Below are 67,385 nucleotides of genomic sequence, written 5' to 3'. Positions count from 1 at the left end.
AACTAACTTATGGTTACCAAGGGGGAGTGGGGGAGGGATAAATTAGGAGTTTGAGATTAAAATATACACACTACTATATATAAAATAGATAAACAACAAGGACCTACTGTATAGCACAGGGAACTCTACTCAATATCTTGTAATAACCTATAACATTAGAGAATGTAAAAAAAAAAGAATATATATATATAAAACTGAATCGCTTTGCTATACCCCTGAAACTAACACAAAACTGTAAATCAACTATATTTCAATAAAAATTTTTAAAAAGTAGGTCTCCTAGAAGATGGGGCACCTAGAGTAGGAGGGGCACCCCGGGGGTCTAGAGGTGATCAGAATTCTGGGTGAAATAAAAGGGTGTCAAAGGAGGTCAGCAGCAGCATAGAGACAATGTGAGGAATAGTTCAGAGTAAATCAGCCCCGTAGGGAACAGCAACCATCCTTGCTCCCTCCACCTCCTGCTCTCGGCTAGGGAAGGACGCAGGGCAGAGCGAACATTCTCAAGACTTACCTCCTGGCAGGTCACAGACTGCAGTATCCGCACCCACATTACGTGTCCGAGATACGTGCCACTAGGGACTTGAAAGTATAGCGAGACCAGGGACAGGCCCTGGAGTCGCAAAGAAGGCACCAGAGATGTCCAGCTCTGACACACAGGTATTTATTGGTCTCTGGTATTTCTCAAGAAGGATGCTGTGTAGGAAGAAGTCCCAGAGGAGACCGGGGCTTATAGATCAGTGTGGGGATCACCTTGTCACCATACTTCAAATTTCAACATGTATTAAGTGCTTTCTATATGTCAGGCCCTTTGCAAGGGGCTAAGTGTGAGTGGAATCACAGATGGCCAGGATTTGGAGGAGTCTTTGGAGACTCCCATCATTGGTACTGAGGAGATTCAAAGGGACTGGAGGTTTAAAGGAGATCTGACCAAAAAAAAAAAATTAGAATTCCCTGGCGATTCAGAAGTTAGGACTCTGCGCTTTCACTGCTGTGGCCCTGGGTTCAATCCCTGGTCGGGGAACTAAGATCCCGCAAGCCGTGCATGCAGACAATAAATAAATAAATACATAAAGTAGATCTGATGCTGGGGACTCCCCTCTGTCCTCTTCTGTCACAGAAAGGTTGTCACCTGCAGTAGGACAAACAGTGTGGTTAGGACTCCCCGGTTAGCAGTGCATCCTTCATTCCTTTACACCTGCTCCCTTCTATTTCTCCCCTCACAGGCCCCTAAGGAGAAGATGATCTTTCCAGCAGATGAGGACCAGTGAGAAGTCAAGAGATACCCTAAGGAGATGTCATATCACTCTCTCCATCTCTCTCCACCTGTCCACCTGCTTGTTTTCCTCTTAGACCTGAAGGTTCTCTAGGGTAGGGCTCTTTATGATTAATGCTGGAAAGGACCTCAGAGATGATTTAGTTAAATCCTCCATTTATGGGGTAGGAAAACTTTGGACCAGGGGGGTTCTGTGATTTCTCCAAGGTCACACAACTGAGTCCAAGAACATTGTACATTCTATCATTTCACACTGGGAGGCGATGGGTTTAGGGATAGTCATCAAAATACCTTTACGTCAACAGGAATAACACTGAATTGATGTGTCAATGCCTTGAGAGAGAACTGCACAGAGGCTGGAGGTGAGGTGAGGGGATAGAGAGAAAACACTGAACACAAAGTAGTAATTGTGACTCTGCTCTGGACAGAAGGCAGAGGGAGGTCTCTGAGTTCTCCAATCAGACACTCTGCTGAAGGAGGATGGAGACTCAGGAGAAAAGAGGCAAAAGACCACTATGTGGTCCTGGATGCAGCCACTCGACGTCACAGGGAAAGTGGGCAGAGTCTCTTGGGGGCATGGTAGCCTCTCCCAGCCCAGCTCTGCCCTGTTCTCTACCTTCCGCAGAGCTGTACGTGTACAGAGGAGGAGTGACCGCTACTGGAAGTGATACCTTTATAACAGAGTGGTGTACATCCAGTTTGACAGTGCCGTGGGGGCATTTGTGGCTGTGACCAAGATGGAGCACATCACTGCATGTTCACAGCAGAGCTTTTTACAATAGCCAAGACTTGGAAGCAACCTAAATGTCCATCGACAGATGAATAGATAAAGAAGATGTGGTATATATAAAATGGAATATTACTCAGCCATTAAAAAGAATGAAATAATGCCATTTACAGCAACATGGATGGACCTAGAGATTATCATACTAAGTGAAGGAAGTCAGACAGAGAAAGACAAATACCATTTGATATTGCTTGTATGTGGAATCTAAAAATAATGATACAAATGAACCTATTTATAAAATAGAAACAGACTTAAAGAACTAACTTATGGTTACTGGGGGGGAAGGGGGCGGGGAGGGTTAGATCGGGAGTTTGGGATTGACATGTACACACTGGTATATTTAAAATAGATAACCAACAAGGACCTACTATATAGAACAAAGAACTCTGCTCAGTACTCTGTAACAACCTAAATGGGAAAAGAATGTGAAAAAGAATAGATACATGTATATGTATAACTGAAAAAAAATAATGGAAAAGAATATGCAAAAGGGTATATATGTATAACTAAGTCACTTTGCTGTACAGCAGAAATTAACACAACATTGTAAATCAACTGTACTTCAATAAAATGTTTTTAAATGTAAAAAAAGAAAACCCTGCCAAGATTTGGAACATCCAGAGGGAGTTGCTGGGACTGAGACAGAGCACGGTGGACTTGCTGTGCAGACAGACTACACATGGACAATGGTTTCACCCTGAAGCACAGAGGTGAAAGGGTGGGTGGGAGAGAGAAGACCCTGGAAGGGGTGGGCTCGGGCAGCAGAGGAGGGAAGCACTCTCCATCCCATCTCCGAGCCTCAGTGGGTCCCAGGCTGGGTGGCCTGAGTCCAGAAGGCTTCACAGTGCATGGGGGCCAGACCAGCATGGGAAAAGGCCAGACCCCCTGCTAATTAAACACACAAAAAATATTGGGTTTGTGGCTCTTGCTACAATTTTCTTTTTTTTTTTGGAGTTGGGGGGAGGTGGGTAGAGGAGACCAGGAAACATACATTAAATGAAGAATGAATCAAGCTACTTCTTTTCTTCTCTTTTTCTAATGAGGATATCAGACCAAGAGATCAAAAGAATGCTATTGGCTGCATATATTCTGATTCTAAGATCATGTTTGGCAGGATGGTACATCCCTTTGAGCAAGACAGGAAAACGTCAATTTAGGTAGCTTCACCACTGGTTCAACATTTCTGTTCAAAGAATATTAGTTACCAGCCTATATGTTTCTGGTGAAGGTGTTATAGAAAGTATTATAGTGCTGACTTTGACCCTCTCCTGTTCCTCTCTGCTCTCTCTTTACTGTGTCTGACAAGGCCCTTCTTGGAAAACTTGAATGTTTTACTCTGTTTTTCCTACTCTGTCCCCCATCTTCTGCCTCCAAATAGCTTAATGGATGATATATTCATCTTTAAAATCTAAAAGTCAATTTGGCTTATAAATGGTGAATCACTTTATGGTACAACTGTAACTTATATAACCCTGTACGTTAACCGTACTTCAATTTAGATTTTTTTAAAATGTCGATTTGGCAAGAAAATCACTCAACACCCTGCATTAGCTATCTCCATTGTCATAACAAGATTCTTCCCCACACTCCTTCTCCTAAAGTGAATGTCTCCCCCTCCAAGAAAGAGCCCTTGCAAGCACACAACCTGCTCATCTGCCATGTGACTGATTTCTATCCAGGCCATGTGCAAGTCCACTGGTTCCTGAATGGACAGAAGAAAACAGCTGGGGTTGTGTCTATCCACCTGATCTATGGCAGAGACTGGACCTCCCAGCTCCTGGTGATGCTGGAAATGACCCATCAGCAGGGAGACGTCTACCCCTGCCACGTGGAGCACCCCAGTCTGGACAGACCTGTCACCGTGAAGTGAGTTATTCCCTTATGACCCTCTGGACTCCAAGCTCTGGGGTCCACTCACTACGCCTCGGGGCCACACCACCCCCTGTTTTTCCTCCTCAACCCCCTGTGGTCTGGGCTGGGAGCAAAGGAGAGCTGGTGACTCTAGTGTGCGTTTATCCCTGCCCTGGGAAATCCTAAAGACTCTCTCCTTGTTAGAAAACCTCAGAAAGTAACCACCTTCGTGACTGGCCCTCAGACATGGGAACCAGCCTCTTCCCCCGGTCTCCCTTCAGCCCCTGAAGCTGGGACCTGACGGGCTGACATTGGCTCCTGTGGAAGTCTCCACTCCAAGATCCAGCACTTTGGGGGTGATTGCCACATTTTTTAAATTAATTTTTATTAGAGTATAGTTGATTTACAATGTTGTGTTCATTTCTGCTGACAACAAACTGAATCGATTATGCATATACATATATCCACTCTTATTTAGGTTCTTTTCCCATAGAGATCATTACAGGGTATTGAGTAGAGTTCCCTGTGCTGTACAGTAGTCCCTTATTAGTTATCTATTTTATATATAGTAGCGTGTATATGTCAATCCCAATCTCCCAATTTATCCCTCCCTCCCTTTCCCCCTTGGTAACCATAAGTTTGTTTTCTACACCTGTGACTCTATTTCTGTTTTGTAGCCACATTTTTAAACTTAGTTTAAAAATCATTTTGACTATGCTAACACATATATATGGAATTTAAGAAAAAAAATGTCATGAAGAACCTAGGGGTAAGACAGGAATAAAGACACAGACCTACTAGAGAATGGACTTGAGGATATGGGGAAGGGGAAGGGTAAGCTGTGACAAAGTGAGAGAGAGGCATTGACATATATACACTACCAAACGTAAGGTAGATAGCTAGTAGGAAGCAGCCACATAGCACAGGGAGATCAGCTCGGTGGTTTGTGACCGCTTGGAGGGGTGGGATAGGGAGGGTGGGAGGGAGGGAGACGCAAGAGGGAAGAGATATGGGAACATATGTATATGTATAACTGATTCACTTTGTTATAAAGCAGAAACTAACACACCATTGTAAAGCAATTATACCCCAATAAAGATGTTAAAAAAAATCATTTTGACTGTTAGAATACTGAACATTCCATCCTCTGCTTATAAGCAGAACCAATAGATTAATATAGGGTTTGACAAAAAGAAGATGGTCTCCCTGACTTTCTGTTTGGCCAAGAATTCCTTCTAATGTGATGTTATCAGACTGCAGTCATAAAGCTGTAAGTTAACTCAGGATTCTAACCATCAAATCAGGTTTTGAAGCTTGTCCTAGTGGGGGTAGAGGGTTGTCACAAGGAAACATGGAAGTTAAATGATTTAGTACTTCTTTCCTTTCCCTGTTTTATTGGACAACTATGGGAAACTAAAACTGTGGATGGGAGAGGGAAGGACTGGGAGTCTGGGATGAGCAGATGTAAACTATTATATACAGGATGGATAAACAACAAGGTCCTACTGTATAGCACAGGAAACTATATTCAATATCTTGGATAAACCATAATGGAAAAGAATATGAAAAAGAATATATATATATGTATAGCTGAATCACTTTGCTGTACAGCAGAGATTAACACAACATTGTAAATCAACTATACTTCAATAAAAAATAATAAAATTAGGGTCTTCCCTGGCTGTCCAGTGGTTAAGACTCTGTGCTCCCAATGCAGGGGGCACAGGTTTGATCCCTGGTCAGAGAACTAAGATCCCACATGCCGCGCGATGTGGCCAAAATAATAATAATAGTAAATACATAAATAAATAAAAAGTAAAAAAAATTTTAATAAATAAATAAATACAAAACTTTAAGAAAAATAAATAAAACTGTGGGGGTAATTTTTATGAGAAATAGCCTAAGATTTGAGGGAAAAGTCAGATTATCCACTGCCAGGAATCTGAATTTTACATGTTCTGTAAAGCTAGAGAATGTTCAATAGGCTCCCATCTCCACCTAGTGGCCAACAGTGGGATTTAGCCTTGGAACAAGAAATCAAGGTATTTGTGAACAATTTGTTGGAATACGCCAACGTTTTTTTTTAATATATATACATTTTTAAATTTTTTATTTATTTGACTGCGTTTGGTCTTCATTGCTGCACGCAGGATTTCTCTAGTTGCGGTGAGCAGGGGCTACTCTTCTTTGTGGTGGCTTCTCTTGTTGCAGAGCACCGGCTCTAGGCGCGCGGCTTCAGTAGTGGCTTGCAGGCTCTAGAGCGCAGGTTCCGTAGTTGTGGCGCACGGGCTTAGTTGCTCCGCAGCATGTGAGGTCTTCCCAGACCAGGGCTCGAACCGCGTCCGCTGCATTGGCAGGCGGATTCTTAACCACTGCACCACCAGGGAAGTCCCTACCCTGACTTTTATATATGTAACCTTTTCTCTAACTTTTTTGTAAAGAATGTTGGAGTGGGACTTCCCTGGTGGTGCAGTGGTTAAGAATCCGCCTGCCAATGCAGCGGACGCGGTTCGAGCCCTGGTCTGGGAAGACCTCACATGCTGCGGAGCAACTAAGCCCGTGCGCCACAACTACTGAAGCCCACCTGCCCTAGAGCCCGTGCTCTGCAACAAGAGAAGCCACCGCAATGAGAAGCCCGTGCACCGCAACAAAGAGTAGACCCTGCTCGCCGCAACGAAGACCCAACGCAGCCAAAAGTTTAAAAAAAAAAAAGTCGGGATAAATATGGCCAAACGTAGAGGCTTTGGCAGCACCAGCGTTTCTGCAGTTTGCCTGTGCCTCGGACAGCAGCCATGAAAATATACTAATCATTGCTCTGTTGCAATATTTATATTTTTGTTAAATAATTGAACATAAAGAAATATACCAACAGAAGGCAACCCTTAAAAATTAACTTTAGAAAGAAGAAGGTCTACAGAAGTAGAGAGTCATAGTGTCTATAAAGTGAGTGTGCTCATCAGAGAACATCTAGAGCAGCCCTGCCCAATAGACCTTTCTGCTTTGATGGAAAGGTTTATATCTGAGCTGCCCAATAGAGCAGCCACTAGCCACATGTACTCTTGAGCACTGAAAATGCCCTTGGCTGGTGCAACCAATGGGCTGAAATGTCCATTTAATTCTAAACTAGTTAACTTTAAATTATAGCCATATGTGACTAGTGGCTACCATATTGGACAGGCACAGTTTACAATCTTTCTCTTAAAAAAATGTAGGCCCTCTCTTAGTAGCCTTTACTGGAGGCTGTAGGATAAGCTGCTAGAAAAATGAAAAAGGATTTGAGGGACTTCCCTGGTGGTTCAGTGGCTAAGACTCCGCACTCCCAATGCAGCGGGCCCTGGTTCGATCCCTGGTCAGGGAACTAGACCCCACATGCATGACACAACTAAGAGTTTGCATGCTGCAACTAAAGATTCTGCATGCCGCAGCTAAAGATCCCGCATGTGTCAACAAAGATCCCGCGTGCCGCAACTAAGACCTGGCGCAGCCAAGATAAATAATAAATAAATAAATATTTTTTTAAAAATAGAATTTTAGAAGCCAGGGAAGGTAGAGATAAAGAGTCTTCTCTGGTCATGGATCATTAGATTTGGGGATAGCAAAATCTCAAAAACATAAGAGGCCCACTAGCAACTTAATACATTTACAAAAGAGATTAAAGAAGCACAAAAAATGTCCAATTCTAGCAGATACAGAAGCTACAGCCATAGAAGGAATCTTGGCAAACCCTCAGCTCATGCAGTTGAAAAGCGCTGGGAATGAAGCCAAAGGGAATCTCCAAGACAAAGAGCTTACAAATTTTAAGAACATGTTTTCTCAGTACATACAGGAAAGGAAGCACTTCAACACACCTCCTCTGATTCACCCTCTGAGTTTAAAGAGCTTTGCCCTGAAGATCAAGCCAGATCCTCTCCTAGGACAGCACAAATAACTTTAATTTCCTTCCCTCCAGATCTGTTACAATAGTAGATCTATCTGGAAACACTACACTCTATTAAAACTTTGGACAAAGGACAACATTGCAGAATTCTAGGAACTTTGGGATACAGGATCAACAGGAACTTTTAATTAGGAAACCTAATCTAATAAGAGGGCTATTTTGACTGTTGGGGCATGTGGAGGAGAAAGTATCTAAAGGAATAAGTTGTGATAACATTAAAAGAGGTTACAGAGAAACAAAAAAGTTCCTATGGTGATTTCACCTGCCCTTGGGTATGTTGAATTTACTACTGCAATTCCGGGAAATAGAAAAGCTCCCACTTTGAACCTCTGGAATTTCACATCCCCACCAAAAACTGTAAATGTGAAACAGTGCCAAGTCTCTAACAGAGTATGTAAAAAAACAATGATGATAAAATAGCTGGAGAAACTTGAGATAATCCATCCCACCAACAGAGCTCTTTAACATCTCATTTTGGCCAGTCCAAAGGTAGGTGAATCTCAGAAGTTAATTGTGAATTATAGCAATATTAAGAATAATAGGTAGGGACTTCCCTGGTGGCACAGTGGTTAAGAATCCACCTGCCAATGCAGGGGACATGGGTTCGAGCCCTGGTCCGGGAAGATCCCACATGCCGCGGAGCAACTAAGCTGGTGCTCCACAACTACTGAGCCTGCGCTCTAGAGCCCGCAAACTGCAACCACTGAAGCCACGTGCCTAGAGCCCGTGACCCGCAACAAGAGAAGCCACCGCAATGAAAAGCCTGCACACCGCAACGAAGAGTAGCCCCCCCTCGCCACAACTAGAGAAAGCCTGCGCGCAGCAACAAAGACAATGCAGCCAAATAAATAAATAAATAAAAATTAAAAATACCATATAAAATATAATAGCTAATTCTTTTTTTAATTTTTATTGAAGTATAGCTGATTTACAATGTTGTGTTAGTTTCAGGTGTACAGCAAAGTGAATCAGTTATGCATATACATATATCCACTCTTTTTTTTTGGATTCTTTTCCCATATAGGCCATTACAGAGTACTGAGTAGAGTTCCCTGTGCTGTTCAGCAGGTTCTTATTAGTTATCTATTTTAGTTAGAGTAGTGTGTATATGTCAGTCCCAATCTCCCAATTTATCCCTCCCCCCAAATAGCTAATTGTAAATATTACTCAGTGATTAAAAAAAAGAATGAAATATTGGACAATAAGGTCCTACTTTATAGCACAGGGAAATATATTCAATGTCCTGGGACAAACGATAATGGAAAATAATATTAAGAAAATAATGTGTAGGGCTTCCTTGGTGGCACAGTTGTTAAGAATCCGTTTGCCAGTTCAGGGGAAATGGGTTCAAGCCCTGGTCCGGGAAGATCCCACATGCCGCAGAGCAACTAAGCCCGTGCGTCACAACTACTGAGCCCACGTGCCACAACTACTGGAGCCTGCACGCCTAGAGCCCGTGCTCTGAAACAAGAGAAGCCACCGCAATGAGAAGCCTGCGCGACGCAACGAAGAGTAGCCCCCGCTCGCCACAACTAGAGAAAGCCTGTGCACAGCAACAAGGACCCACAGAGCCAAAAATAAAAAATAAAATAAAAAGTAAAATGACTGTTAAAAATAATAATAATAATGTGTATATATATATATGTATAACTGAGTCACTTTGCTGTACATCAGAAATTAACACAACACTAAATCAACTATACTCCAATTTTTAAAAAGTTTAAAAAGTAAAACAAAAAAATTTTTAATTAAAAAATAAAAAAGAATGCCATTTGCAGCAACATGGATGGACCTAGAGAATATTATACCTAGTGAAGTCAGAGAAAGACAAATATATGATATCACTTATATACGGAATCTAAAACCTAATAAAAATGAATCTATATGCAAAACACACTCAGAGACATAGAAAACAAATTTATGGTTACCAAAGGGAAGAGGGAGGGAGAGAAAAATTAGGAGTAGGGAGTTAACAGATACAAGCTACTATACCTAAAATAGATAAGCAACAAGGATTTACTGTATAGCACATGGAATTATACTCGATATCTTATAATAACCTAGAGTGGAATTTAATCTGAAAAAAATACATAACTGGGCTTCCCTGGTGGCGCAGTGGTTGAGAGTCCACCTGCCGATGCAGGGGACACGGGTTCGTGCCCCGGTCCGGGAAGATCCCACGTGCCTCAGAGAGTCGGGGCCCGTGAGCCATGGCCGCTGAGCCTGCACGTCCGGAGCCTGTTCTCTGCAACGGGAGAGGCCCCAACAGTGAGAGGCCCTAGCGCAAAAAAAAAAAAAAAAAAAAAAAAAAAAAAAAAAAAAAAAAATACATAACTGAATCACTTTACTGTACACCTGAAACAAACACAATGTTGTAAATCAACTATCAATAAAGTTTTTTAAAAGAATAATAGCTAATTCTTTGTTTTTTAATAACTAATTCTTAAATCGTGCTTACTAGATGCCAGGGATTGTTCTAAGTACTTTTTATATATTTCACTCATCTAATTTTTTAAAAATAGGGCTTCCCTGGTGGTGCAGTGGTTAAGAATCCACCTGCCAATGCAGGCGACACGGGTTCGAGCACTGGTCCGGGAAGATCCCACATGCAGCAGAGCAACTAAGCCCGTGCGCCACAACTACTGAAGCCCACCTGCCCTAGAGCCCGTGCTCTGCAACAAGAGAAGCCCCCGCAGTAAGAAGCCCACGCACTGCAACGAAGAGTAGCCCCGGCTCACCACAACTAGAGAAAGCCCACGCACAGCAACGAAGACCCAATGCAGCCAAAACTAAAATAAAATAATTTTTTAAAAAAAGTTAAAAAGAGTAAATAAATAAAAATAAACAAAATGTGGTTAGCACTGTACCTGATATTATTTCCTTAGTAAAAGATCTTTCTAAGTCAATCCTTGATTAGCGTGTATGCATTCATCTGGCTGATATATTCTCCTCAATATCAATAAACTATGTCCATCACCAGTTTGCTTTCCCTTGGCTGCCCCAACAAGTCTCATTTATTATATGACCTCAGTAGATTTTTTCACCCTGAGGCGCAATCCAATAAAGCAGAAGTTAAAGAGATGACCTAAACCCAATGCGAGTATTAAAATTGTTCGTTACACTTATGACGCATTAACCAGGAGTGAACTGAAAACAATTATGCCTGTGAGGAACGTTATGGGGGTGGTAGAAATAGCCTTTATCTTGATAGTGATGGTGATTACACAATGAATATGCTTGTTAAATCTCATAGGACAGTACAGCTAAGGAGGATGAATTTCACTGTAAGTAAAATATATCTCAGTAAACCTGATTTTTTTTTTTTTTTTTTTTTTTTTTTTTTAGTAAACCTGATTTTTTAAAAAGCAACTGCACCCCAAAACTATGTCTTCCCTTATTGATTTTATGATTAAAAGGAATGAACCATAAAGCCATAAAATTTTCAGTAAATTGGGGGAGAAAAATTCTGCCTAGGATCAGGGAAAAGCCCTTGCCTTTGAAACACCCTACCCCAGAAAAGAAGACCAGAAATTAATTGGCATGTGTGAATTCTGAAATCTGCATCTCCCACATCCGTATTAAACTTGGGTCTCTTCATCATATTACTAAAAATGGATCCAAATCATATGGATCTTTAAACTGTGCTGTCTGATATGGTAGCCACTAGCTACATGTGGCTATTTAGATTAATTAAAATTTAATAAAATTAAAACTACAATTCTTGTGGGACTTCCCTGGAGGTCCAGTGGTTAAGACTCTGCTCTTCCAATGCAGGGGACACGGGTTCGGTCCCTGGTTGGGGAACTAAGATCCCGCATGCCGTGTGGCCAAAAAACAAACAAAAAAATAAAATTCTTTAGGTGCACTAACCACTTTTCAAGTGCTTGATAGCCACATGCGGCTAGTGGCTGCCATATTGGATTGCACAGATGCAGAATATTTCCTTCGTCACAGAATGTTCTAGTGGACAGCACTGCTCTAGAGGGCAAATAGATATATAGACCACTGGAGTTTAAGGACTGGAATACTGAATACATATCTGTATGGCATGGGTCTCTGAAAATTCAACTGGCTGACATTTCTAATTAAAATCATCTTGAGATGATACACATTCTGACTATTCTACTTATACTCCAACAAGGCCAATTACCTTCTCACTCAGAGGCAAGCACACCAATAGAGATAACTCATGGTGAAGTCAGGGAGGAAAGTGTGACAACAAGAACAAGCTCTAGGGACTTCCCTGGTGGCACAGTGGTTGAGAGTCTGCCCGCCGATGCAGGGGACACGGGTTCGTGCCCCGGTCCGGGAAGATCCCCCATGCCGCGGAGCGGCTGGGCCCGTGAGCCATGGCCGTTGAGCCTGCACGTCCGGAGCCTGTGCTCCGCAACGGGAGAGGCCACAACAGTGAGGGGCCCACATACCGCAAAAAAAAAAAAAAAAAAACAAGCTCTAGGTGCCTGTAACAGCCTGCAGAAACTTCAAGAACTCCCTAGAGGGAAGTTTGCAAAACAGAATACATAGTCTATTTGTTTTTAAATTTCTGCTTAGTACTTTGCCTAGTGCTCGGGGGTAGATAATATCGGAAACCCCTCCCCTCAGGGCAAATATGTTCTTAAACAACGGATTTTTATGAAAATTGTGGGACTGCTTTATTGGTAAAAGCAGCCGCTGGAGAATCCCCCCTTTCTGGATCTAAAGAAATGATTTAGAGACATGGCAGGCAGAGAATTGTTCCCTAATATCCATAATTCCACAGTTCCTAATAGAACCTTCTGTTTTATTTGGGTACATGGACTTCCAGAATAAGTCCTAGTTTCCCATCCTTCTTTCCAGTTATGTGTGGCCACACGTAAGTTTTGTCCAATGCTCTGTAAGGAGAACTGCTGTGTGCAACTTCCAGAAGGTGGCCTTATAAAGAGGGTGATGGGTCCTTCTTTCCCTTTCCTCTTTCCTGCTGATTTGAATGCAAACCTGAAAGCTGGAACTCAAGCAGTCATATTGGACCTGAGAAGGAAGAGCCATGTTGAGGCTGGTGGAACAAGAAGATGGAAAAAAAGTCTGAATCTCTGACACTGTTAAACACCCTACCAGCCCTGGAGCTCAACGTGAGAGAGAAATAAAAGTCTATCTTGGTTAAACCACGATTGTTCTCAGGGTATCTGTGTCTCACAGCTCAACCTAATCTGAACCAATATATATAGCATCTCTTGTTCGCAGCCAAGCTATAATAAGAGTAGATTCATGGAAATGTAAAACGGAGCTCTCAATGTACATATCACCCTCAAGCATCAGATACAGTAAAATGATGGAATGGTTTCCTTCAGTCCCAGTGCAGGACTGTCACGAACAGCTCTCTCACAGCTGCTTATCTTCTTGGTAATCACACCTTACATTGTGCCTTGTCCAACATGGCACCCTCCACGGTGCTTGTCAGTAAAGAGCCCCGAAACTGTGACTGACAGGATGGAGAAGGAATCCCAGACGCTGTTGCGTGGGCCCGTGGGCATCTGTTGAGTTTAGTGCCATATCAAATGATATCAGAAAGGAGCTGGTATAGATTTACTTGTGGTAATAAATCAATAAGACAATACAGTGGCTGATATACTTTCCAATATCCATGTTGCATCCCGAGCTGCCAGGTAGGAGACTTAGTATCTTCAAAGCTTTTGCAATAGCCATAAAACCACTCTTTAAAGACACAGCAAAGTAGAACTGGGTTTTTCTACCGCTAAGTGGTGTCAGGTATGTCTAATGAATGAATGTCGGTGAATGTCATGTGTGATAGTGACATAAACAGAACCACAACAGCTATAACCAAAACATGTGCATGTACTTTAGGCAAAGAAAATGTGTAAGAATTCACACAGTGGTGCCATATTTCACTGACTTGATGACCAAGGGAAGACAGAGATATGTAGGCCATGGCCCTCTGGGATATGTAGTGCTCCCAAGTACAGTTACCTAAGTTGTCCACATTTTACAAGTTTTTTGTTTTTTGTTTTTTTTGCAGTACGCGGGCCTCTCACTGCTGTGGCCTCTCCCGCTACGGAGCACAGGCTCCGGACACACAGGCTCAGCGGCCATGGCTCACAGGCCCAGCCGCTCCGCGGCATGTGGGATCTTCCCGGACCGGGGCATGAACCCCCGTCCCCTGCATCAGCAGGCGGACTCTCAACCACTGAGCCACCAGGGAAGCCCTACAAGTTGTTTTTTGACCATAAGTCACAGACGCCACAAATACAGCTGAAGGCTAAGAAGCAGCTCCAAGATGTGACAGGCTAGAGGACCCAACCCCCCAGCCTTCACGCTATAATCTCATTGTCCTCCCTACTCCTAGTTCACTCCTCCTAAGTCTCCCAACCTGTTGTTGGCTGTGTATGTGTCTAGGACCTTCACACCCTCCTCCAACCTGGGGGGCCCAAAGTCACTCCCCCAAGTCTCTATTTCTCTCTCCTTTATCTCCTCCCCATCCCATCTAGAAGTCTCCACTGTCCACAAGCCACTGGAGCCCCTGCCAGCCCCCACATGTCCAGATTCCAGGACGCTTGCACTACCTACGCCCAGTCACACACCAAAACTTCCACCTCTGGGTGCTTCCCCTCATCTTTCCTTAGAGCTTGCTGGATGAGGGGGCAGGAGATGCCCCACTGCAAGGAGAGGGCTGTGGTCCTGGCGTCCTCAGCTGCAGCTTGGCACAGAATTGCTCATAAAACCGTTTGACGGGATTGCTTGGCATACTAGTTAAATAGGCTTTTGTGGATGGGCCTGGGGACCTAACCGCCGTGTATAAATGTTAGTTGAGTAAATGCATGGCTTTGTTTCCACGGAGAAAAATCTCTCTGAGCTCAGAGCATCTGACCAAAAGTGACCTTTGGGAACACTCCCCTCTGTGCTCCAAGGGCGACCTCTGTGGGTTTGGCTCCAACTGCAAAGAGAGCTCCGGAGAAACCCCAGCTCTGGCCCGGCTTGTCTGGGAGTGGGTGCGGGCGAGCGGTGTGAGGATTTAGGTCTGATCTTCTGTTCAGCTGAGGCCTGGGACTGGGGGGAGAAGGGTGCCTGAAGCCATTGAGATGGAGGGGAGGGCGTGGCTGATCCCAGAAACCACGTCCATCGCCTGATTCCATATAGACGAGGGCCAGGGGCTTCTGCTCCATTCAGCCTCCTCCTGGGTTGGGGGAGTGGGAATGAGGGTTCAGTTGGTGACGCAGGAGGGGCGGCGGTTTAGGGATGTCTTAGGGCGCGGAATCACTGCGCTTGCGCTTTAGCCGGGCGAGGTCTCCGCGCCACCACCAGGGGGCCGCAGAGGCAGAGAGATGCGCGGAGCCCGAAGAGCAGGCGCGCGGAAGCGGGTTTTCACCTGCGCTCGGTTTTCCTGCCCACCCGCCGCCGATGCGAGGCCGGACTTCTAGATGCCCATAGGAGAGCTCCCTGGGATCGATACTGAGTTAGCTCCAACACTTCAGGGTTTCAAGATCGGGGCTTTGTCCTTGCCGTCGGGGATCCGCCGGGAGGAAGAAGTACGGAGACGAGGGTCGGGGGCGCTGCCTACTGGGACTCCGGGTCTGGGGTGCAAAGCAGCCCCTCCCCGACCCGCACCGGGGGTTTGCGGAGGAGAAGCAGGGACACACATACGTGCACACGCTCGTACACCGTCCCCCTCCCGCACCAGCAGCCCGAGGAAAGGGGCGTCGTAATCAGGAGGCCCTGAAAGAAGTCTTCATCTCCTGCCAGGACGGGCGGGAGGCAGGATGTGCTGTGTGAGGATGGGAAGCCCAGGAGCTGCCAAGAATGCCCGGCTGTGCAGCCAGCCCTGAACAGAGGAGACACCTGACCCAGAGGGCTCGGAGCTGCTGAATAAACCCCGAGAGGGGCCGCCAGCGGGCGGCACGGAGTCGGAGGAGACACTGGGCGAGGATTATGCATCTTGACACGGCACAAAGCCTGGAGTAATGTAGACGCTAATACACACAAGCATGAGGGGCCCCAGCCGCAGCCCTGGCTTTTTATGGCAGGACATTCGAGCCTGTACCAAAGGGACTGGGGCGGTAAACGCTGTCGTGAAAGTGAGCCTCGGTCTCATTTGCAAACAGTTCAGACTAGACATCTGAGGCTCCTTCCAGCCCTGAGGTCCCTAAAGCTGGGAGGCAATGGGGTGTTTGAGGTGAAACCAGGGAGGGCAGGCACACCGAACCAATCCAGCGCCAGCGTCAGGCAGAACCCTGGACCCCCACCTGCTGTCACTGGGGGATCTGTTTGAGATTCTGAACTCTTATGCCAGGCTTTATGAACTCTCTCTGCACCCTAACACCCCAGCTGGACAGGCCCTCCAGGAAATAGGGATTAAGCCGTTCATTTCTGGGAACAGCTCAGCCAGAAGGGGCGCCTTTGGATGAGAGTGGGGGTGGGGATTGAAATAACAACACAAGCACCACACACATGCACCCCAGCAGGAGACAATCACATTTTTTAACCATCAGTCAGAATGGGCGCAGGTCATAGTGCTAGACAAGGCCCTGGGAGTCCCATCCAGATGCCACACATTAACCCTTTAATTGCAGGATCAGAGAAGGTGAGGGGGCACCCAGGGGAGGGATGGGGGTGGCCAGGATGGCAATGGTGTACCGGGGGGGCTCAGGGCCACGGCGATTTCCCAGCTAACGTGGAAGAATTTCAATAGTTCAACAGTCTGCTGACCGCAGGGCCTGCACACACCCCTCACTATTCCATTTCTCCCCTGAGGGACTGGCCTGGTCCCCAAGTAGCAGGCATTCCTGCGAGCCCCAGACCAAGTGAAAGACAGCAGGCATGCGGGCCACAGAGCCAAACACCCGGTAGGTAGAGATGAGCAAGCCCCACACTGGGCAGAGAGAGGCAGAGCCCTGAGACAAAGGAGACCATGTATTACAACGTTCACAGTGGGTGCTGCAGGTGGGGTGTGAGGGAGGCGGGGTTCGGCCCCCAACCCCCCACAGTCTCTGAGGAGAGCCCTGAGGCAAAGATGAGGGTGCCAGGCTCACCCCTGGAGAGCCCTGTCTCCAAAGTCCGCTGATTTTTGTTGGCATTTCTCTCTTTATCTTTTTTGTCATTTTGTTTTCCACTCTTTAAATAATTAATATAATTACTTTTAAATACAAAATACACAGTGTCCTTTCTCTTCCACGTGTTTGGGGTGATTGGGAGGTAAATTTTAAATAAGGGTCTCATCTGTCGAACAGGGCACAGGCTCCAAGTGGGAGGGCCGTGAGCCCCAGGTGCACCCCTCCCCTGCACTGCCCCTGACTGGGGGCTCTCGGTGCCCTGGCCCAAGGCCCCCTAGATGGCGAGGAGCCCTTCTGCGAGGTGGCACAGAGCCGATGCTGTGGGATTCCAGGTGGGCCTGGTGTCGACGGACAGGGCCAGACAGAGGAGAAGGTCTTAGCCCATGAAGCAGACAGGCCCCAGCAGCACCCCTCCCCGCCTCGGGGGGGCCCCCAGGTCTGAGAAGGAGGCGTCCAGCACTGGCAGCTGCTCCAGGACAGGTGTTCGAACCTCCAGCACCGTCCGGCCTTGCTGGGTCTTGAGGGGGAGACACCAGAGTGAGAGGACTGAGCATAGGGGAGGCACACAGGGCCCGCAGACACCCCAACCTCAGGCCCAGGCTCTCCGCGCCTTCAAGTGCCCTGAGATGCTGTTCCTCTCATCCGTGTCCCATGTTCAGACTTTGCTAAAGTTTCTTCCTAAAGTTTCTTCCAGAGAGTCAGGATTGGGAAAGCTGGGAGGGTTGTGCGTGTGTGTGTGCATGCACACGCATGCAGTCTTGAGCCAGTCTGAACACCTTTGGGTTTGCCTTTGAGATTATTTGTCTGTAGTGGTGGCGTGAGCCTGTGTGACTCCACGGGGACGTGTGTACATGTGTTTGTGGGTGTAAGTGTGTGATGACAGCCAACACGATTCCACGTGTGTGGACCTGTGTGACCCTCTCCAGGCGACTCTGGGGATGTATATACGGGTTGGGGGTGTCCGTGTGCCCCTCTGTGGGGAGGGGGCATTGTTTATACCCCGTGTGTGCAGAGGGCAACCTGTGTAAATGTGCTTACAAGCCTGCCTGACTCACTCTGGGTGACACTGCCATGTGCACACAGGTGACACCCACCTTCCATCCTTCCATCCTTCCTGCCCTTCCTGACACCAGGAAGCTGGCCTCCTCGTGCTCTCCCCGAGCGCCCCTGCCCGAAGGGTCTTCCCACCGCCTCCTCCAGCCTGAGTCTGGGACCTGCCCCCACCCAGCTCTCCCTGGTTCCCACCTGACAGCCGTCTCTGAATTCCTTGACGTAGGGGCTGGTCTCCGGGCTCAGCTCATCCTCATTGGCCCCTCGGAGCTTCAGGGGGCCATCCCGGATCTCCCCAGAGCAGGGGTACGAGATGTTCTGGTGGGCTGAGACGCTGAGCAACCGCAGGAAGGTGAGCTGGACCACACCGACTGGGGAGCCTTCTGAGTCCACGTAAGAGAACTGGCAGGAGAGAGGGCTGTAGTCAAGGATGGACACGGGCCTGCAGAGCAGCTACAGAAGCAGGGCGGCTGAGCCAGGGTCATGGGTGGGGAATGGGTGGGAGGAAAGGGCTGGGGGAGAAGTAAGGGGCCGGGGCGGGAACCAGGGGATAAATAAAAGGCAGACTTTTGTCTTAGGTTGTCAAGGGAAGGAGATGAAGTGAGCACCAGAAGACTGGTGAGAAGGAACGGAATAAGAGAAGAGTCAGCAGGCTCTGCAGGGTCAAGGGTCAGGGAACTTGTCACACAAACCCAGAAACCACTAGGCCCAGAGGGGGGCTCCACTGTGGTGCAAGGGACAGGGCAGTCAGAGGCCAGATCTCACCTGCGTGACATCATCCCTGGGCGTCACACAGGTTTCCCCTCCTGCCGTAAAGTTGCAGAAAACGCGGAAGGCATCCCGAGCACAGCCCTGGTTGGGGTCGACCCAGTACTCTCCTGTCGAGTGGGGGGCGGAGGGTCAGGGCCCCTAAGGTCTTGGACCCAAGATGCTCTTTGCCTCACTTCCCTCCCACTGCTCCAACCAGCCGCCCCCACATATGCCCTCAGACACCCAGTCCTACGTCCCCCCGCCAGGCCCCCAGAACACAGCTCTGGTTTCCCTCATCACCTTATGCACCGGTCTGGCTCTGCCGCCCCTCCCCCCAGCAGCACCCCCAGGCTCACAAATGGAGGGGGTAGGAGCACTGACGCCCTCACGCTGGTCCAGCGTGTGGCTGTAGGCTTGCACACGTGTCTGTGTGTGTAAATGCCAGCATGTGTGTCCACGAGTCTATGTTTATCTATTTCTGTAGACCCTGAGCAGATAATGAGCTGAAGAGCCTGGTAGGACCATGTCAGTTGCTAAATACTGAAATACCTCTGACCCAGTTGGTAAAGAGCTGCTGCCCCAAGCCCCTCCACCCTCACCCCCACCCCACAGCTTCCCCAAGCCTCCCCCGACATCCATCCTGCTTGTTCATGCCCACGCAGTTGTTCACATGTCGTGTCCCTGGCACTGACCGTCGGGCAGCTCTGGGTGGCAGAGCTTCAGGTCCTGGCAAGTGCGAGCAGGGCTGTCCTGGGTCCCTGTCGGCCGCCTCATCTGCTCAATCTCCTCCCGCAGGGAGTCCAGGGAGCCAAAGACCTCCTCCAGCCCCCCAGGACTGCCCGGGGCCCCCCCAGTTGGCACGGCCTCATCTTCCTGCATCAGCTGGCTCCCATCCACTGAGCGCCGAGTCTTCTTGGGCATCTGGATGGGCAGGGGCTGGATCACCTCACCGGGGGGGCCCTGGTGGAGGGAAGGGCGGAGAGGGCAAGAGACAGGTCAGGGTGAGGGCGATGTGGAGAAACACCCAGACAGAGGGGGACCATCAGAAGAGCAGGACCTGACACTGACTCACCGGGTGTCCCGGAGGGCCCTGGATGCCCTTCTCTCCCTTAGGTCCGGCTGGGCCCTGCCAAGGGAGTCAATGAAGTCATGGAGGGGTCAGAAGGTCAAGAATGCGATCAAGGTCACAGAAGGGTCAAATCAGTCTCTGGGCTGGGAATGAGGGGCTCCGCCAGCAGGGAGTATGTTTGTCTTGAAGAGACAGTGTCAAGTCCACCTATGGAGGGCTGGGGGAAGGGAAGGTCAGAGCTGGCTGGGGGTCACTCACTGTGGCTCCTTTGGCTCCTTTGGGGCCAGCAGGTCCCTGTGAAACGAGGAACAAGAAAGAGATGGTCAGCACAGGGGAAGGTCAGGACAAGGAGAACTGGAGAGGCAAGGTCACGAGTTCACAGGACCTGGGAGCCGTCACAAGAGGGGCAGGCATGGGAGACATGGGGACATTCGGGAGGCCCTGGAAGGACAGGAGTGGAAACACTGAAAGTGTAGGAACATATGGGGGACACGGGAACCTATGAGTGTTATGCTGGCGTTGTCATGGAAGCCAGTGGGGGATTATGGAGGGGGGCAGTGGGGTTTAGAGGACTGAGTTGAGGAACAGATGGGGTACTCACAGGGAAGCCGGGGGGCCCTCCAGGACCAATAGGGCCAGATGCTCCTGGGATGCCCTAGGAAAGGGAGGGGCCTGGTTCAACTGGGTCCTCCTCCCCTCCCCCTCCCTCACCCCACAGCTGAGTCTCCACCCCCCACCTTCCCACACCCCCATGAATCCCCACCCTCACCCCACCCTTAGACCTCCCAGGACCACGCCCTCTACTCACCGTCTCCCCCTTTGGCCCTGTGGATCCCTGAGGACCAGGAAGCCCTCGATCACCCTTCTCTCCCTGCTCCCCCGGGGGGCCAATCAGTCCAATGAGACCTGGGTGACCCTGGAAAAGGGGCCAGGTGGTCAGGGGGATGCAGAGAGGAGACACATGGACGGGGAGAAGGAGAACCACAGGGCTCAGAGCCCAGAAGACAAGAGAGGGACTTGGGCCGGGTCTGAGGAAAGAGCAGGGGCTGCCACGGCCCTGACTGAGGAAGGGCTCCCCAAGAGCACAAGGCCCCCCGGAGGTTTCAGGGGTGGGGCTGAGACACCTGGCAATGTGCGGTCACTCACCTTCTCTCCCTTGGCCCCAGCATCGCCCCGGAGGCCAGGAAGCCCTGGGGGTCCCTGTGGGGAGATAGGAAGTCACTCTCTTCTGGGGGAGGCGGGACCACACTCTCCCCCCACCACTTCCCACTTCCTCCAAGGCTGGATGCCCACTGCCCCAGGGCCCCCCCACCCACCCACCCTATCCACAGTCACTCACCACAGGGCCTGGTGGCCCAGCCTGGCCTGTGGCCCCGGGACGGCCTTGCTGACCCTGCAGATTCAAGGGGACCACAGGGATGAGGAAGAGTGTCCCCACACCGTGCGCCTCCCCCTCCCCAGCCAAGCCTCTCTGCCCCGTGACTCACCACTGCGCCCAGGAGCCCCCGCAGACCATCAGGGCCAGGTTTTCCTGCTGGGCCTGCAGGACCCACAGGGCCTGTCTTTCCCGGGGCACCCACAGCACCGGGATCCCCCTGAAACACACCCAAAAAAGTGTCCTGAAGGGCAAAGGAGGGGGTGTGGCTGGGGGCAGTGGGTCCAAGGTGGACAGGGGTGAGGCAGGGAGGAGGGGTCAAACCCCTGGGACTCCTGGGGCAGGGACAAGTATAGGGAACCCTGTCCCCGCAGGGGGCTCGGCGTGGAGATGGTGGATGTGGGGGAGGTGTTTGGAGGCTGCTGTGTGAGGACCAAAGGGGTGGGAAAATGGAAGGGATGTTCCAGCATCCAGGGCGGCCTCTCCCTCACCTTGGCTCCCTTCTCTCCTTGTCGCCCCTCAGGACCAGGCGCACCAGCAGGTCCCTGCAGGCGGAGGCGGCAGTGAATAGCCAGGCTCACCTCCCTCCCCCTCGCTGTCCTCCTGGTGCACACACACACGTGTACACACACACACACATACCTGCGCATGCACAGGCACGATCGCAGAGGCCGACTCATGGATGGGAGAGCCGGTACAGCTGTATCAGCTGTTAAAATACTGAGTAGTTCTGTGCATTTGGTGAAGAGCCCCTTGCCCACACACCACCAGCAAAAAGAGGGTTAATCCTGACCCAGCAGGGACCTCCCCAGGAAAGCCAGCCCCTTCCCTCCATGTCCATTCTGATTGGTTGGTACACAACACCACCCCTGGCAAGAACAGATGGAATATACAGGAACAAATATACACAGCACGCTTACAAACACACATGGTCACACACATACGCACCTCACCCAAGGACAACCGGCACACCAGGCATCTCCCTCTACATCCCACCTGCCATTGCCCCAACTGCCATCCAGCCTGCCCCGCAAGGTCCCAGGTGACGACCTCACTTACCCGCTTTCCAAGTGGTCCAGGAGGTCCATTCTCCCCAGTGGGACCAGGGGATCCCTATGGAGGGAGGAAGAGTGGTGGGTGAGGGACCCCTCAGGCATAGGGCATAGTAGAGGGGAAACAGGGCTGAGGGCCTGGGCTCAGTGGTGGGGTAGGGGTCCCCGGGCACTCACAGGCTGTCCTGGCTCTCCATCTTCTCCGCGGTCACCCTTAGCACCATCCTGGCCCTGCAGGGATGAAATAAGGTCAGAAGGTCAAACTGCCAATCCTCCCATCCCTCCACCTGCCCTACCACAACCCCGGTTCCCATGCCCACACCCATCGGCCACACAGAGCCCCTCCAGAGCAGACCACCTCTTTGCCCCTCCCCTCCCCAGGTAAGACTCACCCGAGGGCCACTTTCTCCAGGAGGGCCAGGGTCACCAGGAAAGCCAACAGGACCCTGATCCAGAGGGAGACCAAGGGTCAGGGTCACAGCCCCCTAAGCCCACGCAGGGCCAACAGACCCCCATGGCCACATGCCACACTCTCCCTCTCTACAGGCAGTGCCCACCTGCACCATTTAGGAAGAGGGTCTCCGGCACTCCCTTTTCCCCACCTCCTGCACTGCCTGCCCTCTAAGGCTTTCAGGTTATTAACTAGGGTTTCTCTCACTTTCTCTCTGGATCCCAGACCCCGTACATCCCTCCCAGGAGACCCCATTCGCAAAGCCTTCCTCCCAGGCATCCCCCACACTCTTGGGCTCCCCAAACTCCAAGATCCTCACACCCATATCCCCAGATCTCCATTCACAGGGGCCTCCTCGCAGCCCCTCCCCACAAACTCACAGGGTTCCCTTTGGGGCCATCATCACCGGTGGGGCCCTTAGGCCCTGGTGGTCCCGCCTCTCCTGGCTGCCCCGACTCTCCTTTCTCCCCACGTTCCCCGCGTGGACCCTAGAGGATGAGCGGAGGTTACAGATGGTCCCAAAGGGGTCCCAGAGATCAAAGATCCAGCCCCTGCTTCTAAAAAACCTTCAGCTTCCCCCTCGTGCATCGCTGACATCGGGGTGCACACAGAAAGGCAAGCCCATCGTGGGAGTCCCTGGCCCCTCTTCCCTTCAAGGAAAGGGGACAGAGCCCACCCGGATCCAGGGACCAGGCCTCACGGAGAATGACCAGGAGCACAGACTCATGGGCTGCGCAGGAGTTCCAGCTCCAGGAAGTCAGAGGAAAGGTGGGGGTGGGATTGAGGGGGTGAAGGGGATTGCAGAGCAGGGCCTCAGAACTACCACTCACCTTGACCCCTGGCTCGCCCTGGACTCCCGGAGATCCTGGCTCTCCTGGCTCCCCCTGCAAGGAGATTGGGGTCAAAAACCTCCACCCCCCCAAAAAAGAATCCTGATATTCCCCCTCACTCTCTTTTGACCCCCCAAAATTGGCAAAAGTCCAACCCTCATCCCCCCAGACCATCTATGTACCCCTTCCCAGTACCTTCTCTCCAGGGGGACCCAGGTTCCCAACACCTCCAGGGGGACCTTGTGGACCCTGGAAGAGGAATAGAAATAGGGATCATTGCTTATGGGAGGGGGGGGTATGGGGGGGCAGAGCCTGGAGGAGGGCCTAAGGTCAGAGCAGTGAGACAGTGGGAGACCTTCCCAGGGTCCACCGGCTTCTCTTGGCATCTGAGATGAGACTAGAGTTTACAGTCTGGGGAAAGGGAGGCAGAGGACTGGCCACACTGATCTGGAGGGACAAGGGGCCAAGAGGACTCACATCAGCTCCATTGGGTCCAGCTGGGCCTCGAGGTCCTGGGGGCCCGGGGGGTCCCTGGAGAAAAGATACACGTGATGGGAAGGGAAGTGAGAGAAAGCCAGCCGTAGATGCACGTGAGTGGTGGAGGGTGAGGGAGGCAGAGGTCCTGGCGGGGAGGGAGGCAGCCAGGCCAGGGAATGGCATGCAGGGAGCTGGGAGTCGGAGGCAGTGGGCTGCTGGGGTGGGGGCTGGATGAGCAGGGGTGTGCCTAGCGGGTGGGGCTGGAATCAGTCAGGATCACACCCTATCAATGGGGTCCCACTCACCATAGGGCCCACGTCTCCTGTCTCTCCCTTCTCCCCCGAGGGGCCTGGCAAACCCTGCACAGGTGTACACAGCACAGACCCAGGTGACCAAACCACCTGGAGCACAGCCCTCGGCAGAGGGGTCCCCCCCATACAGATCCCACATACCCCCCACCACCCAGTCCTCTGCCCCCACCTCCCCAGACCTCCTTTGTCAGCAGGGGGCTGGGGGGTCTGGGGCGGACATCAGCTCCAGCGTGAACCCACCTCTCAGCCCCTGTCTCCACCCCCCAACTCACCTGTAGACCAATGGGTCCTGGGGGCCCATTGAACCCTCTTGTTCCCTCATCACCTTTGGCTCCAAAGTGTCCCTGGGGACCCCGAGCTCCAGGCTCCCCATCTGCCCCCTGAGGTGGGAGGAGGGCAGGACAAGGACACCAAGATGGTCGTGGGTCAGGTGTGTTCTAGCCACAAGCCCCACACAGAGCCAGGCACCAGGCCTGGAGCCCCCCACTCCCACCCCCAACCCCATGGGCAGAGGGAAACTGAGGGCAGAATCAAGGCTGCACACAGGACATCGTCACTCACCGCGGCTCCAGGCTGCCCCACGGGACCAATGGGTCCAGGGGGTCCAGGAGGGCCCTGGGGGCGAAAGAAGAGTCAGAGATGCCAAGATGGGGAGAGACCAGGTGGGAATGAGGTTAAAGGCCAGAGGTGAAAAGTCAAAGGAATGGACACTTACATGTTCCCCCTTGTTCCCTTTAGTGCCCTTCTGTCCGGGGTCTCCCACCTCACCCTGGGGGTAGAAAGCAGGCGGGACGTTAGAGGAAGGAGTGGGTGGGGCGGGGAGAATAAGCAGACAGGGATTGCGGGCCATGCCCAGACCAGCGATCTCATCGGGAAAGAAGACTGAGTCCAGGGTCTGTGGCCTCCCTCACCTTGTCTCCATCCTCTCCTGCCATGCCCGGGGGGCCAGCAGGGCCAGGAAGCCCCACGGGACCCTGCACCCCATCGCGGCCAGTCGGACCGATGGGGCCCTTCTCACCCTGTGAGAGAAGGAAGGAGTCATGACCCAGAGATAGCTGTCCCCCTCAAACACCCCTACAGGAAATCCCCCGTAACCCATCAGCTCACAGACCCCTCCCCAGCATCTCCCCAGGGACCCCACACTCACCGGAACACCTTTCTCTCCTGCTGCTCCAGGGGGACCTTGCGGCCCTGGGCGCCCTGGGGGGCCAATGGGTCCCCCAGATCCTGCTGCACCTCGCTCCCCAGGGGAGCCCTGAGACAGGAGATAGAGTGAGACACCCCAAAGGAAGAGACCACAGCCCACCTACACCAGAGGACCACTGACCATGGTTCCCAGGAGAAGAGCCCAACATCAGATGCCTTATGGCTGACCCTGCCCGGTCCCGCAGCCCCCTCAAAATCCAGATGCCGCACCGCATCCTTCCTCCCCTCTGCCCCCCAGGGACCCCAGACTTACTGCAGGGCCAGGGGGACCAGCCGGACCTTCATTTCCCTTCAAACCAAGTCCGCCCTATGAACCAGAAATCAGAGGCAACAGACGTGAGACAGGAAGGGGGGACATGGGGTCCAGGAGACAAGTGGGGAAGGATGGGGGTGGGGAGACGGGAGTAGGGTGACGCTGAGAGGTGCCGGGAAGACTGGTGACTCATTACAGGCAGCCAGGTTGGAGTCACACTCACAGCAGTGCCAGGGAGGCCTCTCTCTCCCGGGAAGCCCCTCAGACCAGCGGGACCATCCTTCCCTGGGGCCCCAGGGGGCCCAGGGTCACCCTAAAAGGAAACAGGTGATGAGCCACTTCCACACTCCCAAATTGGGCAGAGAGATCTCTGTTCCCTCAAATCCCCATTTGCCTGTTCCCTTAGGCACCCCAACCCTAGACCCCCAAGTTCCCCCCTGCCGGGCCCCTTACTGACCTTTGTCCCTTCTTTTCCAGCTGTTCCAGTGAGTCCCTGCTCTCCAGGGGGTCCCGGGGGGCCTGGGTGACCTCGCTCCCCCATGGGCCCGGTTTCTCCTGCGGCTCCCTGGGAAAGAGAGAGAGAGACTCCAATCTCAGAGCCTTCACCTCACTCTGTCCACCTTAAATTTTCCCTTAGAACCCCTTCATGTCTGCCCCAAAGCTCCTGGGAAATTCCTGGAGCTCTCCTAGGCCTCCACTCTGGTTTTCATTCCCCGGTGTGGAGTAACCATACCACGTGGTGTCCCTGAGGGGACCTTCCTCTTCTCCAAGATGCGAGAAGATGAGAACTGGTCCAGGAAACAGACTGAAATTTGGGATCCCTGCTCCAAATCCCAGTCCCAGTAGCCCAGCTCAGTCAAAGGAGGGGCAGGGGCCCGTGACCGGGAAAAGGGAGAAGAGAGGCAGATAGACCAACTCCAGGGTCTGGGGTCCTTTCTCTCCAGGGAGCAGGCATACCTGGGGTCCCACCACTCCTGGGGGGCCAGGGGGGCCGGTCTTCCCTTGGAAACCCTGAGAGAGGAAGAGAGGAGAGGGCAGTCAGAACACACAGTCAGGCGTGGACATTGTGGCACGGACCCCAGGCTCCCGGAGGGTCACCACCAAGTCCTTGGCTGTGGTCTGAGCAGAGCCGAGATGTGCTCCACTCAGCCAGGAGAACCTTCCCAGAGGGCCTTCGGGACAGGACAGCTCGGGAGTGAGGGTCTGAGGAGGCCGGGGCACCACTTACCACTTCTCCTCTCTGGCCTGGGTGTCCCGGCAGCCCATCCTTCCCGGGGGGGCCCTGGAAGAGGTTCAGATGTCAGGTGAGCTCTAGGCTGGGAAGGGGGATGGGGAAGGATTCACAGTACCAAGGCGGGTCAGAGGTCAGAGGTCAGCTTACTGGAGGTCCTTTGGGGCCAGGAAATCCGTTGGGGCCCTGAGGTCCAGGGAGACCCTAGAGACAAAGCTAGGTTGAGTCAGGAGAATGGGGAGGGGTGCTGGGCAAGGGGTCTCTCCCTGCGGTGAGAGGGAGCCGGCCCCACTCCGGCTCCCTGGGGAGCGCTGGGGAACAGGGGGCTCAGGCCACACTCACCCTCTCTCCGGGGGGCCCGTGGGGGCCATCACCACCCGATGTTCCCTGTGGGGGAAACAGTCAGAGAGTGAGAGGAGATGCTTTCTAGTCAACCCTGAGGCCAGAGGAGTTGAGAGCAGCTGGGCTACAGGGCAGAGCGGGGGGATGAGCCCTGCCAAGGCCACCAACCTTAGCTCCAGACTTCCCAGTGGCACCTCGGGGTCCCCTCTGACCCCGTGGACCCTAGAGAGAGGACAGGGGAGTTGTCAGAAAAGCCCCAAAGCACCTCTTTGGATCTTGAGCCGCACGTCTCTCCCCTGCACTCACCGTGGGGCCACGTTCTCCCCGAGGCCCTGATTTGCCTGACACGCCCTGGTGGGAACGAAGCAGAAACAACACATCACCCAGGGCGTGAGGCCCCTGCTCCCAGAGCTGCACCTCCCTCTGCGCCCCCCCCACCCTTCCCCAGCTTACACGGGCTCCCTTCTCTCCACTGGCTCCAGGAAAACCAGGAAATCCCAGAGACCCCTGGTGAGGATGGAGAAGGGGAAAAATTGACACGTCACAAAAGGGGAGGACCAAGGAAGGGCCAAGGGGGTTCAGGAGAGGTGGTGGAGGCAGCAGGGTGGGAGACCCGGGCTCTGCCAATAACTAGTGCTTCTGGCCTCTGTTCCCTCATCTGTAGAATGGGAGTGGGCTAAATTCTCTCTAGGGTCCCCCGCTGCTCTGTCAGTCTGTGCTTCCTGTAATTAGGGGTCAGGGAAGGGAAAAGGAGGAGGGGCACATGCGGGGCAACGAATCACCTTGGGACCCTGGCGTCCGGGGTAGCCAGGCAGACCAGGAACACCCAGCTTGCCCTGTGGATGGACAGGGAGCGATCAGGAGCGAGAGGAACCATGGATGCCGCTCCGTCCCTGGAGATCCCAACCCTCCCCCCACCCAGAAAAGCCCCAGCCCCTGGCCCCTCATTTCCCACCTCCCAGGATGCCTGGCTTTTGTAACCTCTCCTTGCTGAGAGTGGATTTTCCCCGAACTCTAGTGCTGGAATCTCCCCTCCCCTGTGTCTTAAAATCTGCAGCTCAAGTCCTGCAGGCTCTGTGATCCGGCCCCTGCCTACCTGTAAACCTCAGCTCCATCTTCCCAGCACACAGTCCTGCTCCACCAAGACCGGCCCACTTGAAGGCAGCCCCGCCCCCAGCCTCACTCCCTGGCTCCACTCTGCACCACCCCAGGCCCCCCCCACCAACCATCCACGCCTGCCCCCTGAGGCTTCAGGACCTATCTTGCCAAGGCAGCTGTGGAGCGGAAGTGGGGAGCAGGGGCTCTGCAGCCTGACTTTTGGGGCTCAAACCCTGGCTCTGGCCCTCACTGGCTGTGTGATGAACAAGTTTCTAAACCTCCTGATGCTTCAGGACTGTAGTAGCGCCCACCCCCCAGGATTGACAGGACAAGATGTCACGGTGCTGGCACACGGCGAGGGCTTGGTGAGAGTTAGCTCTGAAGATGTCAGAGCTCACCTCCTCTCTGACTCTCTTCCTTCTCGGAATGCCTACTGCTTGGAGTCTGGACACATTTTCACTCTGCCCGGCACCTTCAGGTATCCTATGACAGCCTCTCTGCCCTGTCCCCATCAATCTGCTGTAAAGTCTTCACAACAGAGACTTTTCCTTAACTTCTTATGTATTCCCCCCCGCTTCAACGCATCAGTGTCTAGGAGGCACCATGTACACACAGAGGAGCATAATGCATGGTCATCTTTGATTGACTTGCAGACTTCAGCTGTTGGTACCCCATCCCAACCCTGATCCCAGCGCCCCGGGCCTCACCCCCTCCATGCCCTACAGCATGTAGACCAGACCCCTCACACCCTCCCCATCACCTTCTCGCCCATGAGCCCAGGGGGGCCAGGGTCTCCAGTGGGTCCAGTGCGTCCCTTCGGCCCCTCGGGACCATCCTCTCCCCTGGAACCAGGGACTCCAATCTCACCCTGGGTGAGGGGGTTGGAGAGGTTAGTGATAGGGACTAGGGGAGGGGCTGAGCCCCAAGAGGAGAGGCAGGCCCCAGTGAGGCTAAGTGGGGTCGGTGGGGGTCCCCGAAGCTACTGCAGAACAGGGAGCCCCACAGGGGCAGGGAGTGTGCTGTGATTGGCGAGCCGGTGGGTCACGGAGCACGGGGTTGGGTTCCTGCTCAGATCAGGCTCTAGAGGGTGATCAGATCCTCTAAAGGGAGCCTGGAGATGAGGAGTCTGGGGTATTGGGGGGTGGGGGGAAGGCTGGTAACTGGGGGCTCCAAAGGGGAGGATCATCAGCACTTAGAGTTGGGGGGCCACTGTGGGGATTTCTACTCACCCTGTCACCTTTCACACCCATGTCACCTTTGAACCCAGGAAAGCCATCCTCGCCCTGAGAAAGATTGGGGTGAAAGGACACCACAGATGATGGAGGGAGGGGGTGAGGCAGAGATGGACAGAAAGGCTGGTGTGGGGCAGGTGGAGGGGCTGGGAAGTTAGGGGTGCATTGCTCACCTTTTCACCCTTGTGACCCTTCAGACCCCGAATTCCATCCACACCCTGGAATTAGAGTGGGGGATAGAGACTGAGAGATCAGGGGAGGAGGCTGGGCTGGCAGGACCAAGCTCCTGGGGCCCCAGCTGGCTCCCCTGACCCCAGCCTTTATCTCCCAGCCTGGTGGTTCGTTACCTTGACGCCTCGAGGTCCTGGGTATCCCAGAGGACCCTGAGGTCCAGATGGACCCTGGAAGAAGACAGAGAGGCATCAATAAAGGGGTCTCAGGGTGTCACCACGGGGGCCCCCTAGGGGTGGGGGAAATGGAAGTTACAACATTGGAGTCTGGAGAGGGTTGAGGGGTATGGGACAAAGGACTGTCAGAGCCGCGTGGCAAGGTGAGGAAATCCCAAGGACTTGGAGGCCCAGGGTCTGGGTAGAGACCCCTCCAGGGGATGAGAGGAGGCGTGGAAGATCTCACCTGGTTTCCTTTGGTTCCAGGGGGACCTTCTTTGCCCGGGTGACCCTGGGGGTAGGGGAAGGAGAGCGTGACCACTGGCCCCTGTCACCTCCTGCACCCTTCCCTACACTTCTTCCACCCAAATGCCCCCCTGGGACCTAATGAAGCTGACCAACCATTGGCAGCACCACCAGTGACCTCCCAGTGCAAGGGACACACAGTATGGACACTCACTGAAGGTGCTTGAAAGTCATTTCCTGGGGTGGAAGGTCAAGGGGGATTTGTATTAAGAGGTGGTGGCCACTCACCGGGGGTCCATCTGAGCCAGGCATACCAGGAAGCCCTGGTTTCCCTCGAGGACCCTGCAGGGGGATGAGGAGGCTCAGTCCCAGCCAGATATTTGGGGCCCACCCTACACCCCGCCTTGGCCCATCCACCATTCCCCTGATCACTTAGTCACTTACCTTCTCTCCATGAGGGCCAATGGCACCCTGGGGCCCAGGGAGACCCTAGACACAGGAGAGAGAAGTCACAGGGGGCCCCCCAGGGGTGGGCCGCTCTCTCTGCAGCAGCCCCCATTCAGAGCGTGAGCAGCGAAGGCTTGAGACCCTTCCTTTCCTGTCCCCACCCGGGATCTGGCCCACTGTGGAAGCCCAGGGGAAATCACTAAAGTTGGGGAGGGGATGGACAGGACCACTCACCTGGGTCCCAGGAGTGCCCTGTTGTCCAGGAGGTCCTGGCTCTCCCTGGGGTCCCTAGAAACAGGCAACCAGGCAGGGGTCAGAAGGAGATGGTGACAGAACAAACAGGGCAGAGAGCCGAGTCCCGGCAGGGACAGCCGAGACGGCAGGCAGGGGGTCGAAATGGTGGCAAAGGGAACAGGACTTTGGCAGAGACCCCAGGGGTTAAGGGTCAGGTGGGGTCTCCATGCCCATCACTCACCAAGCTTCCTTTGGGACCATGGGGGCCATCCATGCCTCGGACTCCCTGAAACACGAGAGGGGCATGAGCAGGCTGGAAGGCGGCCCTGGGCCCTGGAGGGACCTGTGGTTTCTGAGGCCAGGCCATCCCAGAGGGTGGGAAGGGTCAGGCGCACAGCAGTTCATCCCAAACCTAAGCATACACAGCCGGTCCGGATCTACAGGGCGTGGGGCTCTGGGGCTCTGGGACTGTGGGTTTGTGGGGGTTTGTTTTGTTTTCTTGAGGATTTTTTTTTTTTTTTTTTGGCTATGATGAGAGCCTTTGGTGCACTACAAGACATGGTCCCGCAAGGGCACCAGGGGGTGAAGGCTGAAGCAGGGCTAGGTGGGGGCCAGGGAGGAGGAGCTGGAGGGGAGGGAGGAGGGAGGCAGTCAGGGAAGGTGGAGAGAGGGAGAGGGCAGGGTCAGAAGCCAGGGACAGTCACTTACCGGGGGCCCAGGAATCCCAGGTGGACCTTTGGGGCCAAGGAGACCTCGAGATCCCTGCATTCAGGTGAGGGGAAGATAGGACCCACATGGGTGAGAGAAAACGTGTCCCTTTCATGCCCGCATCCCTCCTCTGGCATCCCCAGAGCCACCCCCATCCCCAAACCCCTTGACACTCACCGACTCTCCAGGCAGCCCCCGAGGCCCAATCTCCCCATCGTCTCCCTGGAAGAGGAGGACGTGGTGAAGCAGGCTCAGCGTCCAGACCTCTCCCATACCCAGCCCCCACCCCTGCCCCCGCCGTCCACAACACTTACCCGATCTCCATCCTCGCCGGGGGGCCCAGGAAGGCCCTGGGCACCAGTATCACCCTGGAAAATGGTTGAACAGGTAAGAGGGGGTGCAGAGCCCCCAACACAGGCAGACACTGACTGTCTTCAATTAACCAACCAATTTCCTTCACTGAGCTCCTGCTGGGACCCTCAGCCTCCTACCTCCCCTCCCCTCCACAGAAGATTTACCCCCTCATCACAACACAACATGCCCCTATACTCACCCTGTGTCCTTTCTCCCCAGGTAGCCCTGGGAGGCCATCAAATCCTCGGTCACCCTGGGGAGAAGAGGGGCAGCGCAGGTGAGGTCCCAGTCCCGTTCCCACCCCACCCCTCTCTACTGTGCCCTGAGTGGGGAGGGGTTATCCCTAAAAACAAACGAGCTCAGGTGGGGCTGGGAGTTATGGGTGCCAGAGAGGGGCCCAAGCCTATTACCTTCACTCCAGGTTCCCCAGGCATCCCTCGGGCTCCATCAGCACCCGCTCGGCCCTGGGGGTGAAGGGGAGGTGTCAGAGCAAGAGGGGGCACAGTCCTCCACACCCTGTGCTCTGCCTCCCATCCCCCACCCACACCCATCCTACCCTCAGGTCACTCACCCTTCGCCCAGCCTTGCCAGGGGGGCCCATGAGGCCCTGAGGTCCTCTGGGGCCCTGGGAGGGAGAGGCAGGGGCAGGGTTAGTGGGTATAGACGGGGGGCGGGCACTGGTTTGGGGATCAGGTGGGTGGGGGCTGTCACCTGAGGTCCTAGGTCTCCAGATTCTCCTTTCAGTCCAGGACTCCCAGGTTGTCCCTGTGAGAGAGAAGAGAGGGTGGCTGTGCTGAAGGACACACCCATCGGTGGCCTCAGAGCCCTCCCCCAAAGAAGCAAAAAACTTGCAACTTGGTCCTTTTCCAGAACTATCCATACCCCCACACACAAATAAAGAATCCCCTATCCCAGCACCCCACTCACTCACCAAGGGTCCAGGGCGGCCCGTGTATCCCATGGGACCAGGGGGTCCTCGGAGCGCCAGCTGGGGGAGCAGGGGAGACGGAAGAGCTAAGCAAGAGGCAGCTGGAGAATTCCGGACCCCAGGTCACTTCCCAAAGTCACCCTTGTACCCCTGATCTTCATTCCACTGCCCTGTATCTTCCCCAACCTCCCTCTCAACACCAAACCAACCCAGATCTCCGCCTGCCCGACATTCACTCCAACCTATCCTTCCAGCTCTTCCTAGAGTCTTCCCCTTCCCACCACACCCCTCCCCCCACCAAGATCCCCCAGCCTTCCTCACCCGTGCCTGCTGCAGAATTGCCTGGGCCTGGGCCTCCTGTGCCGCCACCACGGGGCCCTTGTCACCCCCACCACTGCCAAACCGGAACTGCGGGCCAAGGAGAGAAGGTCTAGGGTCTTCCAGGAAATCCACATGACCCTCCCAGCCAGAGGCATCATCCAGCATGTCTGCCCCATCCCCCAGGTTGCAGGACCCCACTTCCCCCCATGCCCCCCTCCAGTGTCTCCCATGGGTTCCAGGTAGTCACTTAGAGGTTTTCAGAAACTCAACTCCTGTCCTCCTCCTCCACTCTTGAGCCTCTTCCTCCCCAAAGACTCTCCTTTGGTTCTAGACCCCCTGAAATTTAGGATTTTCTGCCCAATTCTAGATGCTCCATGTTTGGCTCCAGGTCATCTAATGAGGCCCTAAACCCTCCACCCCTAAGATCAATCTCTTTGGGTGGATGGTCTTTAGAGGCTCCTCCTTGGCGTTCCTGCTCCTCTGGTTCTTGGTGACACAACACAATTCTCCCTCCCTCCCCCCTCAGCTCGTTCCAAAGACCAGAAGACAACTCACTGGGAGCATGAGGGATGTGCCGGGAGGGCCAGGGGCCCCATCTGATCCAGGGAGCCCTGCTCGGCCAGGGGGGCCCTAAAGTGGGGGAAGAATGAGAAGGATACGGCCACAGGGGGTTGTTAGGGTCCTGGCATCATTTTGAAACCCTCCTCAACAGAATAAATATAGACTTCCCTAAATCTTTCCCAAGCTCTCCCCACACCCCATGGAGAAAAATGACCGTGAGACACCACACTACTCCCCTCCCCAACCGGAGTCTACCTTCTTTTCTAATGAGAAATTACTGAGCATGGTACCCCTACTGGGTACCAGTGGCTCCTCTGCAGCCGTCCCCCCACCCCCACAGGATGTCCTCATACCCTCTCGCCTGGGTCTCCAACTGGACCTGGATTGCCTTGGATGCCAGGGGGACCAGGAAATCCCTGAAGAACACAAGAAGAGGGGGTAAGGTGTGGGCGTTCAGATAGAAGAGGGGTATGTGGCTAAGGGGTGGTCTCTACAGAAGAGATCTGAGGATCTGGGAGGCTTTGATTGGAAGGATGCTCTGAGTTCTAAGAAGGAGGCCTGGGCCTATGTGGGGAAGGCACAGGTGAGCACATAGGAAGCATCTCTGTGAAAAGAATGGAGGCTAGTGGGTCACAGCTAGAACTCACCGCAGGGCCTTCTGGACCAGGAGGCCCCTCCACTAGCATACCCTGTGGAGTCAAAGGTTAAAAGTCAGAGGCTATAGGGCTAGCACCCCCACCTCCTTCCCTTCATCCCACTGCCTTCAGCTTGATGACCACGGTGACTTACAGGTTCCAGCACCGCAGGCTCCCCCTTCTCTCCTTTCAGCCCCCGGGGACCACGGGCAGCCTGAGAGAGACACATATGTAACCCCCAGGGGGGCCCGTAAGCATCCAAGACACCAGGACTGCCCCCATCCCGGTGGCAGTCTCAGGTCCTCTGGAGGCCTCCTGACCCTATCCCCAAGTCCCCCCCTCCTCCTCTAAGACTCCCTCTTCACAGACCTCCCAGGTCTACCAAGGTAGACCTCAGGGCTCCCCTCCCCACAATTCCCAGCTCCACCTCAGCAAACACAGTCTCCTCATCTCCCTGAGAACCTCTCTCAGGAAGGTCCCCAGACACTTCCTGGGATTCCAAACCCCCAACCTTCCCAAACCCTCTTCTGGAGGACTGCACCTTATTCCCCAAACTCCCTGAGAACCTTAAGAAACCATCGACTTCCTCACCTTTACCCCATCTCACCAAATAAGAATATCTCTAAGATTGTGGATAGATTTTTACTTGGGTTTAGGGGAAGATCATGCATCCATATGAGGATCTGATGTAATCTATGGAGTCCTTCTCCAGAAAAGAAAAAGTGTATGCCCTTATGCACAGAATTTTACTTAGAGTTTCAAGGGGTTCACAAGTTTAAAACTCCCTGGAGATTAGACATTCATACTGTAAGTAGATCTGGAGAGCAGATATCTCAAACTTAGACTGCATAACTGGACTTTGGAAAAATACAGCTCCTGGGATCAGTTGCTCAAGCCCCGAGCCAAGCCCCTCAAGTCTTCCCAGTTCCTCTCCCAGCAAGGATGCTACACCCGTCCTCTGACCCTCATTTATACTTCAAGCCCACCCGTCGCCTCTCTTCCACACGTCCACTCAGATGCCCACTCCCAACTCTGGGGCCAGAACCAAGATAAGGACAAGGAGAATGGAGGATATTCACCACCACCCCCCAACTCCCCCAACAAAGATCTTCAAAATGCCCCCTTCTACCTCCATCCTGATCAAACAACAGTGATCAATTTCCAAACTCTCCCATATCCCAGATCAACCCTAAATTTCCAGAAAGCAGCATAAGGGAAAGGCAGCAGAGGGCCAAGGGTGGAATTATTAGAGCAGGGAGGGTGGGATGAGGCAGCGGGGTAGAGGCAAAAGATGAAGTGAGTAGACAGGAAATACCCCACTGACAGGGAGTGGTTGAAAACATGGGACACAATTAAGGGAGACAGAAAAAAGGGACAAACACTTGGAAGCAAGAATGATGCCAGGGCCAAGAAAAATTAAACATGGCCAAGACGGCTAGCAAATGAACCAGATAAACAGGAAGTGGTGGGACAGACAGGAAGCAGCCAAGGAAAGAGGATCCAGGAAGTGGACCTTCAATAACAACATGGCTACCACAACCAAGAGAGAAAAGAAATTCACAAAACAGACAGAAAGTAACTCCGGGAAAAGGATTATGACAATGAAAGGCAATTCTTCCAGCAAACACAAACATCAAGGCTAGTACACACAGGAAGTGGCTGTGATAAATATCTAGGCCCACATGGAAACTTTAGATTTGGATGACCTGAGACACATAGGAAGCAGCTTATTATCAAAGTATAAGAGAGCATGAAAAACTAGAGCCAAAACACAAAGAATAAGTCCCTTCCAGTTCAATCTGACACAGTCACCAGAACGGATGCCACGACTGGAGAAGACAGGAGGGGAGCCATTGTAGAGAAGGAGAGAAGACAGGAGGGGACAGACAGGAAGTGGCCTGTAGGTTAGAAAATGTGATAGAGGAAGTTAGATCATTTGGCAGCAACATGGACAAGAAATTGTTTCGACCAAGAAGAAATGATCGAGACAGACTGAAAATGGACACAAGGTAGGGGCTTACTGACCAAAAGTTTTATAAAATCCAGCTTGATGGAGACAGGAAATGACCAAGAAAGACAGAAAGTGGCCATAGGATTGAAAAAATAAAAACAAAACCCAACAGCAACAACCAATTGCCCTGGACAGAAGGATCCATAGAATAAGACTTTTGGCAAGGGAAGGCAGGAAGTAATGTTTTCAAGCAACAGATACATCTTATGTGAACAGAAAATGGAAAACCACTAATGGGAAGTAGCTCACAGACAAGAGACAACAATCAAAAACAACAGGAAGCGATTCTTGTAGCTCCCACTGGAAGTCAAGGATGGAAGAGGAGCTCCTTTCACTTACGGCTCCCAAGTGGGCTGTCTCCGCAGAGAGTGCAGGGCCAAGCTCCGTCTCCTCACGAAAATCGTCCCCATAGCCATAGGTGTAATCGTAGGGCCCTGCTGTGGGGTCTGTGCCACCCTCCCCATATTCCTCTGTCAGGAACCTGTCAGCTGTGGAGGGGACCTGGAGATCTGTCTGCTCCTTCCCGGGGATGGGGAGGGAGAGGGGTAGATGCGGGCATTAGGGCCAAGAGGAGGTTCTCCCTGGACCCCAGGGTGTGACAACTTCCAGCCCAAAGGATTCTGAAGGGTAACAGGGACTGGAGTTTTCCTCCCAAGAAGAGCAAGGGGGGCCGTTGTAGAGAAGGGGGATGGCCATCAGAGCTCCCCAATGTGGAGGGAGGTCCAGAAAATGGGCCCGGTTGGAAGAAATGATGGGTAACAAGAAGGGTGGCCAGAGGGCTGGACACAGAGTGGACAGTCCATGGACATAATAATCGATGAAAGAATCCAAGGAATGACCAAAGAAATGGATGGAAAGAGGGGCAGAAGAGGAAAAGTGACAGCATTGGACAGAAAATGGCTCCTGGGAACAGAAATATGACAGAAAGTAAAACCATTTGACACCAACAGGGAGAGGAAGTTACTCCAGAATCAAAGAATAATGGCAGGAGACATGGACACTGGAGAAAAATGAAGGTTCTGAAAGAGGAAAGCAGACCGATAGGTCCGGAGTGACCAGGAGACAGAAGGACACGAATGGAGATGACAAAGAGCCCTCCGGCCAGAGGAGGGGCTGGTTCATCAAGATGACATGGGGCAAGAAGAGTGGGTAACAGACGCCCACCGACCCAGCTAGGGCGAGGGTGGGGGATGGAGTTACCTCCTCAGTGGGTGGCAAGGGGCGTGACTCCAGGTTTCCTTCCTCTTCACCTGGGGTGGGGTCCTAACCCCAGGGGGAAGGTGTGGGGAGAGGAGCACAGGGCGGGAGGAAAGGAGAGAGGTTAGCGGAAAGGGAGGCCAAGCAGCAGTTCATCCCCTGGGGGGCAGTGTCTGTCTGTGCTGGGGGGTGGGGGCAATCTCAGATCTTGCAGCCCCTTGGGGCGGGGGGACGCTTTGGGAAGAGTGAATCTCCGAAGTCACAGAGGTTTGGGGGCAGAGATCTGGATGCCCCGGCTCTACCTGCCGGTAACCGCTGCCTCTGGTCCTGGGGGGGGCCCGGGCAGTGAGGGGAGCTGCCATCCGAGCTGGGCGCCGGGAGAGGGGAGGCTGGCCCCGAGCTGGGCCAGAACCTCCACTTCGAGAGGGGAACGCCTGCCCAGCCGCTGATCTCTTGGCAGGTGGGGTAGGCTTTCGGGGAGGGGTCCGACGCCCCCTGGGGGGAGGGGGAGCCCTGTGGTTGGGGCTTGGAGGCCACTGCAGCAGAGAGACACGGGAGGGGGCAGTGAGGAAACGCCCACAGTCTAAATACAAGGTGGCTCTCCCCGCATGTGGGGAGGGGAGGAAGGTGTCATAGATGTTTGCAAGGGGTGGTGGTGGGGAACGGGAGAAGTCCCTCAAGTTTACCTGATAATCAGGGGTGGTCACCGTAGTCATCACGTCGTAATAGGGGGGCTCGTAGTCATAGTAGAGAGACTCAGTGGACTGGGGTTAGGGAAGGGGTGGTGGGAATAGGTGGGAAGGGGGGGCAGGCAGGTGAGGAGGTGGCGTGGGAGTTGGGGATGAAAGGAGGGGTGGGAGTCAGGAGAGAGAAGGGGTGGTGGGAAAGGGGGGTGGGTCCCACACGTGGGACAGAAGCAGACATGATTAAGAGATTGATCCTCCAATCTTCAGGCCACTGACCCCTGTCACTGTCAAGACTCCACCCAATTCGTACCCTCCCTTCCCTTCCACGCCCCCAGTCCCTTATCCTGCACCTCCTCGTGCAGGGGGCCAGAGAGAGGGCCCCCGTATCCACACTTGCACAGACCTACTCTACCTCCTACTCCTTCCCCTTTTCCCCTCCTGGTCTTACCATTTCAACTTTCTCCCTGTTTCAGTCTCTCCCCTCCTCTGCTCTCCCATCCTCCGTCCCCAGCTCTCACCCCCACCCTCCATGGTCTCGCAATCTCTTAATTCGAGGAAGGGGGATGGAAAGCCCAAGGGCACAGTCCCAGGAAGACTAGCAGAGGAGGAGACACAAGGAGGGGACACGGCTCCCAGCCACGAATTCTTCATGACGACTTTTTATTTTTAAATGAAAATAAAAAGGTTGATGAATGAGGACTGGGGGTGGGGGGGTGTGATGGGAATAGAGGGTACAGCTGGGGAGGGGCACAAGGGAGGGGAGAACAGGAGCCCAAAATAGGATGGGGAGCTCTGGGACATTGGGGGAATTCCCCTGGGGAGATGCGAGGGTGTCTTCCCTCCCTGGGATGTGCTGCAGTTTGGGGTTCACCCAGCTCCCTCACCTGTCGCTGGGGTTCCTGGTTTTGTGACCTATGAAGTCTTGGTGGTTGCTGCTTCGGAGATCTCTGGGCTCTGTGAGACTGTTGTCTCTGAGGTCTCTCCCTCCAACCCCCCTCACACTCCAGCTCCTTCTGTTCACAGGATTCATAGGCAGCTTGCACCCCCGGGACGATGGCAAGCTCCTGAACATCACCCTACAAAGACAAGAGGAAGGGACACCAATGGAGGGAGGCAGAGTGGGCTTCCAAGAGACACAGGGTAGAGTCTGGGACACGGGGTCGGAGGCCAATCCGAGATAAGACTATATAATGGAGAAGGTCATTACCAGCCCTCCCATATGCACAGTGCTTTTCAGTTTTCAAAGGACCTTCTCATTCATAATCCCATTGAACCTTCACAACAACTGGACAATTGGACAAGGATTGAAGTCAGTAGGACAAGGATCTTTATGCCTATTTTCCAAGCACATTCCATTCGTAAAAGTTCAAAGAGACAATGACTGGCCCAAGGTCACTCGAAGTGGTAGAATCAGGACTAGAATTCAAGCCTTCCAACTGTAAGTTCAACTCTTGGCCTACACCCTGCCCATGTGGCCATGCATGAGCCTGTTCACAAGGGTTTCTGGAGACAGTGGCCCAACCTTAGTTGCTTTGACCTTCCAATGACAGCGACGATGAGAAGTCTCAGGATCTCTGGAAATGGGGGGAAGACAGTTCTGATTTCCAGTGGCATTTATTTGTGCCCACATGTGGTGATAAGCACACCCTGCATTGTATTCTAGTTTGGGGATACTGTCTCATCTCCACAGTGGAACTGGTAGTTCCTTGGGATGATAGAGATCTGATATTATTCTTCTGTGTTCCCCCTTAGTGTTGGGCCAGCAGGTGTTCAGAAAATGTTGACTGGCTGGGTGGGTGAATGGACAGATGGATGGCTGGATGGATAGATGGGTGGGTGGGTGGGTGAATGAGGGCTCGAGCACTTGACTGAATGGGAGCGTTGATGGATGGTGAATGTATGTGTGGGTGGACTGGTGGGTAAATAAATGGGAGGTGCAGGGTAGATACAAACAGTATGTAGGTAGATGGATGGAAGTGAAGAAATGGTAGGGTGGAGAGTGCGGTGGGTAAATGAGTTGCTAGATGCATGCATGTATCCTATGCATGGGTAGATGGGGTGGGTGAGTGGATGGATGAGTGAATAGGTGGATGGATGGGTTAAAGAGGATGGATGAGTGGGAGGGAGGGAGACGCAAGAGGGAAGACATATGGGAACATATGTATATGTATAACTGATTCACTTTGTTATAAAGCATAAACTAACACACCAGTGTAAAGCAATTATACCCCAATAAAGATGTTTAAAAAAAAAAAAAAAGAGGATGGATGGACGGAAGGATAGCTGAATAGATGGGTGGTTTACAGGAGGGAGTGACTGAGCAGGGGAAGAATGAGCAGGTGGGAGAATACAAGACTGAATGCTTGAGTGGGTGGGTGAGTGTGTGAATGGATGCGTGGGTGAATAGATGTGAATAGATCTGCCGATGGATCAGTTGAAGGGATGGATGGATGGGTGGACTAATGAAAACCAAGTGACAGAATAAGTGACTGTGGACAATCCTGCCACATAAGTGGGCACCTAATTCTCCTACAGAAAAAGAAAATTAGCCCTGAAGATAGGAAATGGAAATATAAATTTATGAAAGGAAAAGTGAAGGGTAAGACATAGGAAGACAGAGTACTGAGGTCAGAAGGGGAGTGGATACAAGGCATAGGACCAGAAGTCACTCCTCTCTCTGGCTGCTCTGGTTACCTCAAAGACTTCTTCATCCAGGATCTGAGCACCAAAGATGATCACGCCTCGGGTGTCCAATACTGGATGAGCACTTCGGGGGAGGGGCCGGGTGACTCGCTTCTTGCAATCAATTATGAGGGTGACCGACTGGCCCTTCACAGCCACAGCCACACGGTGCCATCTGGTCATAGGGACAGGGAGGCGGGAGGTTCAAGCAACTGACTGAAGGGGGGAAAGTCAAGAGGGCTGAGCAGCCCTTGATGGAAGGGTTGACAAGTCAATGATAACAATAGTAGTAATCACAGTTAACTACCATGTACCGAGGGCTTACAATACACCAGGCACCATCCCATCACTTTCTCATTTGATTCTCACGATTCTATTATCCCTATTTTTCAGACATAGAAACCAAGGCTCAAAAATGTCAAGGAACTTGCCCAAGGTACAAGCTAGTCCTACTTGCAAGGATTTAAACTCTAAAGCCCAAACTCTGGGCTAGAAGTGACCAGGCAGAAGTTTGGGCAGTGGGTAAGTGAGTGGTGGCCCACAGGGTCGGCAGGGTTTCCTAGATTAGGGCATGGGGGCTCTGCGGGCAGGGGCCAGAGGGGAGCTCCTGAAAGGGTAGGCCAGACAGGCCAGAGGAGCAAACTGACTTACTTGCCATCTGCTAGGCTGAGGCCTCGGAAGACGGGCTGAGCAGGAGGTTGAGGCCGTCCAGTCTGGTCCTCATACAGGAAGCGGACAGGTTGGCCGAGCTCCAGGCCCAGTTGTCGGACGCCCTGGGCACTATAGACAGTCAGGAGGGGAGCCTGGAGGCCAGGGCGGGTCCGGACAGCAGTCAGTAGAGAGAAGTCTTTGGGAAAGCCTCCTGGTACCGGAGAGACATACACAGGTGGAGTGAGAGGCAAAGTGAGACATTAACCCCTTCCCTTCTCGTGTCTGACCCCAGACCCTGCCCTGTGACCTCGGCCAACTTTCCCTCCTCCAGCATGTCACCCATACCTGGGAAGAGCTGGCGGGTGGGTGCACTGAGCTGGGCGGGTCGGGACACTCGGTAAGCCACATCAGCTGGACAAATGCCTCTCGCCCTCCGGACACCGTCAGGGAGGGAGGGGAACCTCAGGGCCCACAGCACGTCCACAGGGGTTGCACCTGGGAGAGTCCACGAGGGTCAGGGGAAGGGACACACTCTCAGGGGGGCCCACACAGGCGACATTTGGGGTCTAGAGCTCAGCTTCCTGGGGCTCAAACTCCTTGGAAGAGAAAAGTCACCTCTCCCTTACTTGCTCCTGAAGGGGGCCTGAATGGATGGAAAACGAAAGTCACCTGGAAAAGGGCAGCGCTGAGCCGGTATTCAGCTCCGTGCCCACCACTGTTCCCGCCTCCCAGCCTCTGTCTCTGTCACTCCCTCCCTACCTCCGTCTTTCAGCCTATGAATCTCTCTCTATTCTCTCTTAACCTCTCCGTCCCAACTCTGCCTTCCCTTTACTCTAGCTCTGTCACGCTTACTCTCTCTGTCTCTGTATCTGTGGGTCTTTCTCTCTCCCCGGCTCTTCTGTCTTCCTCCGTTTCCCTCACACTCTACCCAACTTTTCCTTTCTCCCTCTCTTCCTCCCTTTCCGTGTCTCTTGGTCTCTGGGTCTCTGGCCTCAGTCCCATGTCTCCAGCATAAACAACATCTGGGCAAACGATCATCCTGGGCACGGGAGGTGCAGGGGGGCCACGAGGGAGGGAACAAAGAGGCAGCTCTGTGGGGAGGGGACTGCAAGCTGCTGGGGTTCCCGTGTTTGGGGAGGTGGGGACACCTCTGACCATGCAGAGGAAGGAGATACAAGAAAGGGCCACCCCAGGAGCTGGTGCCCCTGGCTTGGGAGATGGGCTGGGGTGCAGGGGCGGGTGGGGAGCCTGAAGCTGCCACGCAGAGCCGGAGCAGGTCCAGGGCCTGGAGCCACACATCTGTGGATCCCATCAGGGTCCTTTGCCCAAAACCCGGGCAAGCTCCCCACACCTGGAACTTCGACCGTGCCCGCCCCACCCCCCCGCCCCCCGCCCCCCCTCCCGCCACAGTCCAAAGATTCAAGGCCCGGGCCACCAGCCCTATCCCCCTAGAACTCGGCTTCTGAGGGTTCAAACTCCTGAGAAGACAGAGGTCGCCTCTTCCTCACTTGCTCCCCAATACACATACTTCTCACTCCATCAGCTCCATTGGAAAAATCCCGAAGAAAGTTCCAGCAAAACCCTCATAGAAGTGTGGGGCAGGGCAGGGGCCAGAGTGATCAGGAGAGCAGAGCTGGGTGGGGCGGGTGAGGTGGGGTGGGCAGGCAGAGAAAAGGCCCTTTGAGTCCAGGAGCCGGGAAACCACGGCCTTGCCCCCTCCCACCCCCCTGCCCTAGCCTGGCCCCCACGTGTGGCAGCTCCGCAAACACCAACACACAAGGGCCGCTTTGAGAGACGAAGGGTAAGTGAGACAGAGACACAGAGACTCACAGAGACCCCAGGCCAAGGAGACCTCAGAGGACCCCACCCTCCACCAAACCCCAGAAGAGTACAGTTCCATCCTATAGACAACCTACCCACAGGTCTGCCCACCCATCTTCCCACTTCAAGCTACATACGTGCCCCACTGTCTCTGGCCTCAATCTGCCCCAGTCTCCCCACTGGTGGCCCCATCACCCCCACCACTCCACCTCTGGCCCCCAAAACACCCCTTTCTTAACTCTGATGAATTCCACACTAACCTATTTCCCACTAGAGTCCCACCTCTACCCACTCAACCCCCAAATAAGAGACAGTCATCTCAGCCATCCCCCTGCCTCCATGTTAAAGGTTCCCTTTTCTCCCTAAAAAAGACTCCTAGAGTCTACAGACATCCCACACTTCAATTTTCTGTCCCTGAGCCGCAGGCTCCTCCTATCTTGAAAGTTCTTCCTTCTGTAATCTAATCTAATCCTTTATGCTGCTTTTCTGACCATCTTGTCTCCAGAGCAGAGAAGAAACGAATAGTCAAGTTATATGCAAATCAGCCTCCAGTGTTTCCACGGGGGGAGGGGGCTTGCTCCAGCCTGCCTAGTACCCAGGTACTCCCAGCCTCCTCCCCTCCAACATCAAACCCCCTTTCCTAGGAACCAGGACTTCTGGATCCTGGGAAAAAGAAGGAAAAGATTGGGATTGTGGATGCCAGGGTCCCAGGGGAGCCCGGCTGGCCAGAGGGGGAGGGGCGGGGCAGGAATGCAAAGAGTTGGCTCCTGCCTCAGACACCTGATCCTGGCCTGTCCAGCGGCCGTCCTGTTGGCAGCCAGCCCCAATGCTCCCCAGAGCCAGCCGCGTGGCAGCATCGAGGGCACGGGGAGGGGGAAGGGGATCCTGTCGGGGAAGCTGATGGGACAAATAGTCCAGGTATACCTTCTTTCTCTACTTTCGAGGCTCTGCTCTGACCAAGGATGCTGCCCCCCTCACCCCAGAGATACAGACAGAAAGACAGAAGACAGACATGCGCCTCTCACTCATCAACACTGGCATCTAGCCCTGACTCCAGCACCAGCTGGACCACAGTGGCCCTGCTGGAGGACCCCACCATCCAGCCCCACTCACCGCCCTCAGGTGATGCTCCGCCATTCAGCCTTACCTGCCCTCCACCAGTCACTTCAAGGAGGGAAAGAGATCCCCACCCCGGCTCCAAGGATCCTAGGTGTCCTGCCCTCCAGTCTGGACCCCTGACCCCCCCCCGAATCCCATTCTTGGACCCAGAAGCTCCCCCCTGCTCCCCAGGCATCAGCTGTCCCCTGTCCCGAGGTGTGCAGAGATTCCGATGACCCAGGCGCTGGGACTCCCCTTACCTGCCCAGGCGGGGGCCGCGCTCAGGCCCAGCAACAGCGGTACCAGCAGGAGGAGGCGATGGCAGTGGCTGCACCGCTCCATAGCTGGCGCCCGGAACGCCAGGTCCCAGGGACCGCCGGAGGCGCCGGACACCCCGACGCTGGCAGGAGACAGCGAGCAGGCTCGCACGCCGGGGTCCCGGGGAAGTCGGAGGCTGCCGGGTGGCGACAGCTCTCAGTGACCCAGCTCCATGCAGCGAGGCGCCGTCGGGGCTCCGGCGCTGCTCCCTCCTCGGTGGCCGCCGCTCCTGTGTGTCCCCGGCCACCCCGGCAGCCCAGAGCCCCCACCCCGCTCCCGCCCCCGGCCCAGCCCCTGCCTCCAGCCGCCCGCCCACAGCCACCGAGGGAAACCCCACCCCCGATCTCCACCTGGTGTGGGGGTCGAGTGGGAACCCTCCCTCGCTGACCCTCGGCCTGCTCTCCTCTGCTTCTCGCAGAGACTCAGTGGCCTGTACCTTAGGAGTCTCTTTTCGGGAGCCCCAATATCTCTTCCCCAGTCTCTTTCTTTGGGGGGGGCCCAGACGTCCAGTCACAACACCCCTCCTCGTTACTCCCCCTTGGGGGCCCAGAGCCCCCTTTCATTAGAGTCTGGGGCGGGATTTACAGCACAGTGGGAAGGGAGAGGCGGGCCTGGGGGTCGCTACCTCCCCTCACCCCGTCGGGTCTCCATAATTATTTCCCCTCGGCCCGGCCCGCCCGCTGTAATTACAGAGCCTGGCCCGGGGCACGGTATTTATAGACACGGCTATAGATAGCGACTGGGGACCTGCAACCGACGGCCGCGGGGGTGGGGGGCGAGGCGGGAGGGCCGTTAGGCGGGAGGCCAGAGACTGGACAGACCCACACACAGGCTAATCAGGTCCCAAGGGATGGAAGTAGGGGGACGACGTAACGGCGCCCAGGAGCCCAGGTGGAAAGGCACCCAGTGGAGAGGCGGGGGCGCGGGGGGCCGCCGACACTGGTTGGCAGAGTACGGGAAACGGGGTCACTCGGGGACGAGGCCGCCTCCAGGCGGGCAACACAGGAGTAAGCCGCGGCGCTCGGCGCCCAGTGCGCCCCCACGAGCGGGCACGGCGCCGGGTCTGCCCGGAGCCCGCGGCGCGGCCGGAGTGAAGCCCGGAGCGAGCCGAGGCGCCGCCGCCCGCTGGCGCTGGGGGGGCGCCCGCGAACAAGGCGCCTTTGAGAGTAAGCCGCCCCCATCCCTCCGGCCGGCCCCGCCCCCAGGCTGGCACACCCTCTCCCCCCACCTCCGCGACAAAGCGCGCCTTGTGTCCCCCACCCTGCGCCCGCCTCCGAGGCCCCAGGGAACTTAGGCGGCGGCGGCGGCGGCGTCCAGGGAGCCGGTCCGGAGCTCCCGACCGGATACCCTCCCACACGCGGCCCGGTGCGGCGCTGCCCCCACCCCCCATACAGTCACCTCAGTCCAGAAAACAGCGATTTTAATTTGAAAGCGATTTTATGTGAGTGAAAGAGAGGGTAAGGGAACCCCGGAGAGAAGAGTCGCAGGGCAAAAATCATGCAGCCCCAGCACCCCATCTCTGCAGGCGGGCCATCTCCCCTCAATTCTGAGGCCAGGAGCCTGTGTCCCCAGCCTACAAGGTGTGTGCCCCGGGCTGGGGGGAGAGCTGGGAGGTGAAGGGTCTGAGGACTACTCACCAAGCCACTTCCCCCCACCCCGCCCTCACAGCCCAGGCCCCTTCCCCAAGCCAGACGGGAAGAGTGGGGGAGGGGGCTGGGAAGGCCAGTGCTGAAGAGCCAGCCCTGCAGACCACCTCAGGGCCCTGCCCTTCCCAAACACCACCTCCACCACTGGCATTTCTTAGTCAACCTGGGAAAGTACAGTACTTCTTTGAGTCTAACTGCAAGTCTCTATCCTCAGAGAAAATTAAAAATAGCACATGGGTTCCTACATCTCCACCCACCCCTTAGCCACCACCACCTTTTTCTTTTTCAGTCTGACGGCAGAAGGTGAAGCGTGAGAGGGGGCTCTGGACATGGGACAGCGACAGGGCCCCTCCTTATTCCAGAGAAGCCCCCATCTGCCAGGCTTGGTTGGAGGAAGGCCTGTCAGAGCCTTACTCCCATGTCCATCCATTTGGGGGGCCTGCCCCCCAAATCCATCTCTGCGGGAGTTCCCATTTCCATTCTTCAGATGGGGGGCTAAGTGAAGCAAGACGAGAAGGAAGCCAGGTCCTGGGAGCAAGGCCAGTGCTCTGTGCTGGGGGAAGGAGAGGCCATTCCAGGCCAGGGGTAAGAAAGCACCCCCAGATCATGGCAGAGCCAGACAAATTCAGAGACTCAAGGCCACTGAAGGGAGAGGTCCAGCCCTCAAAGTGGTCTGCGGTCCCCTCTGACTTGGGATGTCAAGCAAACCCTTGCAGGGTTTAGGGACCCCCCGTTGGAGGTCTCGGTTCTGCCCTATGCTCCTCACCCCACCAAGATTCTAGGAACATGGTCCCTCCCCACCCTGCCCCAAGGCTCAGAGTCCCTTGCCCATGTGCCCTCCTCAAGCGTGAGGAACACCACATCTGGGTGTGGGCTCAGGCCAGCTGGTGGGGAGCCTCAAGCATCTCCATGAGGAAGGTGTCGATGGGGGTGTCGCCAATGAGCTTGAAGAAAAACAGATGCTCTAGACACTTAAGGCCTATGGACCTGAGAGCAGGAAGACGCAAGAGCAGCTTGGCAAACCTGAGGAGGGAATGGGAGACATGGAGTGAGAGCTAGAGCCACATGGCACTACCCCCACCCCAGCAGGAGCCTCGGTTCCCACAGCCCCTCAGCCCCACAGCGCCTTCTCACCGGCCCTGCTGCTCAGGGTACTTCTGTTTGCAATAGGTCTCCAGGGACGCGTACACTTTCTCCCGCAGGACCTCTACCTCGCTGGGGTTGGAGAGGCCCTTGGCATCTGGGATGGCAGGGAAGAGAGGAGGAAGAGGAAGGAGGGCAAATCAAATCAGGACAAATGTGGAGGTGTGGCCCACACGATGTCCCTTTTGGGCCCCACCTACACGCCCTTCACCAGATGCCTGGCAAGGGAAGCAGGGCACAATGGGTTTGAGGGATGGGGTTGCAAAGGGAATGTTATCAGCAGATGTGGGTTCTTCTTTGTCAGCTGTGAGATTTCTAGGTTGAGGGGGATAGCTGGGTAACTTAGGAGTCTCCGAAGAAGAGGAGGCTCCAAGGCTGCCTTGCTCTTGAGAGACGGGGGTAATCCTCCTCTTACCTGGATTGAACAGAATGATTGCCCTCAGGCAGCCAAGTTCTGTCTTGTCCATCCTCATGTCACGCATTTTGGACACTAGCTCTGTCAGCACCCTGGAGAGGGACCTGCAGGTCACTCAAAGGTCACAGCTCAGCCAGCCTTGGACACGGACCAGCCTATAGCCCCACCCCCTCGACCGACAGGCCAGCCCAGCCGAGGGCCACTGACCGATCAAAGATGGCTCCCACGCCTGCGGAATGGGCTGAGTTGCGGTGCACGTGAAGACCTGTGGCGAGGAGGATGCCGTCTCGGACATCGATGGATCGGTGAGAGAAGGAGGCAATGAGGAGCTCATTCCAGCCTGGGGGTGGGGGGCGGCAAGGGTGACGAGCCAGGGATCAGGCCATGGGATTGAAAGCACATCAGGGGAAGAGAAGAAGGGGTGGCGAGGTCAATGAGACTGGCTCTCTGAGTATGCAAGGTAAGGCCGCTGGGGTCCCTGAAGGTCAGGAGGTCCAAGAGGGGTCAAATGACAAGAGATTCAAGGAGTCCAAGGTCACTGACCTGCCCGTAGCAGTATGACCTGGTCATCCAGAGGCAAGGAGGAAAAGTGTGGGATCCTCTTTGCCCACTCAACAAGTGTGAAGAGCTGTTTGTCAGCTGCCTGGCAGATGTTAGTCACAGGATCATTTGGCTGCAGGGGAGGAGGGGTGAGAGTTATAGGTTTGGAAGTACACTGGGAGCCCCCCCAACCCCATAAGAGGCTTTTGACACCCCCTCCTTATTTGTAGTCTCTCTTCAAGCCCCATCTGAACCAATTCCTCCTCTTCTAGCATTCAGGAAAACAATTATTAATTTGGGACTTGCCTGTGGTTCTGTGAGTGGATTGTTTTGGGAGTGGGGACGGAGGATGCTATCACGCCTACCTCAGATGTCTAAGAGACCTTGTTTGGTGGCACTTCCGGTCCCCGGCAGTGTTAGATGGGTTGTGAGGGGAAGGGAGGGGAGGGGGAGATAGAACAGACCTAGACTCCCGCCTCCCCACCCCCATCAGGAAGAAGAGTAGATTGACCCCAGCACTCACGCTGCTGCCGCTACCCGCCGTTCCCCCAGGACCCTCAACGCCCTGGTCACTCTTCTGCTCCACAGCAAGCTCTGCCTCCAGGATCCTGTCCACGGGCATCTCCTCGGGGGCTCCCCCAGCCCCCTCCCCATCCCCATCCTTGTCCTTCCCCCGCTGACGCTCCTCCTGAACCGCTGAAGGAGAAGGAGGAAGGAGAAAAAAATAGAAAGTCAGCAGCCAGCCATGAGGAGATTCCAAAATGTCCTTAGGGTCTTATCAGGGTCTCATGGCCCTTAGGAGATATTTATAGAAATTGGGGAAGTCACTGGAAACCATGGCATATTTGTGGCAGTCCAGAAGCAGGACTTATAAAAGAACAGATAAATAAACCCAGAAGAAGTAAAAGGGTGGGTAAAGGAATTACGGAGAAAGCTAGCATTTAAACTGAGAGCCTACTATACACTAGGAAACGTGCCAAGCACACTTTCACGTTCACTCAAGTATCATAACGACCCTGTGAGCTCTTGACCCCATTTTTAAAAATAACGATTTGGGGGCAGTTCATTAAACAGCTTGCCCAAGTTCACACAATACATGGCAAGTCGTATGTCCAAATCTAAGCGTGCCTGATGGCAAATCTGGTGCTCTTCTGACTCAACAAAAAAGCAGGAAAAGGAGCACTGGCCTGGGTCTTCAGAGGTGTGGGTTCTGATCCAAGACCTGCCACTCTTTTGTTGCATGACCTTGGGAAAGCCAGGCTTCAGGCTCATCTTCTCTAAAATGAGGGATGTGACCAACATATACTCCCTAAAGTATCTCTCTCAGAATTCCAGAATCAAGCTTAAGAAGAAAAGATAGAGATTAAAAAAAAAAAAAAAAAAGAAGAAGCCCTGAGGTCTTCAGTAAAGGCTGCAGCTTAAGAGGGTAGAGTCCCAGAGTTTGGAGGAGAGAACACAGATAATAGGGAGATGGAGACCAGAGTGGAAGCACTTGGTCAAAATGAGGAAGAATTACTCAGGTTAGAGAAGGGGAGCTAGAGAAACCCATCATGGGGAAGGAAAACTTATCCTACCCTAGCACCAGACCAGGGAGGGGTCAGAGGGGCAGAGGCCACAGAAGCAAAACCATTAAGAAGGAAACTCAAGGCACCAGGTCAAGGTACCAGAGAGGAGGGCTGATGAGCAGGGGAGAGGGAATCAAATATCGCCCTCTGGAGGAGAGAGAGGAGTCCAGCCCTCCTAAGAGGTATAGTCCCTGCAGTCTTCCCTCCCCCTCCTCCCTCTCTTCCCACAGGGTAGACTGGGAGGCCTGGGTAGGGCAGGCCCTTACCCTCCCTCTTCATGCCGGTGGCCAGGCACTTCTGATAGCGGCAGTACTGACAGCGGTTCCGCTGGCGCTTGTCCACCGTGCAGTCCTTGTTGTCCCGGCACGAGTAGGTCAGGTCCTTACGGATGGTGCGCTTGAAGAAGCCTTTGCAGCCCTCACAGCTGTAAACCCCGTAGTGTTTGCCTGCGAGGGGACAGGAAGAGCAGTAAGACTGCACGTAGACCCTGTGCCACTAGGACTCTTGCCCACCTCCCCCCAGCAAATTTAGTTGAAGTCTGCTCTGTGTTTGCCAAAGAGAGAGATGGGGAACCAGGACATGAGGCATGATCCAGTCCCACTCTTCTCACGGTTCAAAAACCCTATGCCAGCCCCTCTTCCCTCTGACCACCCCCCCACACCAAATCTGAGCTGCAGGGTCCTTAACTCTCGTCAGGCCTCCCCCAGCTCACTTGCTCTAACCAAACCTCAAGAGCCCCTAGGAATCCCACAGGTGATGGTAAATGGTACACGCTCTCTTCCTCTCTGCTGGTCCTCTGAGCCCCATACCTGAGCTTCGGTCCCCGCAGATTGCACATAGCCGTTTGCCAGCCCCAGGGCCACCTGGAGGGGGTGGACAGTGCAGGCCCCGGACCCCTAAGACTGGTGGCTTCACATCTTCAGGGGGGCCAGACCCACCCCCAGGGAGCGACACTGTTGAGTTAATCTGGGTTGGGGGAAATAGGGAAGTCACAGGGAGACTCATTGGGAAGGATAATCTCTCAGAGGGGAGGTACATCATTCCCTACCACCTAGGCAGGGCCCTGCATTGCACGTTACAAAGGACATTATTTACATTGCAGTGCCGGGGAAGGGCCACCCCTGGAGTACAACCCCGAAGAGATGAGACATAAAGGTCCCCCTGAAATTGTGCAACACAGTGGCCCTGAAGGGCTTGTATTTCAGAAGGGTAGATGGAACCAAAAGGGCAAAAAATCACTGATATATGAAAGGGACATCAAGAATAGCTGGGTTCTTTTACAGGGTTGGGGAGGAGGCGTGCACTGAAAGCTCAGTCACCTCAAGAAATGCCAGGGGTCGCACAAGGACCACAGGCCTGGAAGGTCAGTGGGCCATGGGGAAGTTCACACAAGGATCTAGGTCACCAGGAAAACAAGGAAATGAAAGTGGAGAGGCAGTAAGTGGGTCACAACCTCTCACCTGGGGACTGCTGACAGGCCCGGAGAATCCTGGGGGAGCTGGAGGGGGCAGGCCAGGGGACCCCATGGAAGAGCTGATGACCGGGAAGGGGGAGCCCAGTGGCGGGGGTGGCATCGGGGGTGGGGGTGGAGCCCCAGAGCCTCCAAGGGATGCAGCTGCTGAAGGGGGTAAGGGTGGCCCCGGAGGAGAAGGGGGAGCGGCCCCCTGGGGAAGGGGATTTGGAGAGGAACTGTCTGGGCTTCGGGAGTCTGGTGAGGGGTACACACAGGCACGGACACACACAGACAGAAGAGACAAAAAGAGAAAATGAGTCTTCGATCATCCAACCGGAGCCTTTAATTCTCTGATCCCCCCACCGCGCCCCCACCTCACCCCACCCCTTCCCAAGTCCAGAGACACCCTGCTGTCAAACAACGGCTTAACTCCTAATCGTGGTGAGAGAAGGGGGCTGACAGAGGAGGATCGTTCAGGTGAGGCAAATTCCAAACAATGCATTTGGTCACCCCAAGCCAGACGCATCTCGTGTGGGTGGGGCAGCACGTGGGGTGGACCAGTCAGCCCCTCCACTCCCAGCTCGTAGCCAGAACGTGCAGGGAAAAGAGATAGGCAGAAGAGACCCCTCCTAGGACACAGAATTTGCCTTCAAACGTCCAGAGTCCTCAATCTCGAGGACTAGTGTCCCACGCCTTGGACCTCCGTAGTGCAGGGCCTCAAGCGGCCACCGCTAGGAGGGCGGAAGCTCCCCCTCCCCGCCCCGCCCCGGGGGGAGGGCACTAAGGCCCTCGGGAGGGAGGGGACGCGTGTTTACAAACAAGGGGGCGGGAGCGCCTGGGAAAGAACACCAGGGGAGGGGGGGGGAAGGGGTTGCTGATAACGCGGTCACTGGCTTGCCGGTCCGTCCGCTAGGTCACTCACCCCGCCCGCTGTCGCCCATCCCGTCCCGTCCAGCCTCCCCCGGCTCCGGCTCCGGGGTTTGTTGTTCTCCGGCTGCCACCGCCGCCGCCGCCGCTGCTGCTGCGGGATCCAGCCAGGGCCGTCGCCGCCGCCACCGGGACGCGACCCCACAATGCATTTCTTTTCGCACCCCCACCGGCCCACACTGCCCTGCGGCATGCCGCTGGGGGAGGAAGGGCGGGCGAGCAGCCCAAGACATGATTCCTGGCTGAGTGTAGGAATACCGAAGAGGTACCAGGGATTCCCAAGGATTGATCGTTGGACTAGCTGAGCACGAGGAAGCCCCAGAGAAAAAGTCTCTGGCCTTAACCGGGTCGAATTAAGCGCTTCGCTCTGCGCTGTAGCAAAATGACAGCGCCGATCTGGCAGCCATCTTGGTATAGACGGGAAGTCTCCGCGCTAGTTCCCGCCTCCTCGTCTGGTTGGAAACGGAGGAGGCGGTCTCCTCCCGCCTGTTAACCCGCCTAGCCCAGCGTCCCCTCAAATAACCTCCACACCCGCGCATGCGCGCCAGGGCTAGACGGCTTCACCACTACCGGAGTGCCGCCATATTGGTAAAGGTACTGGGACCAAGGTAGAACGGAACTCCCTGTTCTCGCGGGAGCTAGAGGCGGGACTGCCACGTCCGAGCAAACCGGGAAAGGAGAGGATCCCGGAGCCGGTGAGAATTCCCTGTTTTTCCCTACCGTCCTTTTCAGGCCTTTTTCTTCATTTAGTGGGTCATAGAGACGAGGACGCAGAGAGTCCATATAGTGGAGGATCAAAGCCTAGAGCGGTGTCCCGGGGGCCCTGCATCAGGGATGGGGTTCCGGATAAAGAAAACGAGTCTTGGGAACAATGTGGGTGGGGACAGGATGGAATGGGGAAGCAGCCCATAGAAGTGGACGGAGGGCGCGAACGGAGTAGAGCGGACCCCGCATAGGTATAGAGTTGAGGGTCAAGTGGAGTCACTATCTCTGTCCCTCTGGTCAGCGTGATGGCCAGAGGCCTGGGGGCCCCCCACTGGGTGGCCGTGGGACTGCTGACCTGGGCGGCCTTGGGGCTGCTAGTGGCCGGACACGGGGGTCATGGCGACCTGTACGAAGACCTGCACGAGGACTTCCAGGGCCACAGCCACAGGCACTCACATGAGGATTTCCACCATGGACACAGCCATGCCCCTGGCCACACTCATGAGAGCATCTGGCATGGGCATACCCACGGTCACGACCATGGACATTCGCATGAGGATTTGCACCATGGCCATAGTCATGGCCACTCTCATGAGAGCGTCTACCGCCGAGAACATGGACATGATCATGAGCACAGCCATGCAATCTATGAGGAGTCTGGGGCTCCAGGCATCAAACAGAACCTGGACACTGTCACTCTCTGGGCCTATGTGAGTCCCCCGGGGATGGGGCAGAGGGGGACTGGTTCCGGATTGTTGGGAAACCCCACACCACTTGACCCCTGACTCTCCCTCGCCAGGCACTGGGGGCCACAGTGCTGATCTCTGCAGCTCCATTTTTCGTCCTCTTCCTTATCCCCGTGGAGTCAAACTCCCCTCGGCACCGCTCTCTGCTCCAGATCTTGCTGAGTTTTGCTTCGGGTGGGCTCTTGGGAGATGCCTTCCTGCACCTCATCCCTCATGCTCTGGGTAAGTGATCTCTAGCTTCTACCTTAAATCTTAATGTATTTCATGCTTTGGACAAGAGGGTTCTTTCCCCTTTGTGATCCCTGACCTTCCAATATTCTCCCAAATACACACCCCTTGGTTGGGGTATTTCCTCATCTGGCTTTGTCTCTCCCTTCCTCCAGAACCTCATTCTCACCACCCTCTGGAGCAGCCTGGACATGGACATTCCCACAGTGGTGAGGAAGGGGCAGGTGAAGACGTGGGGTTGGGGTGCTGGGGAAGGTCTGTCCCTCCCTGTCCTTCTCTTGTGCTTGGGGAGGAAGAGTCTGAAATCAAAATCTCCCTTAATGTCTCAATGTATCCATTCCTAGGCCAGGGCCCCATTCTGTCTGTGGGACTGTGGGTCCTCAGTGGAATTGTCGCCTTTCTCGTGGTGGAGAAATTTGTGAGACATGTAAAAGGAGGACATGGACACGGACATGGACACGCTCACGGTCACACACATGGAAGACAGGGTGAGCCCAGGAACAACTTTCGTGAAAGCCACCTTGCCATCTCTGAATCTCCTCATTTTATGGTTCTTAGGTGGGAGAAGACTACCCTTATGAGGACATATTGGCAAATCTCTGTTCTCCACTCTTACCAACTGCTTTCTTCCCTCAGGGCATCCTTCAAAGGAGAAACAGAGCTCAGAGGAAGAAGAAAAGGAAGCAGGGGGATCGAGGAAAAGCAGAGGAGGGAGCACAAGGCCCAAAGACAGGCCAGTGAAACCTCAGAACTCTGAAGAGGAAAAAGCAGGTTCAGGTGAGGGCCAGCGTTGCATACGCTTGGGCAAGGGGCATCATCATGAATCACATGGAACAGCACTGTGGGTGATCACAGGTGTCTGGAAAATACTGAGGCTGGATGTGAAGTGGTCTCTGGGGGGCAGATCAGGGCTGAGACTAGGGGTGATGGATACCTCTAATTGTTTAATCTTATTTTCTCCTGTAAAAGACCTACGTGTATCAGGGTACCTGAATCTGGCTGCTGACCTGGCACACAACTTCACGGATGGTCTGGCCATTGGTGCTTCATTTCGAGGGGGTCGGGGACTGGGGATCCTGACCACAATGACTGTTCTGCTACATGAAGTGCCCCATGAAGTCGGGGACTTTGCCATCTTGGTCCAGTCTGGCTGCAGCAAAAAGCAGGTTGGTGATGGTGTGCACCAAACATGGTTGCCTCAAGCCTTTTATCCCCCGCTAACCCACCCCAAACCCAGACTGCCACCCGTTAGTTCCGAACAAGTTGTACTACAGGCATACCTCGTTTTATTGCAATCCTTTATTACACTTAGCAGATATTGCGTTTTTTACAAATTTATAGCAACCCTGCTTCAGCAAGTCTATGGATACAATTTTTCCAACAACATTTGTTTACTTCATGTCTGTGTCACAGTTTGAGTAATTCTTGAAACATTTCAAACTTCGTTATTATCATACTTGTTACGTTGATCTGTGATCAGTGATCTCTGATGTTACTATAGCAAAAAGGTTGCAACTCGTTGAAGGCTTACGTGATGGTTAGCATTTTTTATCAGTAGAGTATTTTGTTTGTGTGTGGTACGCGGGCCTCTCACCACCGCAGCCCCTCCCGTTGCGGAGCACAGGCTCCAGACGCGCAGTCCCAGCGGCCATGGCCCACGGGCCCAGCCGCTCCGAGGCATGTGGGATCTTCCCGGACCGGGGCACGAACCTGCGTCCCCTGCATCGGCAGGCGGACTCGCAACCACTGCGCCACCAGGGAAGCCCTCGGTAGAGTATTTTTTAACTAAGCTACGTACGTTGTAGGCATAATGCTACTGCATACTTACAGGATAGTGTAAATATATGCATTGGGAAACCAAAAAAACTCATGTGACTTGCTTTATTGTGATGGCCTGGGACTGAACTCACAATATCTCCGAGGTATGCCTGTATTGTTAACAACAGATCCTCTAGAAACGAGGCGGAAGAAGTTCTGTTTCTTTGTCTTGTAGCTCAGTAGTTCTTGAACTGTGGTCCATAGCCATCTGAATGTTTTATGGGGGTCTTTCACACCATGCCCCTGACCCTGACCTATTGAGTCAGAAGGTCTGTGGAAAGGACCTCTTTGATCTAAGATTTTTCAGAAAGTGTCTATTCTAGATCCCCTTCTTTTTGCCTTACTATTTAGTTTCTAAAGACATGCATCTTATCCATGTACACTTATACCCCTCCAGCCACATCTAAACCACTGATAACCTTTAGATGTTGGTGAGTGCCTCTCTCTCTCTTTTCTGCCCACCAGGCGATGCGTCTACAACTACTGACGGCAATAGGGGCACTGGCAGGCACAGCCTGTGCCCTCCTAACTGAAGGAGGGGCAGTGGGCAGTGAAGTTGCAGGTGGCACAGGTCCTGGCTGGGTTCTGCCATTCACTGCAGGTGGCTTTATCTATGTAGCAACGGTGTCAGTGTTGCCTGAGCTGTTGAGGGAGGCATCACCATTGCAATCACTTCTGGAGGTGCTGGGGCTGCTGGGGGGAGTTTTCATGATGGTGCTGATTGCCCACCTTGAGTGAGAGGTGAGGTAAACCAGCCCCACCCCAGCCCCAAACCTCTAGCCTCTAAACCCTCCAGGTCAGGGGTCTGTGGAAGTTGGGGGCCCTGGCCTGGGACATCTGCCAAAGGAGGGAGTTGTATCCTAGGGAGGTGGCGACTTTGTCTTGAAAGCTATCAAGATTTGGCAGTCTTACAGGGGCTGCAGAGGTGAGAATGACAGCCCAGAGGGACCATAGTGTTGGGCATGTGCTGACCATGTTGTTGGGTTTGGGGACTAAGTGAGGCCATGAAGAAGGCTGGAAGAGAGAGGAGTCACGGCAGCCTACCCCATATCCCCCACCCCACCTATTCACAGAGGACCAAGCTGCCACACACTGGCTTCACCAGGGTCCACCTCCCTCTCTCCCACCGGTTGGTGGAAACTCCAGGGAAGACCAGAGCCCTGAAGTGGGTAGCAGAAGTCGGGGATAAACATCAATCGTGTGTCCTGATTTGGGAGTGATTGGGGGGTAGGGGGGCTAGTTGCTACTCTCATGGCCTGATTTTTCTTTTGTTTGTATTCTTTTATATCACTGTTTGAATGGGGAAGGAGGGGTGGTGACCGGAAATAAAATCCTTGGATCTTCCGCTCCACGCGCAGTCTTTGTCCTTTTTGGGGGGAATGGGGGCCCCTCTTCTCCTGGCTCCACTGGCCCCCAAGCTTTGGTGTCTGGCCACGCCCCCGCGGTTGGAGGTCTGCCTGCGCGGGTGGCCGCCAGTGGCCTAACGCTGGCGGGTCTTCGATTGGTCCGGCTTTGCTCTCGCCGCGCCCCCTCTGCGCTCGGATTGGCTCAGTGCTAGGGGCCCGCCCACTCGCCACCCGCCATGGCGTCTCAGCTCCGGCTTCGCTTCGCGCTGGCTCTGGTCACAGGTTGGGGGGGTGATGTCCTCTCCCAGGGTGGGTTGGTGTGCTAGAGTGACGTCGGGGCGCGCCCTCGGACTCTACAACCGCTGTGGCCTGTGGTCCGAATTTTACTAACTTTGCGCCCTGTTGACCTCTGACCCCTGCCCACTTCTCCCTCCCCCCCTCCCGCGTGTTCTCTCCCATCTCAGGTGCTGGTAGTGGCATCGGCCGAGCAGTAGGTGTGCGCCTGGCCGCTGAGGGGGCCACTGTGGCCGCTTGCGACCTGGACGGGGCAGCGGCACGGGAGACGGTGCGGCTGCTGGGAGGGCCGGGGAGCCACGAGGGGGCACCCCGCGGGGCCCACGCAGCCTTCCAGGCTGACGTGTCCGAGGCCGGGGCCGTCAGGCGCCTGCTGGATCAAGTGCAGGTGAAAAAGCGAGACGACGTCGCCCCCTTTAAAGCCCTAACGTTGCCTCCAGTGCCCTCGGCTCTACAAGGTTTTTTGGTGTGTAACCTACCCCTTACATAGGCCTGCTTTTCTCGCCCGCCATCTGTCGTTGTGTCCTGTGCGGGCATCACCAGGGATGAGTTTCTGCTCCACATGTCTGAGGATGACTGGGACAAAGTCATAGCTGTCAACCTCAAGGTGGTGATCTCTGAACCCATGACTTCTGGGCCCTCTAGCCTGGGGAGGGAGTTGGAGGAGTGTCACCCCTGCTGATCCTTTCTGCCTTGTTACTTTCTCTCCCCACCCCCAGGGCATCTTTCTAGTCACTCAGGCTGCAGCCCAAGCCCTGGTGTCCAGTGGCTGTCCTGGCTCCATCATCAACATCAGTAGCATCGTAGGGAAGGTCAGGTTGAGTTGGGACGAGGTCAGCCAGCCAAGTGGGCACAGAGAGGAGAGCCCCTCCTTAGGACTCCCAACTTAACCCCAATCTCTGGCTCACCCAAAGGTGGGGAACGTGGGACAGACAAACTATGCAGCATCCAAGGCTGGAGTGGTTGGGCTGACCCAGACTGCAGCCCGGGAGCTTGGACGGTTGGTCAGACACCTGGGGCCATGTGGAAGGTCTGAGGGAGGGTCGGTGTTCAGTCCTCTCTGGATTCAGCAGCCACTCTCCTTTCCACAGACATGGGATCCGCTGTAACTCTGTCCTCCCAGGGTTCATTAAAACACCCATGACACAGAAAGTGCCACAGAAAGTACTGGACAAGGTAGGAGACTGTGGGTGAAGGGCAGAATCATTCAGAGAGCCAACCCCTCTGGGCTTCAGAGAGAGGATGCTGGGCCCAGTGAGGGGCATATTCAGCAAGCGTATAAGGAATGAAGACCAAAAAAAGCCACAGACTCGGTCTACAAAAAAAAAAAAAAACCTTCACTCACATGAGTGTTTCCTTACAGGTGACTGGAATGATCCCAGTGGGACATATGGGGGACCCTGAGGGTGAGTGCAGAGGGGGCCTGAATGAAGAGATCCCGAGGTCTGTGGTATCTGAGAGGGTCTCACCAGGATTGGTGGTTGGGGGAGGGATGATTCTGGTAGGAGGCTACTTTGGGTCTGTGAGAGTGAGTAGGATTCTGCCCTCTCCCCACCATTCCTGTAGATGTGGCCGATGTGGTCGCGTTCTTGGCATCTGAAGACAGTGGATACATCACAGGGGCGTCAGTGGAAGTCACTGGTATGAGGCCATCAGGGGGAGGAAGAGGGCAGAGAAGTGGAACCCAGAAAGCAAATGAGGGGAGTCTGGAGCCACTGAGGGAAGGGCAGAAGTTCCCATAGGCCAAGGACAGAAGTGGTTGCCTCCCCCCCAGCCCATTTGTCTCCACCTATACATCTGTCCAAATGTTTCTGCCCCTCCCAGGAGGTCTTTTCATGTAACTGCCTCAAGGACCCCGGACTCTGCTCACTATCCCACCACTCTGCCGGGCCTCCTGCTGATGAGGGCTCTGAGTTCCCAGGCTACAAAAGGGGTGGCAGTGTATGGCTCAGGAATGCTGAATATGGGAGGCAGGGGTGCTTGTGACCCTAATAAATTCCAAATCCTCTTCCCTGCCACCTCCGGTTCTTCTTGTGTCCAAGTCCTCAGACCCTTCGCCACCTCCCCCTCCTTTCCCTTTCGCGAAGGATTGTTCCCTTTCACTGCCTGGTCTCCCAGGGCAACCCCCGCCGCCGGGTATGAGAGGAGAGAGTGTGTGTCACTGTGTGTGCGTGACACTCTGGGTCTTTTGGAGGGAGGGGCTCTCTGCCCCACCCCCTTCCACTGATCCTGCAGCCCCAGTCCCCTCCCCCAATTCCCTGGGTCCTTATGGTCCCCAAGGGTGATTTGTTCATGGCCCCATCGTAGTATCCAGTCTATCCTTGGGAGGGGGTCTTGGAACAGGTGGCCCTCCCCCACCCCTCTCCTTTCTCTGAGTCCCCCCCTCCCCTTTCTCTCCACCTTACAATAGCTGCAGCCGGCCGGGGGTCGGATGGGGGGGATTAGGGGAGGGGGCCAGGATTAGGGGAATGGGCCAGCCGATGAAAGGGGCTGGAGGAGAGCAGAAGGGAGGGAGGGGGCTGGGAGGAGGAGGAGGAAGGGGAGGGGGTCCGCGCTAATCGACTCTGGAGCCCACATAAGGACTGGCCACGGACTGAAGGAGAGGACAGGGAAGTAGGGGGGAACTGGGGGAGGGGGCGAGGGGACCCACTGCTGCCTTGTCCCAGAAAGAGGCCACCCCCTGGCAGTTGCAGCCCAAGTCCGGGAGCCCCAGTTCAAGCTGGAGGAGACAGACGCCCATCACGGTCTCTTTTCCCCTGTATCCCTCTCATCCCCTGCCCTCAATGGGGATCGCTCTGCCCCTTCCTCTTCTCTTCCCTCCCGGTCCCCTTCCTTTACTGGGAAGTCCTGGAGGAGACTTCTGCCCACTTCCCACTCCAGACATTCGGCCCCTTGTGCCCCCCACCTACACGCGCACAACCGCTCCCCGATAGGGGCCCCATCCTGTGTGTGTGTGTGTGTGTGTGTGTGTGTCCCTGCTTCCGCGTGGTGTCTCCGTTCCCCCATACCTCCCGTGTGCCTCCCTCCCCCGCCCCGGGCCGCGGCTCTTGATTGTCCAAACGCAATTCTCGAGTCTCTAGCTCTGGCCGAGAGTTGAGTCTGGACGTCCCGAGCCGTCGCCCCCAAACCTCGAAGGGAGAGCGGGTCGGAGGGTCTAGGGAGAGCCAAAGCGGAGGGTGGAGCAGGTCACCAGGGTGGTAAGGGAATCCCGGGCGCGTCGGAACTTAGTTGCGTTCACAGGACTGAAGGGCTGTAGCGGCAGAGGCTCCTCTGCAACTCTTTTTTCCCCGGAATCCCGGGCTGGGGTTATGGAGAAGTTGTGTGTGGGGAGGAGGGGCGCCCTTCCCCAGAGCCGCCAGGGGACGCGGAATGGGGGAGGTGGCCCCTTTTCCAATTCCCTCTGTCCCCTCCCGGGGTCCGAGAGATCCCAGGCCCCGCCCTCCAGAGCGGAGGCCCCGAGTGGGGGCCTTGGAAGGGGACAGTGGCTGAGGTCGGCCGCGCGACGGTGCTGGCCAGGGGACGGAGACTGCGGTCCCCACGTAGCGTGGGACTCCGGGGACGCCGGCTGCTCGCGGGGGCCGTGGGGAATCTGGGCGTCCACGTCGCGTCCCACCCGCGCCGCGACTGGCGGGTGACGTCTCCGCCGGCGGGGGGTGGAGTGGAGTGGAGGGGCAGGCGGAAGTGACGTAGGGCCCCAGCGCCCGGGCCATGGCGGCGGCGGCGGCGGCAGCGGGAGCTGCTGTCTGAGCAGCGGCTGCGGACCGAGCGAACTCGGCCGGGGAGCCCGGGCCCCGGAAGAGGCGCTGTGGCGGCGGGAGCGCGGACAGCTGGAAGCTGGTGAGGGGCCGCGCCGGCGCGGGGTGGGGGGCGGAGGAGGGAGCCTAGGGAGGGCGGGGTCTCCGCGAGGGGCGGCCCCCCTAACACCCTTCCTCCCCTTCCCCCTTCCCCCACTCCCCAGCCTACCTCTCCTCCTCCCCGGCGGTGGAGCCCTCGTGGGGGTCTGTGCCCGGTCACCATGACGACGCCGGCGAATGCCCAGAATGCCAGCAAAACGTGGGAACTGAGTCTGTATGAGCTCCACCGGACCCCTCAGGTGACAGGGATTCTCCCTTTACAACTTACTCCTTTTCTCCAGATCCCTCCATCCCCAGACCCCCATCTCACAGCCTCTTCCATTTCTTGCCCCATTCTGCCCGATTTCACATTCCCTGGCCCTACCTTTGAATTACCTTAATCTTTCAAAGCGTTTTCACATTTATCTCATTTAATCCTCAAAACAGACGTGCCAGAGAGGTAGAGGCAAGTATTACTATCTTCATTTGAAAGATAGTAAACAGGCTGAAATTACCTTCCCCGTTCCTCAGGTCCGCATCATAGGTCAGTGCGTTTAAGACTCACCTTGGGAGTTTATTAAAAATGGAATTCCCGCTGGCCCTACCTGTAACATTGTGATACAGTAAAGGGATGGAACCCCAGAATCTGCTTTTTTTTTTTTTTTTTTTTTTTTGCCGTACGCGGGCCTCCCACTGTTGTGGCCTCTCCCACTGCGGAGCACAGGCTCTGGACGTGCAGGTCCAGCGGCCATGGCTCACGGGCCCAGCCGCTCCGCGGCATGTGGGATCCTCCCGGACCGGGGCACGAACCCGTGTCCCCTGCATCCGCAGGCTGACTCTCAACCACTGCGCCACCAGGGAAGCCCCAGAATCTGCATTTTTAACCTGCATCCTAGGGGATTCTGATAATAGGTAGTACTAGGACTGCACTGTAAGAAATTCTGTTGACCAAGTAAGTCTTCCACAGATGGAAAATCTGTGCCACGCCCATCCCCAGGCCTATCACCAAACCTCAGATCCTCCTATTCCAAAGCTCCTACTCTTAGAATTCCCAATTTCCTCAAGTGGCCAACGTGAGGTACCCAGATTCTGACATCTCACTGTATTTCTCAAGACTCCAATTTCATGGACCACTTGTTTCTAAAACCCCTTTCCCCCCAACCCACCCACCACCTTTCCACTCATCGACACCTCCAGGAAGCCATCATGGATGGCACAGAGATTGCAGTTTCCCCTCGGTCACTGCATTCAGAGCTCATGTGCCCCATCTGCCTGGACATGCTGAAGAATACGATGACAACCAAGGAGTGCCTCCACCGATTCTGCTCTGATTGCATTGTCACGGCCCTGCGCAGCGGGTAACAGGAGGGACAGGTTTGAGATGGGGGGAGGGGGACAAGAGTTGGACCCTCCATGCCCTGGTGACTGACTCCTCAGGGCCTCCTTTCTCCCACACCAGGAACAAGGAGTGCCCTACCTGCCGAAAGAAGCTGGTATCCAAGCGGTCTCTGCGGCCAGACCCCAACTTCGATGCTCTGATCTCTAAGATCTACCCCAGCCGGGAGGAATATGAGGCCCACCAAGACAGGGTGCTCATCCGCCTCAGCCGCCTGCATAACCAGCAGGCGCTGAGCTCCAGCATTGAGGAGGGGCTGCGAATGCAGGCCATGCACAGGTTCGGGGGCCACGAAGAAGGTGGCAGCGGTGCTGATGGGACAGATCCGTGGGTCAGACTCCTGGGGCTGTCTTTGCTTCTAAGCCTCAGCATCCTGAGTGCTGATCACAGTCTAACTGTCACGCCTGGAGATCATGGATGTAAACTGTAGCTTGTACTACTGTTCTTAAGGAAATAGCTCATCTTCTAACCTTCTAGAAGTTAGAACAATAGAGTGCTTTTTGAGCATGAGCTCTGAGTTCACACTGCTGGGAATTAAATCACCTCCTAGTCCAGCATCACTCAGTCTTTAATGTGTATCCAAATTACCTGAGAGTCTTGTTAAAAATGCAGATTCTGATTCAGTAGGTCACAAGTTGGGCCTGAGATTCTGCGTCTCTACAAGGCTGTGCTACTGGTCCTTGGACCACACTTTGAGAGGCAAAGAGACTATGGTCTCAAACTAGTTATTTAACCTCTCTAAGCCTCAGTTTCCTCAACCATAAAATAGAGATGATATAATTACCTGTGTCCGTAGGATTTGTATAATTTGAGGCAATCAGTGCAAAATACTTAACAATGTGCTTAGCATGTAGTCAGTATGTAATAAATATTAGGTATCATCATTAAGATTTCCCTGATCTCTTAATTCTCTGAAGTTTAAAATCTAAACCCCTTATCCTTGGTGCTTTCTAACCTCAACCACTTGTTTCCACAGGGCCCAGCGTGTGAGGCGGCCGATGCCTGGGTCAGATCAGACCACAACGATGAGTGGGGGGGAAGGAGAGCCTGGGGAGGGAGAGGGGGATGGAGAGGATGTGAGCTCAGACTCCGCCCCTGACTCTGCCCCAGGCCCTGCTCCCAAGCGACCCCGTGGAGGGGGCGCAGGGGGGAGCAGTGTAGGGACAGGGGGAGGAGGCGCTGGTGGGGTGGGTGGGGGTGCCGGTTCTGAAGACTCTGGTGACCGGGGAGGGACCCTGGGAGGGGGAACCCTGGGCCCCCCAAGCCCTCCCGGGGCTCCCAGTCCCCCAGAGCCAGGTGGAGAAATTGAGCTCGTGTTCCGGCCCCACCCCCTGCTCGTGGAGAAGGGAGAATACTGCCAGACTAGGTGAGAGCTTCGTCCTTCCCCAGACCACTGAGAAACCAAAGGTCTCATGATCTTCCATCAGAATTGGGCTTCACCCAAACCCAGAAAGAATCCCTAACCCAGAGGCCCTTTGGGAAATCCCCAACTTCCCTTCTCCATTTGAGGCTTCCTGTGCCCTCAACCTGCCCTCTCTCCCACTCCAGGTACGTGAAGACAACTGGGAATGCCACAGTGGACCATCTCTCCAAGTACTTGGCCCTGCGCATTGCCCTCGAACGGAGGCAGCAGCAAGAGGCGGGGGAGCCAGGAGGGCCTGGAGGGGGCGCCTCTGACGCCGGAGGACCTGATGGGGGAGGTGGGGAGGGTGGGGGTGCCGGAGGAGGTGACGGCCCTGAAGAGCCTGCCTTGCCCAGTCTGGAGGGTGTCAGCGAAAAGCAGTATACCATCTACATCGCCCCCGGGGGCGGAGCTTTCACGGTGAGAGCCTCTGAGGGCAGTGGTGTGAGAGGAGAGGAGGGAGAGTGGCCTGGGGATGCAGAACCAAGATCCTGACCTCCTAACTGACCAGCCCTCTTCTCCCTCTGCATCTCCCATCTCTCCCTTCTCTGTCCATCCTTCTTCCCCATCATCCGTGTCCGTGATTTGCCCCATTTATTATTCCTTCTTCCTTTCTCTTTTCTCCTCTCATTCATTTCCTTTACCATCTTTCCCAACTTACTTTCCTCTTCCCTCTCCTCCCCCATCCACCCCCTCTGTAGACACTGAATGGCTCGCTAACCCTGGAGCTGGTGAATGAGAAGTTCTGGAAAGTGTCCCGACCACTGGAGCTCTGCTATGCCCCCACCAAGGATCCAAAGTGACCCCTCAAGGGGACAGCCAGGGGATGGGGACCATGGGGTGTCCCTGAGTCCTGGCCCACCACCCAGCTTCTTTGTCCCCCAGAGCCCCCCAGCCCGGCCAGCCAGCAAGAGGACACAAATGAGGACAAGTGGCTTTTATACAAAGTATCTATATCAGATTCTTCTATATTGTACAGAGTGGGGCCTGCGCCCCCATCTACTGCCTTTTCTATTGCCTCCAACCTCCCATCCATGCAAGATGTTGGGAAGGGTAAAGAGCCCTTCCCTTCATGCCCTTCTACCAACAACAACAAATTTGCTTTTATTCCTCTTTGAAACCTGTGGTTTTGTGTCTCTTTATCAGGGGGTTACTAGAAGGAGAGGAAAACAAAGATCGGGGAGGGAACCCTAGAAATCATGTAGAATCAGCCTTGGAAATGGGGAGGAAATGTCAAAGGGTATTCACGGTGTGTAGATCCCATTTTCCTGAACCTTCAAATCAGCAAATGTGAACGAAAATTGGAAGGACCTATGAAGCTGTAAGAGACAGGGTGGAGAGCCGAGAGGTGTGAAGTCAGATCCCAAGATTTCCCCCTATGACCTGAATGCCCAGGCTGAGATCCCGGGTTTCAATACCACAGGGAAAGAAGGAAAGTGGCTCAAGAGGGTGATACGGCAGGCCCGAGATGTTTGGAAGGGGTACAATTCCTCGTCCCTGCGAGAAGCTGGTTTCTAAAGCTGGAGAGAAAAGGCGTGGATGGGGGGAGGGCTGCCAGAACCTCCCTGCACATATCCCGCCCCCGGGTAGCCTCCCGAAGAAGACGGGCAGGGCCAGGGACTACAGTTCCCAGGAGCGAGCGAGTCGGTCGGTGCCCGCCGAGCCGCGGGGCCGAGCGGAGGGAGGGCTGCCCGGGAGTTGTAGTTCTGTGCCGGTCCCGGCGGCAGCGGAGAGCCCAGGTGGGGGCGTCCAGTAAAGCGCTCGCTGCTCCGCACCCTCCACGCCTCGAGTTCCGCGGGCGGGGCCCGGGGTCAGGGGCCCACGTAGCGCGCCACGCCCCGGCGAGGTGGAGAGGATCGCCTCCCCAGGAGGGACTGACGCTGCCTCCCGCCACCCGCTTTGGTCTCTCTGCCCCTCACTTCCTGTTTCCGTTGCCCTTCGCGCCCCCACCCCACTCCGCCCCAAATTCCCGTGGCTCGCTCAGTCTCGGACCTCCCGGCTGAGGAGTCAGCCTCGGCGTCAGACTCGCCGGCCCGAGGGCACCTCACTCCACGCTTGGCGTTTCTCGTTTGCTGCCCGTCGTCCCTTTCACCCTCAGTACGACGGACGCAGGGGGTACCCTCCAGCCCAGGTGACCGGGCGCCCACCCCCGAGACCTCTCGCCCTGTAGAAATAGACAACACCCACTTCACCCTCGTAGAAGCCCCTTTCTACCCCCGCCTCCCTGGATCCCCGATCCTGGCTCCCCTTTTCTCCCACCCCAGGCATCCAGGGGGGCGACGCTCCCGGGATGTGAGGGCGGGAGGAAGGTGGGCGTCGCTCCCGGAGTTTCAAGGGAAAGAAAACGATGGCGAGGAGCCGCGGGTGGAAGCCGAAGAGTCTGGAATGAACCCGGCTTCTCTTCTGGTTCCAGCGGCTGCCCGGAGCGACACTTCCTCACTCTCCTCGTTCTCGCCAGCCCTACCCGACCCGGTGGCCCTTCTGCCTCTCCCCCCGCCCTCTGGCTTCACTCTGGAGCCGCCTGCGGGCCTTGGTCCCCGGTCTCTCTTCTCCTAGGGCCCCAGTCCACACCACGGCCCACCCTCTCCGCCGTTCCGCTTCTCACGCTCCTCCTCGGACCCCTCTCTGCTGCCAGTGCTCTGTCGCCCTCCTCTGCCCCCGAGACGCTGAACTTCGCAGGCTGCCTGTTTCTTTAGATGGCACCATGTGAGTGACATACAGAACTGTTGCTCCAGGTCCATCTCCCCTGCCCACAACAAAGAAAAAATGACTACCTGACCTGACCAGGCGTTCCCTTCCCCAATGCTGGCAGAAGGGGGCGGGGGTTGCTCCAATTCTGTTCCATCCCCACTCCCTGATAGCTCCCCAAGTCTTTCAGCCTCTGTCAGTGAAGCCTGCACCTATGGGTGAGGCAAAGTGAGAGACACAAAGTATACAAAAGGGAACCTGATTATTTTGTTGAGAGACAAGATACAGAGGCTAAAAGGAGAGTAACTACCCAGAGGAGCAAGGTGGAGAAAGAAAGACA

At 54.7% G+C, this 67,385-nt stretch overlaps 5 protein-coding genes across 9 annotated transcripts; 3 read left to right on the top strand and 2 right to left on the bottom strand.

Annotated features, from left to right (window-relative positions):
- Positions 1-38,464: 38,464 nt before the first annotated feature.
- On the bottom strand, positions 38,465-45,147 carry COL11A2 (collagen type XI alpha 2 chain). Its single transcript, XM_089918897.1, has 5 exons — positions 44,843-45,147; positions 42,009-42,158; positions 41,664-41,874; positions 41,025-41,187; positions 38,465-39,406 (listed from the first exon to the last, which is right to left on the bottom strand). The coding sequence occupies exons 1-5, from the start codon at positions 44,922-44,924 to the stop codon at positions 38,978-38,980; spliced, it is 1,035 nt and encodes a 344-aa protein (XP_089775023.1). The 5' UTR covers positions 44,925-45,147; the 3' UTR covers positions 38,465-38,977.
- Positions 45,148-46,291: 1,144 nt separating this feature from the next.
- Positions 46,292-53,079, bottom strand: RXRB (retinoid X receptor beta). 2 transcript variants are annotated; one of them, XM_022581575.3, is made up of 10 exons: positions 52,585-53,079; positions 51,670-51,917; positions 51,019-51,175; positions 50,476-50,655; positions 49,168-49,340; positions 48,648-48,777; positions 48,312-48,444; positions 48,105-48,208; positions 47,681-47,786; positions 46,292-47,569 (listed from the first exon to the last, which is right to left on the bottom strand). In XM_022581575.3, exons 1-10 carry the CDS (start codon positions 52,820-52,822, stop codon positions 47,422-47,424), a joined length of 1,617 nt encoding a protein of 538 aa, XP_022437283.1. In that variant the 5' UTR covers positions 52,823-53,079; the 3' UTR covers positions 46,292-47,421. The 2 variants fall into 2 exon arrangements, with proteins under 2 accessions (XP_022437283.1, XP_022437284.1); XM_022581576.3 differs by having other exon boundaries at positions 48,105-48,196.
- On the top strand, positions 52,806-57,431 carry SLC39A7 (solute carrier family 39 member 7). 2 transcript variants are annotated; one of them, XM_022581578.3, is made up of 8 exons: positions 52,806-53,284; positions 53,596-54,004; positions 54,094-54,262; positions 54,424-54,477; positions 54,613-54,756; positions 54,905-55,045; positions 55,238-55,434; positions 56,552-57,431. In XM_022581578.3, exons 2-8 carry the CDS (start codon positions 53,600-53,602, stop codon positions 56,822-56,824), a joined length of 1,383 nt encoding a protein of 460 aa, XP_022437286.1. In that variant the 5' UTR covers positions 52,806-53,284; positions 53,596-53,599; the 3' UTR covers positions 56,825-57,431. The 2 variants fall into 2 exon arrangements, with proteins under 2 accessions (XP_022437286.1, XP_089775020.1); XM_089918894.1 differs by lacking the exon at positions 52,806-53,284 and having other exon boundaries at positions 53,291-53,742; positions 54,110-54,262.
- Positions 57,432-57,630: 199 nt separating this feature from the next.
- HSD17B8 (hydroxysteroid 17-beta dehydrogenase 8) lies at positions 57,631-60,120 on the top strand. Of its 3 annotated transcripts, XM_022581579.3 has the most exons (9): positions 57,634-57,714; positions 57,897-58,114; positions 58,217-58,333; positions 58,446-58,538; positions 58,641-58,726; positions 58,818-58,902; positions 59,090-59,132; positions 59,293-59,367; positions 59,551-59,678. In XM_022581579.3, the coding sequence occupies exons 1-9, from the start codon at positions 57,669-57,671 to the stop codon at positions 59,565-59,567; spliced, it is 780 nt and encodes a 259-aa protein (XP_022437287.1). In that variant the 5' UTR covers positions 57,634-57,668; the 3' UTR covers positions 59,568-59,678. The 3 variants fall into 3 exon arrangements, with proteins under 3 accessions (XP_089775022.1, XP_089775021.1, XP_022437287.1); XM_089918896.1 differs by lacking the exon at positions 59,090-59,132 and having other exon boundaries at positions 57,631-57,714; positions 59,551-60,120; XM_089918895.1 differs by lacking the exon at positions 58,217-58,333 and having other exon boundaries at positions 57,632-57,714; positions 57,897-58,192.
- A 1,309-nt stretch (positions 60,121-61,429) lies between these two features.
- Positions 61,430-65,477, top strand: RING1 (ring finger protein 1). The gene is made up of 7 exons (XM_022581582.3): positions 61,430-61,563; positions 61,685-61,819; positions 62,757-62,917; positions 63,019-63,234; positions 63,932-64,321; positions 64,504-64,777; positions 65,059-65,477. The coding sequence occupies exons 2-7, from the start codon at positions 61,742-61,744 to the stop codon at positions 65,158-65,160; spliced, it is 1,221 nt and encodes a 406-aa protein (XP_022437290.2). The 5' UTR covers positions 61,430-61,563; positions 61,685-61,741; the 3' UTR covers positions 65,161-65,477.
- Positions 65,478-67,385: the final 1,908 nt, after the last annotated feature.

The sequence above is a fragment of the Delphinapterus leucas genome, chromosome 10 (genome assembly GCF_059928025.1).
Source record: "Delphinapterus leucas isolate spDelLeu-1000000601 "Yukka" chromosome 10, BTC_Dleu_Yukka2, whole genome shotgun sequence".
In the NCBI taxonomy this organism is placed as follows: domain Eukaryota; kingdom Metazoa; phylum Chordata; class Mammalia; order Artiodactyla; family Monodontidae; genus Delphinapterus; species Delphinapterus leucas.
This window is presented reverse-complemented; position numbering and strand designations above follow the sequence as displayed.

What these genes read in the sequence shown, in the direction of transcription:
- COL11A2 (XM_089918897.1), bottom strand. Translation starts at nt 44,924, where the DNA reads ATGGAGCGGTGCAGCCACTGCCATCGCCTCCTCCTGCTGGTACCGCTG. An exon ending in CTCAGCCTAGCAGATGGCAA is followed by an intron (nt 41,188 to 41,663) that starts GTAAGTCAGTTT and finishes CCCTATGACCAG; the next exon opens with ATGGCACCGTGTGGCTGTGG. An exon ending in TGGATGAAGAAGTCTTTGAG is followed by an intron (nt 39,407 to 41,024) that starts GTAACCAGAGCA and finishes TTGTCTTTGTAG; the next exon opens with GGTGATGTTCAGGAGCTTGC.
- RXRB (XM_022581575.3), bottom strand. Translation starts at nt 52,822, where the DNA reads ATGTCTTGGGCTGCTCGCCCGCCCTTCCTCCCCCAGCGGCATGCCGCA. An exon ending in CACCGGCATGAAGAGGGAGG is followed by an intron (nt 49,341 to 50,475) that starts GTAAGGGCCTGC and finishes CTTCTCCTTCAG; the next exon opens with CGGTTCAGGAGGAGCGTCAG. An exon ending in GGTCATACTGCTACGGGCAG is followed by an intron (nt 48,445 to 48,647) that starts GTCAGTGACCTT and finishes CCCCACCCCCAG; the next exon opens with GCTGGAATGAGCTCCTCATT.
- SLC39A7 (XM_022581578.3), top strand. Translation starts at nt 53,600, where the DNA reads ATGGCCAGAGGCCTGGGGGCCCCCCACTGGGTGGCCGTGGGACTGCTG. An exon ending in CTGTCACTCTCTGGGCCTAT is followed by an intron (nt 54,005 to 54,093) that starts GTGAGTCCCCCG and finishes CTCCCTCGCCAG; the next exon opens with GCACTGGGGGCCACAGTGCT. An exon ending in CTGGCTGCAGCAAAAAGCAG is followed by an intron (nt 55,435 to 56,551) that starts GTTGGTGATGGT and finishes TCTGCCCACCAG; the next exon opens with GCGATGCGTCTACAACTACT.
- HSD17B8 (XM_089918896.1), top strand. Translation starts at nt 57,669, where the DNA reads ATGGCGTCTCAGCTCCGGCTTCGCTTCGCGCTGGCTCTGGTCACAG. An exon ending in CACAGAAAGTACTGGACAAG is followed by an intron (nt 58,903 to 59,292) that starts GTAGGAGACTGT and finishes CCATTCCTGTAG; the next exon opens with ATGTGGCCGATGTGGTCGCG. An exon ending in GGCGTCAGTGGAAGTCACTG is followed by an intron (nt 59,368 to 59,550) that starts GTATGAGGCCAT and finishes TGCCCCTCCCAG; the next exon opens with GAGGTCTTTTCATGTAACTG.
- RING1 (XM_022581582.3), top strand. Translation starts at nt 61,742, where the DNA reads ATGACGACGCCGGCGAATGCCCAGAATGCCAGCAAAACGTGGGAACTG. An exon ending in AGCTCCACCGGACCCCTCAG is followed by an intron (nt 61,820 to 62,756) that starts GTGACAGGGATT and finishes CGACACCTCCAG; the next exon opens with GAAGCCATCATGGATGGCAC. An exon ending in CGAATGCAGGCCATGCACAG is followed by an intron (nt 63,235 to 63,931) that starts GTTCGGGGGCCA and finishes TTGTTTCCACAG; the next exon opens with GGCCCAGCGTGTGAGGCGGC.